Source organism: Arvicanthis niloticus, unplaced genomic scaffold (assembly GCF_011762505.2).
Source record: "Arvicanthis niloticus isolate mArvNil1 unplaced genomic scaffold, mArvNil1.pat.X pat_scaffold_828_arrow_ctg1, whole genome shotgun sequence".
Classification (NCBI taxonomy): domain Eukaryota; kingdom Metazoa; phylum Chordata; class Mammalia; order Rodentia; family Muridae; genus Arvicanthis; species Arvicanthis niloticus.
This window is the reverse complement of record NW_023046419.1, coordinates 1-55,454: the sequence shown is the minus strand read 5'-3', so window position 1 is coordinate 55,454 and position 55,454 is coordinate 1. Positions and strand designations below refer to the sequence as shown.

General features: G+C 34.4%; 1 protein-coding gene across 1 annotated transcript; it reads left to right on the top strand.

Moving 5' to 3' along the window:
* Window positions 1–14,886: 14,886 nt before the first annotated feature.
* On the top strand, window positions 14,887–47,130 carry LOC143441108 (glutamate receptor ionotropic, kainate 2-like; the record flags this gene model as incomplete). Its single annotated transcript, XM_076928200.1, has 2 exons — window positions 14,887–15,000; window positions 46,924–47,130. Coding segments are annotated over 2 exons (321 nt in total), but the record flags the coding sequence as incomplete, so codon positions are not given.
* Between the last annotated feature and the right edge of the window lie 8,324 nt (window positions 47,131–55,454).

Here is a 55,454-nt window from a genome sequence, read left to right as displayed (position 1 = left end):
AGTATTTGTGATGTATAATTTAGGTATATTTTTATTGATTATTGAAGTGCCTAGGTAATCAGATGTTGTGATAAGGACTTTAAAAAGTTCTATTATACTGAAATACTGTTTCCTTAAAGAAAGTAAAACAGATTTCATCCAGTAATTGCATGTGGAGTTTAGTTAGGAGCATGGTTTTTTCAGATTAAGATACAAGCATATATGAATGATCAAACTACCCAGGAGAGAAGAAAAGTGCACATTTTTTATAGTGTCATGAAAACAAATATGCATATATCATGACCAATAGATTACTTGGGTGAAAAACAATTATTTCCCTCTACTGAGGTTTTCAGAATGTACCATTTGATAACACAATATAAAGTGAGGAAAGCATTTTAAAGAACTGGAATACAAATAGCCATGACACAATGACTTCTAAATTATATTGTTTCTAAGATGAGAAAACATCTCTCTCTCTCTCTCTCTCTCTCTCTCTCTCTCTCTATATATATATATATATATATATATATATATATATATAATAGGAATTATGTATATATGATAATTCTTCAATGTAAGTAAAGTAGAACTGTGGGTTAATGATATTGCCATTAAATCTCTTAACTGGCTTGTACTTACTCCTGAATGCTGAGTATTTACTTTATAAATTAATATGTACAATAATTCTCCTTAGAGCTATTTTATTCAAGCCCCCACCAATAGATGAATATTTGTGACAAAACTGAAGAATCATCATATATGATGCACTTAGAATTACCCTTTGAATATTGGGAAAATACTGAGTAGTAGAAATTGACTTATTTTATAATTGCTGAGTATGGACAAAGATATTCCACAGAATTTAAGTCAACCATTTTATGTGCATTTATAAAAACACTTATAATAGTACATGTATCTGTAAAAGAGTAAGAATTGAAGTAAAAAGACAAGCTTTAACTTATATATGGGATCTGTATAAACATCCTAACTTCAAATAATTTTGGCATGAGTTTATAAATTTAAAATTATTCTAGATAGAAATAAATATATGGAATCAGTAACAAAAAATAAAACATTCACCAAACCGTTGTGATCATGTCAGAGTCTGACAACATCATTGTTATGTCTTTAAAGAAAATTGAAAGAACCAGATGCCATACAAGAAAGATGTTCATTGTAAGAATAAATTTGGGGATCAGAAGAAAAATTAGAGCAAATGAGATAATTAACTATAGAATGATATTTATTCATCATTTTTTACAATATAGAAAGGTTTTGGACATTTAGTTAATGTCTACACTTTTGATTGGCTCAAATCCATCCTCAGACATGTATATTCATAGACAATATTTTAATCTCTCTACAACAGTGTCTTCAACTCTACCTGGTGCAATTGCAGTTTCTATATATGAATACTAATTCATTTTGTTGATTTGACTTTTTTTTAAAAATATAATCAACCTATAAATGAAAAGGCTGAGTTTTTACTTTAATGCCATTCACAATTTAGAATGGCCAATAGATGATCAAGAAGGCAGTAATTCCATATCCAATTTTATGATGATCGAATTTTGAAATTCATTATTTTACCCCACGTATGTTTTGCAATTTCTCTTCTCACAAAAGTTAATATAAAAGTTTTTAGCAGAAGTAATAAAAAACATCAAAGTATATAAAATAATATGATAGAAGAATCATTACAGAGTTGATATTTGGTGATATTTAACACTCTTAATTCTGTTTGCCATGACTGAGAAGGAGAAATAAAGAAAGCATGTTAAATTATCTATTACTTCACTTGATCCTCATCACATAAGATTAAATAAAGGAATATTTAATTATTAAATAAATTAGATATTTTGAATATGGCTTAAACAGCAACGAGAGCTATTTATTTATAGCAAGAATACTGACAGATGTGATAAACATTTCCACGTGCTTCTTAGGCCTTGAGAACTGGTTTGTGAGAGGAATATGAATATTTTGGAACTTTAGACTAAAATGCTGTATATAGAGCTTAACAGAACATTGTTGGGCAATTTTGATAGGTCATAATACAAAGATAAATGTGGATAATATAGTTCTTTCTGATTTATGAGCTCTCAGAGAGAAACATGGACTCTATTGGGAACTGAGATGGGATATCTGGCTGCTTTCTGTTTATGTGCTGAGTACAATGAGCCTTTAAAATATTCCAATTCAATTGGCAGAAGAAATATCTAGACAGTATAATCTACTCACATAGATCTTAGTCAGATTCTGAGAGAGAGAGAGAGAGAGAGAGAGAGAGAGAGAGAGAGAGAGAGAGAGAGAGAGAGAGAGAAATGTAGTGATACAGACAGCACAGCAGTGAGAGGTGGGTTTTCTTAGTCCTTGGGAACTGTCATAATTTATCATGATTCCCAGATGCTGGATGTGGACTTGCAGAATTAGATGTTTTCTCCCACTAGGTTTCTGTCTTGCTTTGGTCCTATTTTTCCATACAATGTCTTCATTTATCATTTTTGGAATGAAAATTTCCCTTTATATGATTATATATTGGAACTATGCAGGTTGATTGTTATTTTATAGATGACTATAGTTTAAAGACTGCCTTGAATTCATGAACTGTATTGGAAATGTTTGAGATAATGCAGAATTTAGAGATGAATTGTTTTCATTTGTTTTCTTTTGAGACAGATCTCATGTATGAAAGACTGGCCTCTATTCCCACTATGTAACAGAGAAAGACACTGAACTTTTGATCTTGCTGCTTTCTTCTGAGTTCTTAAAAGCATGTATTATCATGCTAAACGTATGTGATTCTGTATACCAAACCTGAAGCTTTATGCATGTTAGTCAATCATTTCCAAAATGAGGCCTATCGCTAATGCTAAACATATTTTTTTGCTATTAGATTTTTAGTGTAAACTTCTGGTGTTTGAGGTTGTCAGTTTAACAGGGCCTAAAATTATCTTTAGGGAGGAAAATTCTAAGAATGATGTTTAGGGTATTTTATGTAAGGTTTTGATAAGAAGACTCACAATAAAAGTGGGCATCATTATACACTGAGCTTCATTCCCAGCCTAAATAAAAGAGGAGAAAGAGAGCTGAAATATGACCATTCTCTTTGAGTCCTGACTGGATTCAGTGTGACTAGATATCTCAATTTTCTATTGCCTTGTTTTTTCCACTATGATTGACTATACCTCAAACTAGAAGCCAACATTAATCATTGATACCTTAAGCCACTAATTGTTCAGTAGCATGAGCAAAGTAACTAATACATTTTAATAACTTCTGAAACATGAGTCTCATTATAATATTTGGTAGAAAAAATAAGACAGCACTGCTTAGTTTTATAATTATATTTAAGATAACCCAGAAATAACAAATAAGTTCTTGCTAAAGAGAAAGAGAAATGTGATGTCTTCAGGGCACTGACCATTAATAACTATGATGAAAATAAATTCTTCCCATTTTCCCATCTATTTTACAGAGGTATTGATTAGAACCCTGTGTGATTGACAGTAAACCAAGAAAGATAACCAAAAGCACCTTTCTTTATATATCTGTAGATGGTGCCTTCTTTCAAGCAGGGTGGAGGAGAATTGGTACCATTCCAGATATATTCTATGCTAAGAAATAAGACAGATAATTTTTTTGTGGAAGAAGCTTCTGTTCACTGTTCAAAATTGTGAAATGAAAACTGGTACTTTTGACACTTAAATTATTCTGATGTGAAAAGGGCATATTGTCTATTGAGCATTCAAAATGCTCTTAGAATATTCCAGGGTACTTTTCTACAAATATAACTATGATGCAGTCCTCAAAAGCATCTTTATTTTTATATTTAGATTCCATTCATCAGACCACAGCAGCCAGAGAGGTTATTCACAAAACATGTTGATCATACTGTTGTTTAAACCAGTGTTTCTCAACCTGTTGGTCCTGACTCCATTGTGGTCACATATCAGATATCCTGCATATTATATACTTAGATTATTATTCATAACAATAGCAAAATTACAATTATGAAGTAGATTCAAAATAATTTAATGCTTGGGGTCACCTCAGCTCAAGGAAAGAAATTAAAGGGTCATGCCATTAGAAAAGTTGAGAGCCAGTGGTTTAAACACTTGTGGCTTCCCTTACTCAAAGTATTTACTCCAATGTCTGAGAAAGAGTTATCTTTTGCAATTGCATTGGGAACAAAGAATGGCGATAGTAATATTTCAGATGCCTGGGAACCATAGGTCAGCATTTTTAAGGGATTGGAGTATTTTATAGTGCAGGTGAGATGATCTTGTTAGAGGATTACATATTACACAAGTATAAGATGTGACTCCTAATGATAACATTTTAAATATTTGAGTCTTTAATGTTCATTGAAGATATAGACATTATTGTCCTTTTTAGATTTTTCCCTTTGTGGTAATAAACATAATTCCAATAATTTTTTTGTTATTTTTAGTGATCTATAGAGAAATCCAGCTACTGTTTTTATAGAGAACTCTGAGGCAGAGAGAGTTAGAATGTTTTATTTTGGGAAGAAGGAATGTTTAAGTGTACTTTGATTAGAGGTTGCTACCATAAGAAACCAGGAATATATTTAGCCAGAAATGAGCATCTTGGAAGTTGTTTACAAGGCATGTTAGACTTTTTTTTTACTCACTCGAAGCTGCAAGACTGTCAGTACATAAAGAGGCTGTCATTTATAGAATTTTTATGGAATGGATGATGAACATTCTCTGAAGACCATTCCATATGTTATATGACTTCTACAACACTTGCTTCAGAAGTACTGGGTCCAAATATCACATATATTCTGGCATTGTTTATTTGCATGTTCAATATGGAAACAGAATTCCTGAAGTCATTTGAAGGGAGAAAAAAATGTTAAAAATTGCTAAGGGACAAAAACTTTGATTGATGAAGTAATAGTGAAATGTCTTCAGCTTAATAAAATAATGTCCAATGTTGGAGAAAAAGAAATTAGAATATGTACAACTAAAAGTAGTTTAGTGCTCACTTGCATTGTTTTCCAACTGTTGCTGTGAGCTTGGAAAAGACCATTTTCAGATGAAAAAACACATGTCTAATGACATAAATAGATATATACATTTATTTAAATTCTGTTTTAAATATTATCTGAAAGAATTGCACTTACATCAAAAATGTTGAAAGGCTTTACACAAAACAAGTTTGTTAGAACTGATGATACCACAAGCAAAAGGCATCTTTCTATTGTAAACTGAACAAAATTGTTACCACTATTAGAAAAATAGATATTTTATCTAAAACAAAATCTCTTGTCAGAAGGTGCAATCAAATAATAAAGTGACTTACATCCATCATATGACTATTCTTATTTCTTAGTATTTTCTCTGTGATCACAACATCATGTGTTTTCTAATGTTGAAAACTCAGTCATTTCTTATTATACATTATTTGTTTATCAGAAAGAGAACAATTGCCCGTAATTTGGGCTACAAGGTAGATTTAATTTCTATTCTTCCCCCAAAAGCAACTTTTCTTTCTGGAGAACCTCACAATAGTATATATACATATATATCAAGGAAAAAGATCTTCATACTTCTCCAACTTTAGGATATGTATTTTTAATATATGTATATAATAATATGTGTATATATCTTATTAATATATCACATTAAAATTAAATTTGTATATTAATACTATACTGATTAAGTAAAATAAAGAGGTGCAGGATGATATTTATTTCACCAGCTATTGTATGACAGGGTATAGAAATGTTGAGCAATTTGAAAAATTACTATGTAAACCTTGGTTTAATAATAAAAATCAATTTTTAACTTGTGTGTTCTTAGGGAAGCTCTTAAAAATATAAGATAGTTAAAAGAAGATATGAGATAGAGCTTTCCCAAAGACTGAAATTAAGAATTTGTTAATAATTTAATTATGTAATTTTTTGTGAAATTGTGATAATATAAATATAATAAAATATGTAACTATCATATAGGACATTGATAAATCAATCACAATAACTCATATTTTCACTTTAAAATTTTTGTAGTGTGAAATGGAAAGGGAAAATGCTATAATTATAAATTCAAAACTTAATGTTTTAAACTTACGAATAATTTACTTTCATATTTGTTCATGTTTATGAATATGTACCTGCATGATATCAGAAGAGGCTATCAGGTAGTATGAAGCTAAAGATACAGGCAATTAGGAGCTCCCTGATATGTCAGCAAGTGCCCAAACTTGTGTGCTCAGCAAAAATGTAAGAGCTCTTCACAACTGATTCATTCTACAGGCCCTCTCGTGCTTAACTTCTATTTGAAACTTTACTTTAATATAAACATTCTTTAGTTTCACAGTAGCTACTACTTGTATCTGTCCCCACAAGAGCACTTACATTTGTAATTTATAGACCTGTGTCTGAAGCTCATGTTCTATAATACGTGGACATGGTAACAGCAGCAATGAAACCCTCCCCTCCTGATATATTTAAGGTTCACTGCAGTTCCCCAGTGTTTCATGAAGAAGTTTCATAGGTTTTACATCTCTTATGGAAAAGTGATCATCCTTTCTTTTTCTTTTTCATCTTTTTAAATTCACTTACATCTTTATCACAACCTCTCCCTCCTCTCTTCTCATTTCCACCCTTACAAATCCCTTTGTACATTATCCCTGTCCCTACTCCTCAGAGACGAGAAGCCCTCCTTGGGTACCACCCCATTCTGGACCATCTAGTCATAATAGGAAGCACATCCTGTTCCACTGAGGCCCAACCAGGAGTCCAGGTAAGAAGGGATCCAATAGCAGGGAATAGAGACCAAGGCAGACCCACTCGACTTGTTTAGGGACCCATATGATGACCAAGCTGCATATTTGCTACAAATATGTAGGGAGTCTAGAGCCAGCTTCTGCATGTTCCCTGGTTAGTGATGCAGATACTGTGAGCCCTTCTTGTTCTAGTTTAGACTCTGTGGGTCTTCTTGAGATATTCTTGACTCCTCTGACTTGCTCACCTCTATCCCACCTCTTTTGCAAGACTCTCTGGAGTCCACCTAGTATTTGGTAGTGGGTCTTTTTCCATTTATCGGTATTGAACAATTTTATTCATTTCATTCACCTGTTTGATTGTAGTTTTCTGCATTTCTTTAAGGGGTTCACTCATTTCCTCTTTAAGGGCCTTATCATCTTCATAATATTGGATTTAAGGACATTTTATTTTGCTTCATCTGTGTTAGGATATACAGAGCTTGCTGTGGTAGGATAGTTTGCCTCTGGTGTTGCCATATTGCCCTGGCTATTGTTGATTGTGTTTAAATGCTGACCTTTAATTATCCAAAACTCCAGAAGCATAACAAACCACAAAAAAAACCCATGGGAGACATCCTACTAGACCCTAAGACTAGCTAGTCATCAAATGTTCTCTCGGACCATTATACAGAGAGAAAACAGAAACCAAAGGGAAAAATATCCAACAAAGATCAACTCAGAAATCAACATCTAATCCTACAAAATCTGCAAAACCAATATTTTGGATGCCAAGCTTGCCTCAGGAGTCACTAGTACCAGTACCCATAACTGGGGTCCCTGATTCATCATGCTGACCTCCAGGAAAGCAGGGTGGGTGCTAGGCTGGAACTAAAACCCCATTGAGTTCAGGTGGTTTGGTGCAGTTTAAAGCTTATGGGTGTGTTTTAGGGGAATATGACAGGCAAGAGGTTGTGTCTTACCTGTTTGTCTCTGGGGTTCTGGCAGGACTTCAAGAATGCAGGCAGAGTTTTAGAACAGTAAATAGAGTTCAGGGTATGGGGTACAATTTACTGCTGTTAAGTTTGGTTTCGGGTCAGTCTTGAGCATTGGGTGTAAAGGTGGGGCTTGCCTGGTGTCTCTGGAGCCAGCAGGTCTCCAGGAAAATAGAGTTCTGTTGAGGTGCTTACAGAAAAGTTGACCACGAGACTATTTTCCCATTCTATTCTTATGTCCTCAGTGCTTGAGATACTTTCTTTCATGTATTGTATTCTGATGTTGAGGCTGTTTTCTGAGGTTCCCCTTTGAGTTCCTAAAGTTTTCATTTCCAGATTTCCCTCAGTTTGTGTTCTTTATTAATTCTATTTCATTTCAAGGTCTTGAAATGCGTTAGTTGTTTTCTTTTGTGTGTGCTTGTGTGAGTGTGTGTGCGTGTGCGCGCGCGCGAGCGTGTGTGTGTGTGTGTGTGTGTGTGTGTGTGTGTGTGTGTGTGTGTGTGTTTTGGTAAATCTGGCTCTCTGTGTCCTGTGTAGACACAGAGGATATGAGGAAGTAAACACAGAAAGGCTTTCGCAAGCAAAGATGCCCAATCAGTTTCCTGTGCCTGTCCAAGTCCAGCTCCAGGCTGGGATGCTGCCCCTGACAGAAGCTTTCTGCCTGGGCTTGGGGAAGTTCCCTGAAGGCCCCTCAGACCCAGTCAGCTTTCCATCCACACATTGCTCCAGCCTAGATTGCTGCCTTGGCCTTGTATTGGGGATAAGGGTAGGGGCAGTGATCTTTTATCTCATGTTAGTTGAGTTGTAATGGATATGTTGGTGCACAATTTTGTTGTAGTAAATCTCCAACCATAATAAGCGTATTCAAGGAAAAATGCTATTTTGTTGCCATGAATCTCCAACCCCAATAAGCCCAAGCAAGGTAAATGCAACTCAGTTGTATATTTATAAACCACTTGCCTGTATTGGGCAGATTCGCCTCTATACCACTTGCTTCCCAGCTATGAAATCCATGAAACTTGCAGTTTCTCCAGGCCATACACTTCTGTTCTATTTTCCATCCAACAACTCTCCCTCTGTCATCCTGCATTTGCAGTCTCCTGCAACTTCTCCTCTTTCCCTCCTCTTCCTGTCTTGCTGGAAAACCCACCTTTTCATTTTCTCACAGCGGTTGATTATTTGTTGTCTTTCTTATCCAGTCAGATAATTAAGGGAAATTCCTCTGCACGCGCGTGCGTGCGTGCATGCGTGCGTGTGTGTGTGTGTGTGTGTGTGTGTGTGAGTGTGTGTGTGTATTTATATTGAATGTACATCAGTATATATTTAATGAAAGATCTGGTCTATGATCACTTATTCTGGCTCCTTTTTTCTTGAAATAATTTTACACATATTTTAATAAACCAGAATTATATCAGTTTTCTCCTCCTCTTTTGTCTTTCCAACTTTTCAGAATTCCTCCCACTCTCTAACTGGTAGTCTCTTATCTTTGATTATTATTTTTAGTTACATATGTGTGTGTGTGTGTGTGTGTGTAGTTTTTTTATGTTTTAGTCCCTTTTGTAAGAGGAAATTTTGATGAGGAGTGTTATCTACACTTATCTTTTGGTAAGAATTAAATTGCAGTAAGAATTTGTGCTGGTGTAGCATAATTTGAAGTTGGCTAAGTTTCTAGTACTAGGCATGATTTTATCAATGTTGAATGGATCTCAAGTCCAATTAGACAGCTGGTAGTTACCACCTGTATGTGAATGTCACTTCCTACAACTTTAGGAATATCTGGCTGTGTTCTTCATAGCGGGTGCAGCTACATAGGACTAATAATTGTTTCCCTTCCTTGACAGCTTGCACAGTACTTTCAGGTACCATAGAAACTAGACAGCAAGAAGGAAGCTTTCAGATTAGACCTACTTGATTCATCATAGTCCTGTTTTCTTAGCATGCAATATCTTTAGCAATATGAAAGGAGGCAGAATGAATTTATATATGAAGCTTCTAATGTAGTAAAGCAGTAGTTTTCCATTCATAGAAAGGGTCTTATCTCTTCCTATATGCTCTCCTCTACCCTACAGTCTGTTCTCCTCTTCTAGTTGAACACTTTATGTTGCATTATTCTTCTTTAACTTTAATATTAGTGCATTCTGTCTTTTCCCATTATATATCCCTCTTTATGGTCCCCTGTTAATTTTTGTGTTATCTCTGTGGGTAACCTAAATGCATCACAAACATCTAATGATTCAAAGATAACATCTGCAGATGAGAAAAAACAAAGGACATTTATATTTCTGTGTCTGTTTCTAACTTCAACTACTTACCTGTAAATTTCATAAAATCTTTTTTGATTAATTGCTGTATAATATTCCATTGTGTAAATATACTGCATTTTTATTATTCATTCATCAGTCAATGGACATCACAGCTGCTTCCTATTCCTTGCTATTGTGAGTAAAACAATAATGAACCTAGATGAGTAGGTGTCTCTAGAGAGGGGTAAGAAGTAATTAGGTATGTACCCAAATTTAGTACAGCTTGATCATATGGAATGCATGTTTTATGATTTTTGTGGAACCTCTGCACTGCTTCTATAATGCTTCCACAATGTAGCATTCACAATAGCTATAACTAAGTTTCCTTTTCTCTACATCCATGACAATATTTGTAATAACTTGTTTTTGATATTACTCATTTTTATGAGAAATCATTACAGTGATTTTCATAGTGACAGTCCAAGTTTGCACTCCCAGCTGAATGAATGAATGAATGAATGTTTCTCCTTCAAATCCATATCAGTTATCTGTAGTGCTATTGATCCTAGCCATTCTGATAGATGTAAGACTAAATATAAAAGCAGTTTTCATGTGCATTTCTCTGATGGAAAAGAAGGATGAATATGTTTTAAAGGTGATTTCAGTTGTTTACATTTTAATTCTTAAAAATTCTTTATTTAGTTTCATGCTCCATATGTAGTTCTGGGTGGATGAAACTTCACTTTGTAGACAAAAATGGTCTCCATCACAGTGAGCTCCATATACCACTCCCTTCCCAGGGCTAGAAGTAAATGAATGTGCAACCATCCCCAGTTATGAGTTTTATTTATTTATTGGGAATTTTTACATCTATCAGAGAAATGTGTCTATAATTCTCTTTTTTTTAATGTATGTTATCTGGTCTGCTACCCAGCTACTGCTGACCTCACCAAGTGAATCTCTTGTCTTTTATTCTGATAAAATTTATTTTTAAAAATTTTGTATATGAATGAATAAAGGTGTATGAATAGGACAAGAAACCATGCATGTATAGGCCAGAAGAGGGCATGATGTTCCATGGAGCTGCTGTTTCAGGTAGTTTTGAGTTGGCTGAAAATTAAACTGACGTCCTGTACAGCAGTAGTGGGTAGTCCTGACTATTCAGCTATCTCTCCAGCAAGAAACATTTTTATATTGTAGTGTGGCATTAAGTTAATTAGGCTATGCCTTTCATAAATAATTTTATTTGGCTACTCTTGATGGTTTTGTGAGTGGATCAAATCATAGTTGTTAATACTTTAGTTAATAGATTAACAGCATTTAATATCTGACTATTTAGTCAACGTTGGAAAGGAAAATAAATAAAAGCTAAGGGAAAAATAAGTTCTAAGAATTGATTACAAACCACAGATACAAAGTATCAGTCACTATGAGATAACCCTTGAGACATGTCCTGTTCAACCTGCAGCACACTTTTAACGATTTTATATTTGAAACACTTCAGCTAATTTTCACTCATTCTAACTTTATACTCTTTGATCCACTGAGCCCAGATATCTAGCACAGCCTCCATTTTTATGAGTTTAAGATTGACATGATATATAACTGCCAGCAAGTAATTTATTTTGAGAATAAAAAAGAGAAAAATTTGCATGTTATTACTATTGCTGAATTATTTATTTTTTAATGACACAAATATTTTAATGGGAATATATAGCTATTTGTATAGCAAAATTTGATTAACATGAGACAATTGAAAGTATCATTAAAATATCTCTAAAATGATATAAATATGAATCCCTTATATGTTAGCTACAGTGTTCAAACACTATAGTAAAGTATATATTTATATGAAGCTATCAGAATGCTATATATAAATACATGAAATATTTTAATTAACAGAAAATTGATATGCTTCTCAACATCTTCAATTTAAAAATATAGTTTTAAAAGTTTTCTGAGAAAATGATAAGAAAATTAGTGTATATAATAAAATATATATATATATAGTGTATATAATAAAATAAATAAATAAAATATGAGGAAAGTAGAATGATCACAATGAAGATGCAAGATCTTTTTAATTTTTTTTATTTTTTATTGGATATTTTATTTATTTACAGTACAGATGTCATCCCCTTTTCCCATTTCCCCTCCCTAGAATCCCCTATCCAATACCCACTCTTCCTTCATGCTTTTATACCATTTTGATTACATGCATGTATTAAGGTCAGTTCTAGGTTGAGGGTCTAGCAATACAATAGATGCAAATAGTCGAGGAACAAGCAATGCAACAAACACAAATAGTCAAATAAAAAGCAAGGCATTAAACCCAGTTACATGAACACTCCTGTGATCACTGTTTCTAAAAGCTTATCAGGATTACCAAAGTATCTGAGCCTACTTCCCTATCCTAGCCCAAGGTCATTTTCGTGTCTGAAGCCTACTTCCTTATTCTAGGCTAAAATTTAGAATCCTGTCTGAAATTACTTCTTTGTTCTGGTCTAATATTTACTTTCCTGCCTGAGATTACTTTTTTGTTGTAGCCTACGATTTAGACTCCTACCTGAAATTACTTCTTTGTTCTAGACTAATATCAGATTCCTGCTTGAAGCCTACTTCCTTGTCCTTGGCCAATGTCATATTCCTGCCAAGCAGCCCCTTTTCTTGTCCTTGGCGCATGTCAGCTTCTTGCCAAGCAGCCCCAAAGGCTCTCCACGTCTCCCCCTTTTTTATTTTGTTAACAAGACTGAGCCTGTCTTATGTCATTCTGACAAGAATGCCTTTCTTACCCATCATGGAATATGCGTTATCAAAGGCAATGCACTTCTGTCTTAGGTTTGTAAAGCTCTGTGCAGAATCTTACCCATCCTTGTATTGCCAGCCTGTTAATTTAATAACTGTCTCAAAGGTCCATTTTCAGGTTTAAGCCATGTACATTGGCTGCCAACATGCTGAGGTTGTTAAAGATAAGCTTTAACATGATAGGCAGAAATAAAATATTCCCAGGACAAGAAAAGCTAGCCTGATCAAGCTATATATGCCATTCCTGTCATTTGCAAAATGGAAATGCTGAACTCAGGCCATGGATAATTTTATCAGGATTATCTGCAGCATCAAAAGTCAATAAAGCAGCATTCTTTAAATTCATAATCTCATTATGCAAAGTTAACACACCCAGAAAGGTGTTAGGATTATGCCAAATATCCTACACATGTCATTAAACTTTTTCTAATTGTAATGACAGTCATTGTGAATTTCAAATGTTACACTACTTCAATAATATTTATCATGACACTTGGGATGGCTTCTAACTCTTGAACCCTGAACCTCCTTCAGATAATTTTAATGGGTAATAGAACATCATTCGTTGTTCCAGATATTAATATAAATCCTTATGTATACTCAATACATTTCTAACCTTTTTTTGCTAGATATTTAACAAAAATTCTTGTTTTAACTCCTTGTGTCAATGGTATTGCAGAAGCAGTGGTGCTAGCAATTAATGAAATTAAAGTTATTATACCAGAAATAATCAAGCCTGCTATTCTCTTGCTTCTGCTTAAAGGTTAACTCACTTCTTCCAGCACTTTCAAGCTTTTTAAAGAGAATCAAGGTTTTCTAATACTAAGGGTAGTGAGACAAAAGCTGGTTGGTAGACCCCCCCCGTAACAGACATGGCAGGTTTCAACACACTAACATAATTGGAAATTATACAGTCAATGCAACTTACAATAAACGCTGTAGAAAAGACAAAGCCAATTTTAGCTTGGCAATTTAAAGAGCCTTAAAACAGGCAATCATCTTCATTTGAAATCCAGATCTTTTCCCAACAATATCTCTTGGTATCCTAACATCATAGTGAGCTATAGCTAGCTTCCAAATATGTTCCTGGCAAAGTCCAGATTCAGTCTTCCAAAATTAGACTGTTATTTCCCATATTGGATTGGTTTCTAGACCAGTACATGATTGAGTTCTAAGAGCTGGGCACCTTTAAGAAGAATACAAAAGACATAGTTTCTCTTTTTGATTCTCTATCCAACAAGGTCTAAAAACTTGAGGCAAGAAAGCTTGTCCCATCTGGGATATAGTCAAGCAAAGGTGGTTCAGGTACATATATCCAATATAGCTCCCCAGTCACCCTTGTCAGGGCACTCAGCAAGCTCACAGGTCACCATCATTTTCTGTTTCAGCAACGGCATGTCTCACCAATCTTTTAAAAGTTCCATTGGCCTCTTCCACAATACCTTGTCCTTGAGGATTATACAAAATCTGCCGATGGAACAATAATTTCTTGTAGTTATCATTAAACAACAAACCTGTGCCTTCTGTAAAGTTTTGAGTTTATATATGTCTTTCACAGAGACTGACTTTGTCACTCCATCCATTGCATTAAGTCAGATAAAATGTAAGCACACAAAATATATATGGCCTCACCTATAAGAGAGGACATTTGATTACATAAAACTCTAGAGTACAAAAAAAAAAAAAAAAAAACTGGGGTGGATTATCTACATACTTATTAATTTATCCTGGACCCCTAAGGTTTTCCTTGTCCTTTTGCTTTGTCTGTGATGTATAATGCTCTCTCTATAATGAGAGGAAGAAAGATCCATTATAAAAGGATATACTCTATTCATGAGTTTCTAGAAACTACCAATGTATCATCAAAAATGTTTCTTCTTGGAGAATGAAAGTTTAAATGGAAAATAAAACTCCCACATGGATAGTGGCTCTATGGCTGAATATTTTCTTTTTATTGTTACTAGACACACTTCTCAGTTGTGTGAATCATTCTTAAAGAACACAGTCTATACTTTAATGACAACACATAATGCTGCAGAGGTGAACAGTGTTAGTAATTGTAACTTGCTTTTGCAGCACTCCCTTATAGGCGTCTGATAGACAATTTATAATGTACATTTGTTATTTTATAGATTGGAACTTGGGATCCAGCCAGTGGCCTGAATATGACAGAAAGCCAGAAAGGAAAGCCAGCGAATATCACAGACTCATTGTCTAATCGTTCTTTGATTGTTACCACCATTTTGGTAAGTATTTGTTTTTCAATTATTTTAGAAAAATGTGGATACTATGGATATAAATAAAAACACATTTTAATGAGAATATTAATGAATAAAATACAATATATCTTATACTCATTTAGCAATTACTGTAACACAAAAAGATCGGTATTAACTCAGAATTTGAGGCATTTCTTGTGATAGGACAGGTTCATGAATACTGAAAATCTTAACATTTCCATAGAATTTGTTGATATTGATGAATTGCCAATGTCAAGGTTTGAAAAACAAATAGATATGCAGATGCATATAGTTAAATGAGTGGCCAAACATAGACTTTGTTCTCTTGCTGAAAATGTATTTCAAAGTATATACCAAATATTTTCAATATTTTATGTAATAATTACACTCTAATCTTGCTTCAATTTAATTGTTTTCAGCTGGAGTAATACCTCTCATTTTACTAATTTCCTTAATGAAATATAATGGAACATGTTTTTAAAATGAGAAACCTTTTTGCTACTACCATAATTAAATTAGTGCTGATAAGGTAGCTATTATTATTATTTTTTTTACCAATATGTAATTCTATGTTTTAATTGGATTGCCAGTTATGGTCACTCATGCCATTTGCAAAAGAAGGACCTTAATGTTAGAATAAGTAGGAGCTTTTAGATCATTTTAGTCAATAGGACTTACTTATAAGATAGCTTACTAGAGAACTTTCTATATCTCACTTGGCCATAGAAGACTGAAGCTAGAGTTTCAGGAAACCCTAATAAATACTTACCAGCCATAATATCTAGATCTAAGTAGAGTGGTAAATCATGCTGGATTTTAGTAACAAATCTTGAATTTTAGTAACAAAATAGATGTCACAACTGAAGTCATGTCAAAATAGATTAGGTTGTATTAAAAGCTTCCAACAATGAAACAGTTTTGATAACAGTGACCTAATACCCTTGCAGTGGTGAAGTTTGTAATTCTCTAGCTAAAATCTCCAGATTCTTTTGCATCATTTCTAAAGCTTTGAGATTCTCTTCAAATTAATATTAAGTCTCCTGCTGTTTTTTTTTCAAATATAACTTCTATATGCATCAAACTGGAAGAATATGTTAGCCGAAAACTTCACTTTAGGCAATAACACACCTGACTTCTTGCCCACCAAACCATTTGTTCCTAATATCACAACTTTCTGTAAAAACTGTTCAGTAAACAAGCAGTTATTTATCTTGCAGGTAGCTATCCTTTTCTCCTTGGCTTCTTACAGTTTCTATGTGAAACTATTTTCTTCTGCCTTCATTTTATACAAAATTTATGAAATCCAGAATGATCAGTAAGACATCAAAAATTCTATCTTTGACATTCAAGTTGTTGGACAGTCCTATTTCTTTCTACCCTTTATCTTCATTCCTTCATTAATAAGCCTGTGATTTGATTGAACTGGGCTAACCAGGTACCCTACTGCTGTGATTGTTTAAGCCTTGCTCTCTTTGTTTGCAAACATTCTCTGTTTGTGACATTATTTCATTTTTCACTTATACAATTCAAAATTAATATTCTGCTAGTTTTTGTTACATGTGCATCATCTTCCTAAATATGATGAGAATGCCTAAGGAACATAATTTGACTATTTATTTTTTGTGTTTACAGTATCTATTTCACAATGTTCTCAGAGTAAAGATTGTGTCTAAGATATCTGTAACCTTCAATAACCTGGGCTTTTCTGTGTTCTCCCAATCAAGCTCTCAAATGTATTTTCAACTTTATGACTTTGTACCTTCACTCAGTTTTTATTTTCTCCTTCAGTTTCTTATTTCAACTCATTCCTCTAACCTCATTTTAATGTGTCTATCCCACAAAGGGCTGTAACTATTTTGTTCAGTTGGGTGTGTGCTGGGTGGTGGGAAGCTGCATGCTTTACACTCACAATATTCTATTATCTTATTTACCATGCATTAAAAATTATTTTACCATGTGGATCTTTCTCTCTTTAATGTTAAATTATACAATGCAAAGTCTCACACTTTATATGCTTTTGAATTTTTTTTACTGCCAGAGATTTATATTATACTCAATGAATATTCAAGTTATAAAATATAAAAATGATATTTAGTTAACTTAAGAAAATACTAATGTTTAAATAACTATAATTGAATATTTTGTAAATTTTGAGTTTACTACATTTGTCTAATAAAATGAAAATAATGAAATAATTAAATTTACATATTTTTGTTATTGCTTAATTACTTAGGTCTACCTTAAAACAGATATTTATATAACTTGTATACTATCTGAAAAATATTCTCTTAAATATATTCTTTCAATACTAAATAGCCTTGGTTGGCTATGAGACTTTAACTAGTATTTCAACCCCATCAGAACATTTAATGTTATTTATTCATTTGTTGTTAAGACATATCTGTTCCAAACAGCTCCCCATTTATGGATTCAAAGAAGAAAGTGAGCATCTCTGCTTCCAGGTGAGGTGGTACTTTGTGGCAAGGTGGCCACTGGGCAGAAATTGCCTATTTCCTCTACAAACCTGTACTGTTTATGAGAGGACACAAATTATAAGATAAAACAGCTTGGTTCTACTGAGACAAAATAAATTAGTTCTTAATATTTCTTGTTGCAAAGGTCTGCCAGGTGATCATGGGACAGAAGGCTAAAGACTGACACTCGAAATTCCTGACATACTGGGGTTGTATAGGTAGGCAGCTGTCTCTGCAATTTGTCTCAGTTCCTATATTTTCAGATAATATTGGTTGTACTTGGAATTCTGATTAATAATCCTACTCATTCTAACTATAAAACAATTTTATCACACTTCTATTAATACCTACTAATAAGAAGCAGACAGCTTGTCAAACCAAGATTCTAACCCAAATTCCTGTGGAACCCATGTTCAAAAAATATGAGTATCCTGCAGACTATGATAAACCATATATCTGTTATGCTCTCTTCCTGGAGCTACAAATATTTATTTTATTAATCCCTGTTCATAGTAGACAAATATCACTGCTCTGTACTTGGAGTCAGTAAGGTTTCCTATCCTAGTTCTGAATCGTGGGTGAAATTCCCCACATGATTCAGACAAAATATGTACATAAATCTATCCTAAAAGGAAATAATCCCAATTTTATAAATTCGTAGTTCAATCAATATCTGCCCCCAAGAAGTAGGCAGCTTTCATTCTCCAGCTCTCTGTGACGCAGAGCAACATGTACTCTCTACAGCAGGGGACCTCAAAGCCTGATTTGTTTCAAGGTTCCAGAGCTTGAGTCATCACATGACCCATCCCTGCTCTTATCGCCCGGAATAAATTTTTAACTCATAGGCTAAGGATCTTAAATTTCTAGTAGATTCTAGCATCACACGTTGGGTGCCACCTGTTGCTTGAAATATTAAATGAAAATCCACCTTACCACTGGCATGGCATCAATGGACAAGCTGGACTGTTCTCAGCCCAACAGACAGGCTGGCAGACTCAGTGACTCCGAAAATCTCTCCACCTGGCTCACTAAGTTCCCATGGCAGACTGTTGCCATGTATGCCCCACACGTCCAAATTCCTGTGACTGGCTGGGGTGTCCTGCCACCATACTTTCTCTGGAAACTAGCTGAGTTACAGTGTGAAGGAAAAACACCACCCAGTCTTAGTTTAGATTACATGTAACACAATAGCTGGACATAGACGCTAGCATCCTAGTTTTGTAAGCTGTTTAAGTTATAAATTCTCCAGTGGCACATCCCAGTAGATCTGCCACCTAAATTGGGGCCTATCACTAACTATATTGTGTCTACATGCTGTCTCCCATCCAAAAGGGAAAAACTCCTTAAGGCTTTAATCATTTAATTTTGGTGTTATTTGTTCTTTGTCCTTCCCGTTCTGTACTGACCATTTTTTTTTCTTCCAAGTTGAAACCCTTCTTCCCATTTTTCTGTTTCATATCACCTGTATCCTGCTATTCATAGCAACTATTTATTGAGTAATGATGATACATAAAAATTTTGTGCTGAGCTATTTATTTGTCTTACCTCTATAAGAACTCACCAATTGTATTTCCAGTTCCAAATCACTAACCCTGAAAACATACATTCAAGTAGCATTATGCATATGGAGCAGCTTATATTTAAGAAAATATATGTATATGCACATACATGTATGCATGCTATAATAAAAGTTTAAAAGAGGGCCAGGTATTTGAAACAGATTTGGGAAGAAATGAATATGAGAGGGTTTGGAGACAGGAAAGTGAAAAAGTAATATAATTATAATCTAAAATAGAAGTAACTGTCTTAGTTAGGGTTTTAATTATGATAATAAACTCCTTCACCTAAAGCAACTTATAAAGGAAACAGTCTGATTTATTGTACAATTCCAGGTAACAATTGATTCCTTGAAGGAAATTAGGGAAGAAATTCAAGCAAGGAAGCAACTTGGAGGCATGAATTTATATCACAAATGCTATCTTCTTCCTGGTCCTCCCTAACATTGTCCCTCCATCATTCCTCCTCCCCTTTTCCTCTGAGAGTATGGGGCACCCATTGGGTATCCCCTACACGAGTAAATCAAGTCTCTGCCAGATTAGGTACCTTCTCTCTCCCTGAGGGAAGACAAGACAGCCCTATTGAAGAATGGATACCACAATCAGGATACAGCTTTAGAAAGAAACCCCGCTCTAGTTGTTGGGAGACCCACATGAGCTTCACTGTTGCTGCATATGTGCCAAGGGCCTCATTGCAGCCCATGTATGATCTTTGCTCAGTGGCTCAGTCTCTGAGAGCTCTGAGGAGTCTTGGTTAGTTGACTCTGTTGGTCTTCCTGTGGAATTTCTACCCCTTTCAAGGCCTTCAAACATTCCCCCAACTCTTCTATAAGAGTCTCCAACCTCTAATCAAAGTTCTATTTCAGTCAACTGCTGGGTAGAGTGTCTTAAAGGACAGTTATGCTAGGCTTCTGTCTCCAAGCATAACAGCAACATTAGTGTCAAACGTTGGTGCTTTTCTGTAGAATGGGATTCAACTTCGTCCAGTTTTTGTTTGGACATTCCTTCTGGCTCTGCTCGATCTTTGTCCCTGCATTTCCTTAGAAAGGACACATTTTAAGTCAAAAGTATTGTGGGTAGATTGGTGTCCTTATCTTTCTTCTTGGGGTCATGCCTGGCTATAGGAACTAGCCTCTTCAGGTTTGACATGGCATCTCTTGAAATCCTCTTCCATCTAAGATCCCTGGGACTTCCTAGTGATTCCCAAAACACGCCCCAGCTCTGGCAGCTACAGATTTCTATTCATTCTCTTGGCTCTCTGAGCATCTCTCTTGTTTCTCCCCACACCTAATCTTGATCCAGTATTCTTCTCCCTCTCCCCCACACAGTTCTCCTCTGCCTCCTATGAATATTTTGTTCCCCCTTCTAAGTGTGATTCACACATCCTTGCAAGGTTTTTCCTGCTTGTTTAACTTTTTTTGGGTCTGTGGGGTATATCATGGGTATTCTGTACCTTTTGATTCATATTCACTTATCAGTGAGTGCATACCATACATACCCCATAAAGTCTGAGTTGCCTCACTCAGGATGATATTTTCTAATTCCATTCATTTGCCTAAAAACTTCATGATGTCCTTGTATTTAATAGGTAGATAGTATTCCATTGTGTAAATGAACCACACTTTCTGTATTCATTCTTTGGTTGAGGGACAACTGGGTTGTTTCCAGTTTCTGGCTATTATGGAAAAGGCTGGAGAGCAATAGTAATGAAAACCACATAGTATTGGTACAGACAAGTTAATCCATGTAATAGAGTCAAAGATACAGAAATAAACCCACACATAGATATAGACATGTGATTTTTGACAAAGAAGTTAAAACCATATGATAAAAAAGTAAGTTTTTTCAACAAATAGATCCATATCTATCACCCTGCACAAAACTAAAGTCCAGGTTAATCAAGGACCTCAATTAAAACCTGGGTACACTAAATCTAATAGACAAGAAAGTGGATATTTGCTTTGAAAAGATTAGTACAGGAGACAATTGCCTTAATAGGACACTAATGGCTTAGGCTCTTAGAAAAGCTCTGTGAGGCAAAAGACACTGTCAATAGGACAAAACAGTGGTCTACATATCAAAAAAATATCTTCACTAACCCTATATCTGACAGAGAGATAATATCCACAATATATAAGTAACTCAAAAAGTTAGATTCCAGCAAAACAAATGACCAAATTTAAAAATGGGATACAGAGCTAAACAAAGAATTCCCAACAGAAGAATCTCCAATAGTGGAGAAGCACTTAAAGAAATGTCCAACATTTTTAGTCATTAGAGAAATGGAAATTAAAATGATTCTGAAGTTACATCAGTCACAATGGTTAAGATTAAAATCTCAAGTGACAGCCCATGCTGGCAAAGATGTGGAGAAAGGAGTACACTCCTCCATTGCTGGCGTTACTTGCAAACTTGTATAATCACTCTTAAAATCAGTCAGGCAGTTTCTCAGAAAATAGGAAATATTTTTACCTGAAGACCCAGCTGTACTGCTCCTGGATATATGCCCAAAATATGTTCCACCATCCCACAAAGACAGATGCCCTACTATGTTCATAGCAACAACAGGCTCATCTTAAGGAAAGTCTTCTTAATGAAGATTTCCTCTTCCTGGATATGTCTAAGTTTGTGTCAAGTTGACAAAAGACACCCAGCACAGCAGCTAAAACCCCAAATTGGACTCAATATAAGAAGTGAGAGCCGTGTATGTAAAGTCCCTAACACAAAGAACATTTCAGATGCTTTCTAAAATTAGCATGAGAACTGGGGTTGGCACGCTCTTGTTCTCAACTACACATGATTGGAATATGTGTATGTAGTCAATTACAATCTTTAACAGCAGACATTTATGACATGCTTCTAAAGTGCTTGATATAGATCAGAGTGTTTGCCATGCATTTTTGCTTTCACAGTCTTTCTTTTTTTTTTTTTTTTTAAAAAAAAAGCACAAGTACACTACAGTAGCTCTTTTATATAAGACAGTATTTAGTTACTCTTTCTTGAGTAATTTGGGCTTCTTGTTTCTGTACTTACCTAATATAACACACTTTTCTTTTAGCCCTTTGAATAGCAATCTCTTATTTCCCTAGACAAATAAAACATATAGGTATTTATCACAGTTTCCTTTTTATAAAGCAAAATACAGAATTGAGGATGTTTATCAATATTTTTAGATTCTTCTCCCATTGATAGGAGCTATATCATGAGGAGTGAAATATGCATTCATACGGTGAAGAAAATTTATTTTAGAAATCAATTTAAGTACTTATATCTTTAACATTTTAAATAGGATGGATAATATTACAAGCTTGGAGATGTATATACTGATAATTGTCCATCTCAAACTCAATTCCTCACACTCTTCACCTTTGTAATGTGATATCCCACACTACTTTGTTCTTCAATTTCACATATAATTATTGTTTAAAGTCTTTTGTTTCAGTTTTCAGTTTTAGGCTCTTATTTCCATGAATGATACTTTATGTAAGTTAATAGGGGGAATGCCTGTTTTCCATTTGGGGTCTTTATTTCAATACTTTCCCTCCCATCTATTTCTTGAGTTTTGCTTTGTATAGGAATTGATTTTGCTCATCAAGGATTGGTTTGCCTTTAAATATCATTGTACAATTACTTTCCTTCTTCGCTAGTAGCACTTTAGTATAGAAATAACAGCGTTGGAACTCTGCAGACATCAGACATCTCAAGGAAATCATTTACTCTCTGGGAGGCTCTTCCCAGATGTTCAAGGAATTTAACAAATGTATCTGCTTCTTCAACTTAGCCTTATATCCTTGGGCACTCTAGAAGGTTTTTTACTGCAATGTTACTTGCTTAGGTTCCAAAAGCTTTTCCCTATGAAGTTTAGACACAGACTTATCTGGTAAAAAAAAAAAAAAAAAAAAAAAAAAAAAAAAAAAAAAAAAAAAAAAAAAAAAAAAAAAAAGACAATAGAAAGGTCCAGAGTATAAAAGAGAGATGTGAGCAAAACAACACCTAAATAGTTTTATAGCTTTCCCTGTAACATCAACAAATGCACGTGTGGATAGCTGTTGTCAGTGTCCTTTTACTCTTATCCTTCCCTTACTATTGCCAAGGAAGGGCAATCAAGTGTGTAATTCTTCTCAGAGAGTTGCATAGCATTCGGGCTTGGAAATCCAGGCACTGCAGCTTCACAAAGAATAGGATATTATCTTTACAACTTGTATACACTTTCTAGGTAGCTTTATACCCATATTTCAGAAACAATAAGATCAACATAATTCAAGGAAAATATGTGACATGTAAACAATTTATACATCTTAACTGTTAACATGCAGGATGACAGATACACATTCAAATCTCATTCCCTTACACTTGCTCACTCATTTATCCTACTTGTCTGCAGGCATCGAAACTTTCCACATTTTTGCTTACTTACCCTAGCATATTTAGTTCTAATAATTTTTCTCATTTTCTCACTAGGTAAAGATGAAAGCATATAGTCATTACTATAACAAAAGCTCAGGGACAATCAAGAAAGAGGTAGTGGAGAGACCACAAATTAGATTACCAGATACCACTTAATGTATCTATACATGGCCTGGAAACTGTACTCATTAAAAATCAACAGGATGGTTGCCCAAACAAATCCTGAAGAGTGTCACATATAGACATTCCAGTATGGTCAGAAGTCTTATAATTTTCCACATTTTGATGAGAGAGGAAGAATCTGTTTTCCTCAGATATAAGCTCCCCTATTAGTTGTTCAGTCACAAGTTTTGGATATAGGTTCATATGACATAGCTAAATAGATTCAGTCTCTCTCTCTCTCTCTCTCTCTCTCTCTCTCTCTCTCTCTCTCTCTCCCTTTCTCTATCCCTCTCTCTCTTTCACTCACTCATTTACTCTCTCTTTCTCTCTGCCTAATTCCTAATCTCTTAAATTGTATTTTTTTCTGTCTGTTCTCATGAGAGTTAGGCATATCCTATCTCTGATTCATTCCTTCAAATCTTTCTCTGATTTGTCATGTGTTTTGTACATCAATTAGACATCATTTTCTAACATAACTGCTTCCTTCTACTAAGTAACCTTAGCTTCATTGTTAGGTACCAAAGGTGTGTGATCACACTGTAATCCAGAGCTTGTCTGTATTCCAGCTGGCTAATATAGACCTAGAAGGTGTTTAGATATTATCCCTTGTCAGAGCAACAATACTGCTAGATTAAAATACTTCTACATACATTAATATTAGTTTTCGGTTCTTCATATATAGTTGCAATACTTCTTTTGAAGTATTAGTTTTGAAGTTGTTTCACAATTTTCTGAGTAAAATGGAATTAGTAATTATTAAATTAATTTGAATTTCATTTTTATTGATTATTTTAATTATTTAAAATTAAAATGTTATCCACCTTCCTAGTTTCTCCTCCGCAACCCCCCTATTCTATCTCCCTCCCCCATGCTTCTATGAGGGTGCACATGCACCCACCCACTCATTACCACCTAACTGCCCTAGCATTCCCCCATACTTGGGCATGTAGCCTTCACAGGACCAAGGGCCTCCCCTCCCACTGATACCAGATAAGGCCATCTTGTGCTGCATGTGCACCTGGAGCCATAGGTACTTCTATGTGCACTCTTTGGCTGGTGGTTTAGTTCTATGGGAGCTCTGGGGGTTCTGGTTGCTTGAAATTGGTTTTCTTCCCATGGATTTGCAAACCCCTTTAACTCCTTCAGTCCTTCCCCTAACTCCTCCATTGGGGTCCCCATGCTCAGTTTGATGGTTGGATGCAAGCATCTGCATCTGAATTGGTCACGCTATGGTAGAGCCTCTCAGAAGACATCTATACCAGGCTACTGTGAGCAAGCACTTATGAGCATGAGCCATAGTTTCTGGGTTTGGTGTCTGCAGAAGGTATGGATGCCTAGGTAGGACAGTCTCTAAATGGCCATTCCTTCAGTCTTTGCTCCAGTCTTTGTCACTGCATTTTCTTTATATAGGAGCGATTCTGGGATAATATTTTTGAGATGGGTGGGTGGCCCAATCCTTCAACTGGGAACCATGCCTAACTTCTGGAAATGGTCTGCACAGGTTCTCCCTCTACTTTGTTGAGTATTTCAGCTAATGTCATCTTCATTGGGTCCTAGAAGCCTTTTTTTTCCTGGCATTTGGGACTTTCTAATGGCTACCCAGAGTTCTAAATCCCCCACTGCGATGCACCTCTGTTTATTTTTCTGACTCTTTGTACATCTCCTCCATCTTCTCCCATACCTGATTCTACCTGCCCTTTTTACCTCCCTTCCTCTCTGCCTCCCAAGACTCTCCCATCCTCCACCTCCCATAATTATCTTATTCCCCCTTCTAAGTAGGACTGAAGCATCCACACATTGGTCTTCCTTCTTCATGAGCTGCATATGGTCTGTGAGTTGTATTGTTGGTATGCTGATCTTTCTTTTCTAACATCCACATATCAGTGAGGCATACCACATATGTTCTTTTGTGACTGGTTTACCACAATCAGGATGTATTCTCAAGTTCCATCCATTTGCCTGTGAATTTCATGAAGTCATTGTTATTAATAGCTGAATAGTACTTCTTGGTGTAAGTGTACCAAATTTTCTGTATCCATTCCTCTGTTGAGGGACATCTGGATTGTTTTCAGTTTCTGGTTATTATAAGGATGCTATGAACATAGTGGCGTGTGTGTCCATAATACATGTTAGAGCATCTTTTTAGAGTGATATAGCTGGGTGCTCAGGTAGTATTATGTCCAATTTTCTGAGGAACTGCCTGACAGATTTCCAGAATGGTTATACCAACTTACAATCCAATGAAGGAAGGAGTGTTCCTCTTTCTCTACATTCTCACCAGCATCTGCTCTCACTTGAGTTTTTGATTTTAGCCCTTCTAACTGGTGTGAGGTGGAATCTCAGGGTTTGTTTTTTTTTTGTTTTTTTTTTTTTTTTTGATTTGCATTTTTAGGATGACTAAGGATATTGAACATTTCTTTAGGTGCTTTTCAGCCATTTAAGATTCCTAAGTCTAAAATTCTGTTTAGCTCTGTACCCCATTTTAATAAGGTTATTTTGTTCTCTGAAGTTCTTGAGTTCTTTGTATATATTTGTATATATTTGTATATATTGGATATTAGCCCTCTATAGGTTGTAGGATTGGTAAAGTTCCTTCCCCAGTCTTTAGGTCTTTGTCCAGATGATAGTGTTCTTTGCCTTATAGAAGCATTTCAATTTTATGAGATCTCATTTGTTTATAATTGATCTTAGAACCTGGACTATTGGTATTCAATTTCTCTTCTATTAGATTCATTGTATATGATTTTATGTGGAGGTCTTTGATTACTTGGACTTGAGATTTGTACAAGGAGATAAGAATGAATCAACTTGAATTCTACATGCCAACCACCATTGAGCTAGCACCATTTGTTGAATATGCTGTCTTTTTTTCCACTAGATGGTTTTGGGTTCTTTGTCAAAAATCAGGTGATGATGGGTGTGTTTTGATTCTGGGTCTTAAATTATATTCTGTTGATCTATCTGCCTGTCTCTGTATCAATAACATGTAATTTTTACCATTAATGTTCTGTAGTACAGCTTGAAGTCAGGGATGGTGATTCCCCCTAGAAGTTCTTTTATTATTGAGAAGACTTTTCAATATCTTGGGTTTTTCTTGTTCCAAATGAATTTCAGAATTGCTCTTTCTATCTCTGTGAAAAATTGAATTGGGATTTTGATGGAAAATGTACTGAATCTGTAGATAGCTTTTGGTAAGATATCAAATTTTATTACGTTAATCCTGCCAATTCATAAACATAAGAGATCTTTCTGTCTTCTGAGGTCTTCTTCAATTTCTTTCTTCAGAGAGTTGAAATTCTTGTCATACAGATCTTTCACATGTTTGGTTAGTGTCACACCAAGGTACTTTATGTTATTTGTGACTATTGTGAAGGGTAGCGTTTCTCTGATTTCTTTTTTTAGCCCATTTTTCTTTTGAGTAGAGGAAGGCTACTGGTTTGTTTGAGTTCATTTTATATCCAGCCAGTTTGTTGAAGTTCTTCATCAGGTTTAGGAGTTCTCTAGAGGAATTTTTGGGGTCACTTAAGTATACTATCATGTCATCTGCAAATAGTGATATTTTAACTTTTTCCTTTCTACTTGTATCTAAGGTTCCTGTGCCCTCTGGGCTTATGGAGGGGTGGTCTTACTTGGACAAGCTATTAGGGCAGTAGTGGTAGTCGCATTTATGAGCTTAGATGTGTCTTGCTTCCTGCAAGACAAGCTATCTCTGAGCAGGATTGGGATGCAGAGACCTGTGGCACATGGTCAGCTCCAGGGTGCAGATGGAAACCAGAATGAAGAATTAGTAATTTTTGAGTAGACATGTCTTACTTTTCTGTATTATTATAGTTTTTATGCTGAGACTTGTACATATAGAATTAGATATTTAGTTGAGGCAGATTTTCTTCTTTTCTTCCTTACTTTGTTCCTTCATCCTTCCTTCCTTCCTTCCTTCCTTCCTTCCTTCCTTCCTTCCTTCCTTCCTTTTAAAAATCATATTGCTGTTCTTTCAATGGAGGCATTTGTTATGTTCAGTATTAGGGTTGAGGAGTCATGTTCCTTTGCACCTTGGCCTCTATGCCTTATCTTCTGAGATTCAGCTTCTGTCACTTTCTTAGTATCAACTCCCTGCCCTCAATAATAACCCATCCACTTAGTTCTATTGTGTCCTTTCTGCCTGGAGGTCCTACCTTGGCCAACTTGTCCTTGTAGTTTTTCCGGTCTGTGTGGAACTCTATCTCAAGCTTCTTACCTTGGGTCACCTCCAGCCTCCCTCTTCTCTTATAGGTCCTGCCCAATGTTGTGGATCCTATATTGTTAGGAACTTTATATTGGTTCAGCTCTGTCCTTATCTCTAGGTCTGAACTTTCTGTTCAGAGGTGTAGGAATCCCCATGCCTGTGAACACTTTTGCATGTTAGGCTCTGTTCCCTCCCTGATTCCACAGCTTCTGAGAGTATTGTGGATTTCCTTACATGTGAGTGAGCTCTAACTTCCTCCTCATTTTCCAGCTTCTGCTGTGAGTTCTGGAACTCCTGTATCTGGGCGGCACATCTGTGGGTTTCTATACCTATGTTTTTTCCCACTTCAGCTTCTTTACTTTTCTATTTAACATTTTAATAGCTTCCTGTTCAACTTTGCCAAAAGATTTTGTTGGTTTTTTTTTTTTTTTTTTTTTTTTTTTTTTTTTTTATATTAAGTGTTTCTAAAACCTATATTTACAATTCATATATTTAAACTTCACATTGTTTGTTCTAAGAATGGCTTACAAAAAATTGTGTCAATTAACCACTGTTGAATAATGGTATATTAGTGTGCTTTATTGAATAAACAGTATTAAGTGAGTCTACTTTGAAAGGTAATATATCTAAAAACATGATATGGTAACCTTTGAGAATGAGGTATAAAGTTTCTTGGGGATAGATGAGTTGAAACAAAAATCTACACATAAACAATATATAAGGACTCAGGAGTAAATGGCTGGTGGCAGAATGATGTCATTACCAAAGAGCATGATAGAGATATTAGGAAAGAGACATGGACTTCATTTGAATCATATAACAATGGAAATGCCAGCAATAAATTTTGTGCCATCAAATCTTGATAATGAATTAGGGTCAGAGATGAAAACAGTTTGGAGATTAGCTAATAGGTTCAGCCTCCTTTCCCATCAATCCTTTTACTGGAAACAGTAAAATCATACATTTGATTGATTTGAATTTTATTTTTTTCCTCTTTGCTCTTCTCTTTATTTAATGCAAAATTTAATGGTTAAAATACAAATATCAGAAAAAGACAAAAGTAAACAAAATCTTTCATTGATAGTGATAGTCAAGCTGGAGTTAATGGCCTTGCAGACTTAATGACTCATACAGTATTTATTTTATGTAAGTATGCATTGTAATCAACACAGCAATTTCTCCTTTAAATATTTGTTTTTCTGACACTGTTATCCTTACCAAAGTATGAGGGAATAGTACAATAGTAAGGCTTTTGTCCTTTCTCTAAAAGCTATTTCAAATCAGTTACACAGCCATTTTCTAGGAAAGAGTTAGTAGTTGAATGAATCCTGCTTTCTGTAATGCAGACATGCTTTTCCCTTCTAAGATTATGGTTAATTTCTGTAGTCCTAGGAGGAAAACCATAACTATTTGTAGAACAAGAGTTGTGACCAACAAAGATTTAGTATATTTATTTTGTATATTTTTAAATCTCACAAAAGTTCTTTTTTTGAAAGGAGATAAACCCAGGCTGAAACTAATAAAAATATGATTTTGACTTCATAGGTTACTAACATATTTAATGTATGATGAGAGCCTTGAATATAAAGAATACATTTAGGTGTCATGGTGACTATAACCAACCAACCACAAACTAAAGTTTGTAGATTTCCTCAGGCTACTCCTATGCAAAAAATAAAGAAAAAATATTTTCCATTAAATATTGAGGTCCCATTCTACAACCATGGTAAATAATAATGTTGAAACTTAAGACACAAATTTTGAGAGCTGTTACTTCTCAAAGAGAACTCTTGTCAAAATTTTTTTAAATATTATCTAGAGATACTATTTGCAAGGTATACAAAATGAATATCTTTAGATATGGAGGGGTTCCCCCCCACCAAGGGAAAAGATATGAGACAATGTGGAAACACTTTATCATAGTTTTGATCCTCACAATTTTATGCTCTTTTAGTCTTTAGTTCTTGTTATGTTTCCTGATGGCAGCTGAAAGGGTTTTCCACTTTCCTCCTGGCACTTGTGCTTCCCACTGTGATAACCTGCAGTGCACCCTGGGTTTCTGGTGTGAGTGCTAATTAGCTATGGCAGAATCCAGATCTTAAGAACCAGTGGGAATGAAAAGTCATTGAAAGACCAGGTTCAACTCTGGAAGTTACGAATTCTAACTTTATCCTAGCAAAAGCACATTTGTTAAGAATGAAGAAGGCTGAATAAAAGTATCTTAGTACTAACATAAGGTCAATGAAGCAGTAGTAACCAACTATATCGCTATTTATATTATCGATTGCTTATTTTTTCTACTTCTTCCTTTCTTGTGACTATGTTTTAGCAACTTACTTTACCCTTGCACCATTTGCAAGGGTACTTTTCCCACCATGCACATAAGAGGATTTTGAAACATTAAGATACACTGAAATGATTTCCAAGTTAAACTTACTGTCAAATAATTCCCTCAGATGATTTTATTTTTTTTGAGTCAAAGTTTTCTATATTTCTTTGAGAAACTTCCACAATTTTGCTTAGAAATAAATGCCTGAAGATCAATTTAGAATGGTAAAATATAATTTATACCATTGGTAGTAATTATTATGAGAACTCACTTGAAATTAGACGTACAAAATTATCTATAGTCCCTGAAAAAGAATATAAGGTAATAAAGAGAGTAATTGCTTTTTATAAATATTAGCAATATTGGATTCATTAATTTTTTTCATTTTTAAATTTGCTTACTAAGTAATGTAAATGCATACCTCAGAAGAATTATATAGATATAATGTAACCAGTTTTTTGCTGAAATACTTTTGAAAGAAGTTAAAAAAATTTACTTAACCAAGTAAGCACTTAAATATTATGTTTCCTAATATTGATAAATATAAAGTAATTTTTGAAATCATAATTCAATTATGAGATACCTTTCTAGTCATAGATAGTAATCAAATCTTGACTAAAATGAAAATCTCTTATTTCTCATCACTATGTTTCTTAATGAAATATTCATAAAGAATAATGGCAGCAATATTTTAACAACAATATTTTAAAGCTCCTTGTGATATACACTTCCTGAAAAAGCAAATGGGCATTGTTAATAGTTAGGATGTGAGATTCTCGGCTCTACATTCTGTTCAAACAAGTTTGATCATGGCTTCATGCCTGGCTGACAGATGGCTACTCTCCTATGCCAGGTGTCAAATTGTTGAGGCAGGCTGGGCAGTGACTTTAGAAAAGCTACTTAGGGTATCCCCAAGTTGGAACTGAAGGAAAAAAAGGAGCTAAAGTCATAAAACATAGTATTTTCTTTTCTGAAGAATCTGACCGTCTATTTTATATGCCGCTCCCCATGTTTCATCTGTAATTCACCTTTTCAGAGTTGATGCTCCTCTTTATGGCTAGTCTGGTGGGAATTAAAAACACAGTTATTAGAATTAGCTGAACAAAATTTCCATTCTGGTGGTTATGGTTACTGGTGACACCACTAATCTTGTAAAAATTCGTGCATCATCTTTTATTTTTCTAATTTTTACTCTTGAGTAAACAATGCAAATTAATGCTCAAAATTATACTTTTATAAGCACATTTTGTAAGAAGTCCCCATATAACAGTGTCAGGAGAATCTTTCATAATGTGAGGACACTGATTGCTCTTATTTTGTACTTTTATACTACAAGTATGGAAATTTTAATTTTGATAAATTTTTGTAGTTGTACCTATGATAAAAGTAGTAAAGTTTTAAAGATAAATTTTGTGCCAGGCATGATGATATATGACTATAATCCCAGCACTTGGTAGACAGAGGCAGGTACATCACTTATTTTGTGGCCACTCTAGTCTTCTACAGAGTTCCAGAATAATTATGATATACATAGAAACCCTGTTTCCCCCAAAATAAAAAATAAATAATATAAAAAATTGTTTAATACACACATAAATAAAATTTATTATAGTTGAATCATATTTCAATGAACTTCTCAGAGGTCATTGAGCATTATGTTGAAGGATATTCTGGTGGTGACTACGCTGTAGTCATACTATTGTTGGATATTAGCTATTTCTTTATTTCAGAATGTCAAGTAATGTAAAAACTGAGGAACTGTTATGTGTGGTTTTGTTGTACATGATACTAGTTAATTTTTCACAGATTAGATTTCATCAAAAATCATATTATAAAACATTTTTCCCCTGTAAAGATGATGTAAAACCTTTTTACAATTACTCTTGCGGTTACCGGCCTACTAATTTTATTTATATTACGTCATTTTGAGCCAACTTTATATTGCACATTAACATGAAGCAAAGAATTCAAGTTTAATGGTCTAGATTTCAAGTGTCAGCATATAAATTTTATAATTTACACTAATAGACTCTGTTAATCTTATATTAAATTATTTCATAAGTTATTTCTTTAAAATGTCTTTGTAATTTTAGCAAAAGATATTGTGGTGTTCATAGATATATAAATTAGGATAGTGGTCATGAAATGGTAAAGAAGGCATAAATGAGGTTAAAGACTGACCAAATACAACTTGTGCTGGAGTCCAGCTCTTGGTGCATTTCAAAGACCACAAGGATGCAGGTACAGTATCAGTGCAATGAAGGAGATGACTTGTTGTACAGGAAATGGCCCGAATATCTCAAGTCTCAGAGTATTTATTTCATTTAAAAGTCAAATGATATGTAGCTTCAGTTTTTATTTTCTCAAACATGTTCCAAGAAACTAGATTATAACTCTGAACTTTTCTTATTTATAAGTTTCTTCATTTTCCCCAGGCAGATATTTAACCTTCTGGACTCATAATTAAGCACGTCTCTGTAATCATTGTGGTTAAGCACATGGTGTCTTAAACACCTACTTCAAGTTTATATCTGATACTGCATTGACAATATCTTCATATCTGTCCTACACAGTCGTTTTGACTCTTTACAAACCTTCTCTATTTTCAAACTACTTGAGATTTGGCATCTATATAGATGAGTATTTTTTACTGAACTAATAATGTCTTTATGTTTATGAGTATTCAATAACTTTCCTAATCCATCCTCACAAGGGCTACTTTCTAAGTCAGTGTGCATTATATACATTTTAAAGAATAATTATGTACCCCAGGAAACCGCATGATTTCTATTGTTCTTCATAGAACTTTCTCTAACTTTTAATTGTTTCAATAATCATTATTTCAATTCTATCATATATTTTAAAATAAAACCACCATTTGAAATATGAAAGAAATTTCTATTATGCCATTACCATACCCAGCATAGACAAAATGATAGATAAAGCTATGAAGAGCATACATATTTTTATACTAGAGTAAGGAGTTACCTTATAGCCAGTCCCAGTAAGACAGTCGAGCTGCAGATTTTGTCACACAGCTCTATGACAGGTGTACAGGAGCTTCTCCTCAGGTGTTTCCCTCAAGGAAAAGCATCCTCAAAACACTCGAAAGCTACTCACTGGAACAAAGCCATTGTTTCCTGCAAGCTAAGTAGAAAGAGTAACTTTTAAAGTTCTACAGCACAGGAGCATGTTTATAATTTATAACAATATAATATGTAATTTAGAAGAACTAGAAGATAATTCTGAGAAATTTTGATGATAAATTAATTGACTTTGGTTTAATAAATTCATACAGAGATGGCATTTTCTAGGACAAATATTTTGAAAAGACCCTAAATTGAAAAAGGTAGTTTAGCTTTTGGGTGGGGATTATTTTCACTATTCACACAAAGTAAGCATATATTTTTAATTAATTTTCTTCATTGATGACATTCATAAATATCTGACTAGAATGTAAAATTCTTATATGTTCAAGTTATTTGGACAATACCTTAAGTTTGCCTTGTTATGAATAAATATGTATATGGATATATTATATATAAAATCTCTGTCCAACCTGATTTATGTATGTCAGATAAAAACTTCTGATTATTTTCTTTTGTTTTTGGGTTGTACTTTTATGTAGCTATGTATTATGTATTTATTTATTTATCTATTTTAATATTTAAATTTGGTTTTTCTATAACATATATATTTTCTATTTTATATGTATATATGTCAATATATTTTATTTATACTTGTCTCCTTTACTGCTTTTCCACCACTCCTATTCTCCCTTCTAGTTTATGCCCTTTCTCACTTTAATAAATAATCCTTCAAATTTTGTTACGTGTGTGTATGTTGTATGTGTGTAAATTTTCTTTATCCTTCCCTCTGTTGATAGAAATCTAGGTTGGTTACATAACTTGAATATTGTGCATACTATAGCAGTAAATTTAGATGTTCATGGATCTCTGTTCTGCAGTGGCCTAGAGGCATTTGAATATATACCCTTTTGTAGTTTAGCTAGGTTGTATATAGTTCTATTTTTAGTATTTTGAGAATCCCTAAAAACTGATATACACAGAAGTCAACCATTACACCACCAGCAGCAGTAAGCCGGATTCTCTCTTCCCTATTTCGCCACTTTAGAATGTTGGACATGCCTGCAGTAAAACAGAATGTCACAGCAGTATTAATTTGTATTCCTTTGATAACTAAGAACATATTTTAGCATATTTATTAACTATTAGTATTGTTCCTTTTGAGAACTGTCCATTCTGTTCATTATCTCTTTGTTTTAAATGCAGATGCCAAGATCCCAACCACCTTTGTATTCTGATTTGAATGATAAAGTATTTTACTTTTTTGAAGTCATCTTCACTAATTATTCTCTGTTTGTTTTTGAAACAGTATTTCCCCTAATGATTATTTAGACTGACCTTATATTCATGATCCTGCTTCGTTCTTGCAAGTGCTGGAGTCATACCAAGAACAGTCCCTTCATAGATGAGTCTAGTGGTGTCACATTTCAAATCTTTTGTGGTTTATTTTATAATTTAAAATTTCTCTTCAATTATATTTCTCAGTCCACTAATTTCTGTTGTTTTCCATTAAATATTCTTTATTCTATTAGTTTCTTTCTGTTGTTATAATAAAACACTATGACCAAGGGAATTGTTAGATTCCAGAATGAGAGCTACAACACACAAAATGAGGATAAAGCTGAGAGCTTTCACTTTGAAATTCAGAATAAATAAAGCACAAAGACTACACTGTAATTATGAGAGGCCTTTTTTAAATGTCCTACTCATTGACATACTGCCTCCAATGAGACTACACTATGCAAACCTCCTAAACACCACCTATCAAGGACCAGGTATTCAAATGCTCAAGACTATGGGCAATGTCTCTTATCTAATTACTACAATTATTATGTGACCATTCTTCATTCTTGAGAATTTCAGTGATATATTTAGTGAAATTAGATTATATACACCGCTCACTTATTTTTGTTCCACATTGTGCATTTTCCACATTATGCATGTGTATTATGCCTTCCATTGAGCATAGGGAATCTGTGTCCATAGGCTTCAGAAATTGATGATTATTCTTCATCAGCATCTACCAACTGTCAGTATCTCCTAAGCAAATAGTGAAACCTGGAGAATTTCTTCCCCAGCTATGATAGAATTCTGGCTGGCTTAATCTTTTGCAGGTTTTATGCAGATTAAAAAGCTGCTATTAATTCATGATTATAGTGACCATCTCATATCTGGAGGACAGAATTTCATAGTAGTCCTAAATATCCTCTGGCTGTTACAGTTTTTCAGCCTCATGTTGGGAGCTATTCTATGAGACTTGAGTTGTGGGAAATTTGATAATGATATCCAATTTACATCTGTAAATTCATTCTCATGTTTCTCACTCTAGCCAATTATCCATTTCTCTGCTGGCTATCTCTTCATTCAAATAGAATTTAATCTGAACAAAGTTGAGATTAGCTCAGTTCTGTGAATAAAAATGTAAATGTTTAGAAGTAATTGACTTCTACCTAAGTAATTTGACAACATGACTATTAAGAAAAATAGCAATAGAATAGTCTACTCTAGAACCTGTGACCAACACTACTATGGGGGTTTAATTTATTTATTTATTTATTTAATTTATTGTTAAAATATTTTCATACATTGTGTTTGATCACCTTTTCCCTTTGCTATTCCCTAACCCACTAACTACCACCCAAAATCATTTTTTTTTCCTTTGTTTATTTCGGAACTGAATCCTCAAGCTCAGAAACAAAAATCAAACAAAAAAACTCAATGTGTCAAATTACTAAATTAAACTAAATAAAGCAAAAAGCCTACCTCCCTCACACTCACAAATCCATGCAATTTGTTTTGTGTTAAGTAACTACTTCAGGGCATGAGGCCTTTTATAGGATGGTTTATTATAATGAGTGACACATTCATAGGATAAAATTGATTTTCATTTTTATCATAGCTATTCATGGCAAGTGGTTTCATGGTTAGTGTGTAAATTTGTGTCCACTACTCTTTCAGTGCTGGGACTCTATGGTCTTGAACCTATACGGGTTTTGTAACATGCTACCAGCATCCATGGTGGATACATAGGTCAATCAGTCCTGTTGTGCCTGGAAACCTCTATTTATTTGGAGTTAGCTACTACCTATGGCTCTTCCAATCATTATGCCTCCTTTTCCACATAGCTTTCTGAGTGTCGGAGCTGATTAAAGACATCTCATTTAAGACAAAGTCTACCAGTTTCCCAGCTTCTTTCCATTGTCCAGTTGTAGGCCTCTGTGTAAATTCTTACATACTATAAGAAGCTTCTCTGATGTGGGATGAGTGACACACTCTTCTACAGGCATAGCAATAGGACTCAATACAACATCATCTCAATTATAAGAAAAATATTAAAAAGAAAACTCAGTTAAACAGGAAGAATAGTGGATTGAAAAATATGCTTATAGGCATAGATGCTTGAAGTGGGTCAGCGTTTATGAATAACTACAAGTAGTCATTACTGATGAAGCTTTGAGCATGTGTCATCTATTGCTAGATAAGGGTAATCAGTTTGACAGTATCAAACAAGGGGCCTTTATAATTCTCACAAGGGAAATCAACATTTATGATATTCATTATGATATAATTTTGAAGGATTTTAAGTATGCAGACAACATGATCAATTTGGGATTATTAAAAGTCCCTTTCAGTATCAGAGATTGAACTCTAGTTCATGAGACAGGATTTGGCTCAAGAGCTAAGAGAATATGGCAAAACAAAAGATGATGAAGTCTCAACACGGCCATATTTGAAGACACCCTAGAGGGAACTGCCTCAAAAAAAAGAAAAAAGAAAAAAAAGAATAGAAGAATATTGCCAATTTGCAAATTGAAAGTTAAGTATTTTCCTCTTAAACATAGTTTAAAAATAGAAATTAAGTGGCAAGAGCAAAATTGAAGAAATACAAGATTAATTTAATTTTAATTAAAAATTATATTCTTTTTCTTGTGGAATTTTGATCATGTGAAGTTCTTCTTGAGGTCAGAAGAATGGTCCCACTAGAAATAAGGATAAAATACAGTAGAGGTTGGCATTGTTCATCTTAGTGTTCTTGCTCATGCCAACAGTTGTGTATGTTTTCTAGGTGATTTTTCCTCAACCAATATGTTCTGTTAGGTTTGATATACAAATAGTAATATGGTACTGACAAATGAAATTAAAATATTTAAGACAGAAAATAGTAATCAGGCTGTTCTTGTTTTTTCGATAATGTGATATCTTCATGTGTCCATAGTTAGGGTGGGTCATGAGGTGGCAGAAAATTGTGGTTGCTGATGTTACACATTTTATTAACGATTACCATCCTGTACACTGCTCTAATGCAAAGAAAAACAAAGAACGTAAATAAATTTGAAAGACAATGTTGTTGAATGAGCCTTGCTTTTAAACCATTGCAGCCTGCAGATGGTAAATTAAACCTCCTTAAGTCAGGGACTGACTAGCAGTGCCTTGTAAAGCAGGTTCAGAGATATCACAGCACTTTTTATAAGATACAGGACATCCTTTGGGGTTTGTTTTGCAGTTTCAGAGCTTTAGTACACAAACATCAAGGTAGGGAGAATCGCTATACGTTAGGTATGTACTAGAGAAATAGCTGACAATTACATCCTGATCCTGTGATCCATAAAGATGGAGGGAGGGAAGGAGGCAGGGAAAAACAGAGAGAGAGGGGGTAGTGGAGGGAGATAGGATGAGAGAGAGAGAGAGAGAGAGAGAGGAGAGAGAGAGAGAGAGAGAGAGGAGAGAAGGAGAAGGAGAAGGAGAAGGAGAAGGAGAAGGAGAAGGAGAAGGAGAAGGAGAAGGAGAAGGAGAAGGAGAAGGAGAAGGAGAAGGAGAAGGAGAAGGAGAAGGAGAAGGGAGAGAAGGAGAAGGAGAAGGAGAAGGAGAAGGAGAAGGAGTAAGGAGAAGGAGAAGGAGACAGGAGAAGGAGAAGGAGAAGGAGAAGGAGAAGGAGAAGGAGAAGGAGAAGGAGAAGGAGAAGGAGAAGGGAATTTCATACCTCTTGCCTCAATCCGAGATGCCCACAGCCAACAGCAAACCAGCATGTGAGACTAAGACCCTAATTATAATAAGCCTGCAGGTCCCTCTGGGCAAACCCAGCAACTACTATTTCTGCCCTGCCCCCTCTGCACTCCATTTCCAGGTCCACAGCTTTACCTGCAGCCCTGGAGGCATGCCCCCAGCCAGGACAATCAGCAGTCTGAATCAATTAGGATCTAATAGCTCTGATTGGATCCCAGGAATGCTGCTGTCACCAGGGTCAACCAGCTCTATGTGAAATCCCAGAGGCCTACTGACATAAGTAATTACTATTTTACTATCAGCCCCAGAGGCCTGCTCCCATCAAAGACTACTAAGCCTGTCAATACCAAGGACAACCAGCATAAGAACACAATCAACAAAAGCTGGGCAATATGGCCAGTGTTAACCTAGTTATCCTACTACATCATCCCTAAATATTCTAAAACGTCTGAATCACAAGAAAATGACCTTAAATCTAATTTATAAAGATGATAGAGGCCTTTAAAGAGGAAATTAATAAATCCCCTAAAGAAATACGTGAAAATACAATCAAACAGAGACATTAAAAGAGAGATAAGAGTCTGAACAGATGTCTTAAACTGTTTAAAATATCACAGATGCCAACCCAGACTCTTATAACCAGCAAAAATTTCAGTCACCATTAATGGAGAATACAAAGTATTCCATGAAAAAAAAAAAAAAAAAAAACCAAACTTAAACAATATCTTTCCACTAATCCAAACTTGTAAAGGATATTAGAAGGGCAACTCCATCACAAGGATGGTAACTATACCCAAGAAAACACAAGAAATAAATAATTAAAAATAACCAAAACCAAAAGAAGAGAAACACACACACATTCACACATACACACACACACACACACACACACACACACACACACACACACACCACATACACACACAGAGTACTACAACCAACACCAAATTAAACAGGAACTCTCATTGGTCATTAATATCTCTCGGCATCAAAGTTCTCAATTCCCAAATAAAAAGGCACAGGCTAACAAAGTAGATGCTTGAACAGGATCCGACAGTTTTTTCCATACATAAAACAATCTCAACAACAATGATACAAATTACCTCAGAGTAAAAGGGCTGGAAAAAAATGTCTTTCAAGGAAATGGACCCAAGAAAAAGCTGGAGTAGCCATTCAAATATCTAATAAAATAGACTTTCAACCAAAAGTAATCAAAAGAGATGGAGAATACTTTATACTCATGGAAGGAAAAAGAATCCACCATCTATGCCCCAAATGCAAAAGGCACTGACAATCATAAAAGAAAGATTACTAAAAATTAAAACACATTATAGTGGAAGACTTAAACACCCTACTCTCAACAATTGACAGGTCTTTAGGACAGAAACTAAACAGTGAAATAATGAAATTAATAGAGGTTATGAATCAAATGGACCTAACAGATGCCCCAAAACAAAAGAATATATCTTCTTCTCAGTACCTCATGGAACTTTTTCCAAAATTGACCAAATACTATTAGGTCAAATAGCAAGCCTAAAGAGGTACAAGAATAATGATTGCATCATATTCACAGCCCTAGATTAAAGCAGGACTTCAACAACAGAAACAATAGAAAGCCTAGAGACTCATGGATACTGAACAACTCTATACTCAATGATCACTGGGTCAAGGAAGAAATAAAGAAAGAGACTTTCAAGTTGAAAGGACAGTGGGAAATGAGAAAGTTTAGATGTGAACTATTGTGAAATGAACTAGTAGTTCATTTCCTTTGATTAAGTAGCTGCAACTCAAACATGAGAGTTAAAATGATATGTTAACTAAAATTTCTTTGTACCACAGAAAAAAATTTGTAAAACGTAGGACTGTGAAAGGCAGCCTGGTCCTGGTTGAGCTAAGGCTTGAAACCCTGGTGACCCTAAAGGGAGGCAGGCGTTTCACCCGGTTCTTGGACGATAGGCTCCTAGCACAAGGCCATACCCCTCTATAGATTTGTGTCCACCATCAATCATGTAGGGGCAACACTCCAAGCCCCTCCACAGGAAGAGGACATGACCTGTGATCATGTAGACTCAAGACAGATCTTCATTTTAATGAGGTACCTAAGCACCGTCAAAACTCCTACAGTAAAATATAGCATTAGCTCTTTATAAAAAATATCAATAAATAGTAATTTAGTAGACACAAAGTAAAGTGGCTCTTGGGCCTGAAGGGATTTGATGCCCTAGTGTAGGGGAATGTCAGGGTTGGAAGGCAGGATTGGGTGGGTGAGTGGGGAAGAACCCTCATAGAAGCAGGAAAGGGGGGGATGGGATAGGAGGTTTCCAGAGGGGAGGCCTGGAAAAAAGGATAACATTTGAAATGTAAATAAAGAAAATATACTATAAAAAGAAAAAAAAAAAACAAAGTAAAGTAAAAATTGAGTGCAACATGCAATGCTATCATTTACTGTTTTCTCCACAGGCCCTCTGTTATGTAAATTAACATGTTTTCACCTGTGAAACATTTGTCATCTTCAGCACATGCTAATGCAGTTTCCTCTGTATCCTTTCTCAGGGATCCATGTGGAACCCTTTCTCCATTTACCTCTGTGGGGAATCATTGCACAACTTTCTTTTCTAATGCTATTTTCTGAGTGATTTTTTTTTTATTATTTAATTAGGTTTTTCTTCGAAAATCAGAACCAGATATAAAGCAGGTAGAGAGGAGCAGCTGTATCACAAAGCAGACTACGTTTTTTGCAGTTTATATGTAAAATTTAATTAAATCCTGAGTGGATAGCCCTACACACATATACATATAGGCAACAATATATGCACTCAACTGGTTACATTTATAAATGAATATGTTTATATGTATATATGTATTTGTAACAATAATAATTATAGGAGAATATGTAATGAAGTTTGAGAGTAATAGAAAATGTGGAAGGAAGACTGAGAATGAAAATGATATAAATACAGTACTCAAATATGAATTCTAAAATAATAATGTAAAATAATAATGTAAATGGGAAAATACTTTGAATGATCACCAATGGCAGTGGCTGAAAGTTGCTTCCTGGCTCATATGAACAAAGGGCCCAGTTTTCCTATTTATGATCCCTTTCTTTGTGGTTGAAAGGGTTTCGTTTTCTTTAGTGGGGCTAGCTTCATACTATTTTTGTTTGGCTTGGTGCTATCTGCTAAGAGCATCTGACCCAGAGGTCATACTTGCTAATCAATTACTCTAGCACTAAGTTCAGTCCCTATCCTTCTTTATGATCATTTGTTAGATTCCACAGTTATTGAAACTTTGCTTCTGTCCTTTGTTGCTAGCTTACTCATTACTTCCTGATAAATTGAGTAGGAATAACTCTATAAATAGCAAATTTCTAAATATTCAGTGTTTAGTCATTTTAATAGTAAAGGTTATTCAGTGGAACAGATAAAAATGGATCTTTACAAATATAGGGAGGGTATGTATTATGATGTTTCACAGGCTGTTTCACAGTTCAATAATAGCTGTTTCTAATGGAAGACCCAAGAATATAGTAGTTATTCAGTCCACAATGCTTTATATCTTAGCAGGTCTGCAATATATGCCAGAATCCCAAAGAAATAGTTGTTAATGTCATTAAAGGAACTGACTTGCTAGCCAAAGCAAGAACAAGCAGCAAATAGAGCAAGGTTACAATAGTTTATATTTACTTTTCGGCATAGGGCTTTCAAATTCATGTATCCATATGTGTCTTGTCAAAAATTTAAAACTTTATGCTTTTGTAATTTATTAATCATCCTTGGCAACATTTTACAAGTCAATATTTTTATAAGCCAGGTAATTGTGGCCTATATGTCACAAATATGTCAAATGAAAAAAAATTATTATTGGGAATTTTCATAGTTTTCTTTTTTCTCACATTATATGAAGAGTTCTAAAAGAACTTCAGATTTTTCATATTACTTCAATGGAAGAAACTGTGATCACCTGTTGTTTTTTTATCATTTATATCTTATAACTTCTGAGGTTTTTACACTTTTAAAATTTTAGTTTTCTCTCATATTATCAATTAGGGTATTTTCTGTGTGAGAAAATTGATAAAGAGTAAATATGTTATATATAAAGCTCACAAATGTTAAGGATATAAGCAATTTTGAAGAAAATATAAACCATTAATCTATATTTTAACATGTTATCATTTGGGTTTTTTTTCATTTGCTCCATGAAGATGCAATATTTTTAGATGTTTTCTCATCAGCCTTACAGAAAAAGGTATGCACCATATCTGAGTCATCCAGAATGCTTTGATACTCGTATAGAGTGGGTTCAGTTTATTGCCTCTAACCAAAGTTAAAAGTCTTTTGGTTATAAGATAAATTGAGAACCATACTAGGCTAATGAATATTACTTTTTAATTTCCCAAGTACATGATCTGTAGGACAGAACATTTCCTATTCTGGGGTTTATGAGAATCTCCAAAACATGTCTCACAAGAAATATAGTTGTTGAAAACACTCCATTTGTGATGGTTAATAAAGTAGTACAGGCATGTAAATAATACTGATATTATAAATAGTAATTTCAAATCATTGATTTGAATCAGTGAGTGTAGTTTTTCTTTTTTTACAGAGATTTGTATTTTTATAAGATCCTATTTTCTGTGTTGTTTCCCTCCCCCAGAATATAGGGAAATACTTAAAATGTTTAGAAAGGCAATGCATCTTGAACTAAATAAGTTAACTAGTTTTGTCTTACAAATTATTATACATGTATCACATTAAAATTAATTTTGATTTTATTTTCCCTTGTTTTTGAATATTATGGGATGACACGTATTTTGGTGAGCCAACATTTGGAAAAGAACTGAACCCAATATAAGGGCTGAAGAATATATAATTTATAGATTTTTAAAAAGTTATTAGATGTTTTATTTTATTTAAGTAAAACATTTTGCTCCCTTCATCCTTAAAAATATATCACTTCTTCAGGAAGTGATTTTAGTTTCATTTTGTGCCAACTCCCAGTTTAATGCAGATAAAAATACATGAGGTATTGCTGTGTCCCTTAAAATTGGACTTGACTGTGGAAACGCTGAAAGAATCCTTATTACTCATGCCAAAGGAATGAGGTGCTTTTACTTCCAGCAAATGCTGATGTACAGATATGAGACCATATGAGAAATTGCTAAAGTTGCCCAAAAGAGTTTTATCATATTATTCATTGAACTTGGTGTGTGACTCAGTAATTGCTTCTGGTACCATTTTTATTTCTTGTGCACAAGGTTGTTATTTATCCATATGCCAAGTGAAACAGAGAAAGAGACTTTAAAGGAAAGTCATAACTTGATGTCAAACTATTTTTTGACACAATATAGCTGGAGATAGAAATCCCAGGTGAAAAACTATGATTTACTTATCAGAATTAAATATGAGAACAGTAACACTTGACATTGTAGAGAACCATAAATACTAACAAGGTATATGTGGCATACATTTTTTTCTCTAGTGATGTGCAAGGTGTTTTTAATCAGCTAGGGAACAATAAATTTAATTCCCTATGACATGAGCTTTTTTATTTGCTTATAGATACATAAAATTAAATTAATTGGTAGAATGGCCAATTGGACAATCAGATGAATGAGATTAAATGGCATAAAACTTCTGATGTTATTTTACCATTTTACATCCTTACACATATCCTTTATAAACCTCACATAGATGAAATTCATCACTGTTAAAATTTTCTAGTATATCTAAAATATTCATTTTCATTGAAAACATTAGTACTTTGGAAAAAACATACAGAATAGTATCAATTATGACTTTAATGACAAAAATATTCATGTGTTGCTCCTTCAACATGATGAATAATGTGCTATTGTCACAAATTCTTTAAATATATTCATTTTTAAAAGATGTTCTTTGTTCAGAAAAGGGTGTTAATTTGTCACCTAGAAAATTAATTTTCTGTATTATGTGTTTATTCCTTACTCTTTTCTGTAATGATGTCCTTGGTCTCTTCTGTAATGATGTCTTGATTATACTGTTCAATAAATAATACCATTTTGCATGTAGTAGAGCCCAATGTCTAATCCCAGTTGATTAAAAATCATAAAGCAATACAACATGTATTCAGTTACATAATGAGTTATACATAATTATGCATTCATATGAAGTGTGAAACTGATTGCTAAAGATAAATTAATAGGGAGGCTTGTTCTTAAGTGTTCCAGGAGTATGAATAACTGTTGGCTGCTGGTCTTTGGCAAAAATTAAAAAAAAAAAATCTTAACATTGTCTCTTTCAGTTTGTCTTCTGTAAAATGAAAATTATATTGCCACTGATATCATGTAGTCATTATGAGAAATATATAATTAAAGGACTTAGAGGAAGTCCAAGCATCAAAATAAGTGCTTAGGAAAATGTCAACTACCATATTGCTTAATGCATGGAATTTAAGTTATTTAATCTGTGCCATTGGAATAAAGACAACCAAACATTATCAATTTACTTACGAATAGTAGTAGGTTTAAAATCAGAGTATGAATTCTGTAGAATCAATTGACTGTACTTACATGATTCATTTGACTATCATTCTAACTACCTAGAATTTTCAGTCTAACCTCTCATCTACAGGGCATTATAATTTTTCCCCTCTAAATATTCAGCTCTCTTTAAATCGCTTCTGGAACTATGGCTTTGTTGCTACCACACTGTAACAGAATAGAATCAGTTATATATTTCAGAAGTTTCTAATATTTGTTTTCCTCTAGTTCAGGAACCATGGCTTTGCTTGTTGACTAGGGCTTTGATTGCCTCAGTCACTGCAGTAGTCATTTTACTATAAACCTCTTATCTGTCATGCAGTGTGTACTTTTGATGCAAAGTTTACTATTCTGCTATAATGAATTTTCAATATGGAGTATGCATTATTATTTGTTTGTATAAACTAAATATATATGCACCACTACCCAATATCACATATGTTTAAAACTATTTAAAGTTAGTAGAAGGATTAACAGAAGATATAATTAGATATGTCTATAACAGAAATACAAAATAGAAAAGATAGTGTTAGCCTATGGCTGGCTTCCATTCTTAAGCATGGAGAAAAAATACATAAAATGGTTTTTTCAGAACAATGTTCTCTAATGTGTTGAATTGGAAAGCCAGGGAGAAAGGGGAAGTGTTTTTGATGGAAGGGTAAATGCCATACTTGCAGTAATCTATTTACCTGTAAGGAATATATTTTAAATATTATATATATACATATATATATGTATATATATATATACATATATACATATGTATATATCAGCTTTACAGAGCTTTATCAGAACTTTATTTAAATAGACAAATAACTGAGGTACATATGAACAATCTAATATTCAGTCCTAAAGGGAAATGAGCTATCAGCATAAAAGGGACATGGGAAAATCCTAAATCCACACTACAAATGATGGAAAACCAATTTGAGAAGATTATATACTGTATTTTTACATTTACATTTGCCTTTTGATAAAGGCAAAACTTGGACATGTTAAAATCATTAATGGTTGATATGAGTTAGACAAGAAGAGGTAGCCACAGCAATAGCCTGGCATATGTTAACACTCTCTGCTTCTCAAAATATGCTAGAGCCAGATTTCTATTTGCACTTAGCAAGATTGGACACATTCAGTGTGGATTGACTGTAGACTCTCTTTGTACCTAAGCATATATATGTTTATACTGACGGCTGCATTAGAGACTCACAGGGCTAGACTCCTCATGTTTTTCATTCTCAGCCTGTGCATCACTTCTCCCTTTCTGCACTGAATGTCATGTTAAACACATGATAGTCATCGTTCTTTTCATGAACTCTTCTATGTCTTATTGATCTCCAAGTGTAGTATTTCTTAAGTTCTAAAACTTACTTTAAATGTTTTGAATATCTTGTTTCCTTTTCTAAATTTGGGATGTACCTCCTTAATAAAGTCTTCAAGAGATAAAAGTCAATTTTCCTTTGTGTTCTCTTGCCTTGCACAGTAATTCTCTGTGCTATTGACCTATCTTATGGCTCTTTATCACTAATCTTCATCTGAAATTATGTGTCCTATGTATTTAATATCTGCTACGGCATAAATGCATTGGCTGAATGATTTTTTTTCATGTAGAAATGGGTATTACTTATAGTAGGAATAGACTGAATATGTGTAGAACTATTGATCATCAGACTGTCTCTCTATGTTTTAAGAAAGCAGCTACATTTTCCTCCATAGTTTATTGTACCACTTGCAAATTCATGGTTTTATTACAAAGGTTAATATGAGTTATAATTGTGCATAGGAAGCAAGAACTCATCATTCTTTCTCATTCATAGATCTGATTGAAACAGTACATCAGCTATTGAATAAGTAGTATAATTCAAATTTGGTTATTTTAATGATGGTAAAATTATATATTAATATTTTAAATTACAAATTGTAGTATTAGGTACTGTATTTACACAGTGGGAATTTATAGTTAAATATTCTTTTGTAGGGAACAATATTCTTTAAAAAATATCAATGTCTCCATTCTTAAGATTTAAACTGTGTTAAAAAAACAATCAGAAGAAAATTAAATTGATTGTTGTCCTAAATTCATGATATACTTTCTGTCTTCCAAATCCAATTGTTCTCATACTGTGTCCTGGTTGACTGTGTATCACTGTTTTGTGTTTAATGTTTCAGGAAGAACCATATGTCTTGTTTAAGAAGTCTGACAAACCTCTCTATGGGAATGATCGATTTGAAGGCTACTGTATTGATCTTCTACGAGAGTTATCTACAATCCTTGGCTTTACATATGAAATTAGGCTTGTGGAGGATGGGAAATATGGAGCCCAGGATGATGTAAACGGACAATGGAATGGAATGGTTCGTGAACTAATCGATCATGTGAGTATCTTTTCAATATTCCTATCATTTTTTAATTGATTGTTATATATTTCCAGTCATTGTAACAAAAGTATATTTCCCTCTTTTTTTCAATTGTTGTACCCCTTCCTGGTCTTTCCTCCACAAGGCCTCTTCCTTTCCCTCCCCTTTGCCTCTAAGATTTTGCCCCACCAGCCACCTACCCACTCCCACCTCAACCCTCTAGCATCCTCCATCTCTGGGGCATCAAGTCTCTCCAAGACCAAGCGCCTCCCCTCCCACTGATGCCAGCTACATATGAACCTGGAGCTATGGATCCCTCCATGTATACTCTTTGGTTGGTGGTTTAGTCTCTCGAAGCTCTAGGTGGTCCGGTTAATTGATATTGTTCTTACTATGGGGGTTGCAATCCCCTTTAACTTCTTCATTCCTTCACCTAACTCTTCCATTGAGGTCCCTAGGCTCAGTCCAATGATTGTCTGTGAGTACCTGCAACTGTTTTAGTCAAGTAGTGGTAGAACCTCTGACTAACAAGCTCCTGACTATAAGCATATCTTAGCATCAGCAATAGTGCTGGGGTTTGGTTTCTGTAGATGAAATAAATCCCAAGGTGGGTCAGTCTCTGGAGGACCTTTCCTCTCTGCTTGTATTTTTGTCCCTTTATTTCCTTTAGACAGGAACAGTTCTGGGTTAAACATTTGAGATGGGTGGGTGGTTACATCATTCAAATCTGAGCCATGTCAAACTACTCAAGGTGACTCTTCAGGTTCTATTTTCCCACTGTTGGGCATTTCAGCTAATGTTATCCCCATTGGTTCCTGGGATCCTCTCTCATCCATGGCATCTGTGACTTTCTAGTGGTTCCTGCCCTCCGCAACCCATCTCTCACTGCTACATATTTCCATTCATTCTTCTGGCCCCCTGGAATTCCCTCCTGTCTCTTCCTATACATGATCCTTCCCCCTTTTGTCTCTCTCTCTCTCCCTTTGCTTCCCATGATTACTTTGTTTCTCCTTCTAAGAGAGATTGAAGCATTCACACTTTGGCTTTTCCTCTTGTTAAGCTTCATTTGGTCTGTGAGTTGTATCATGGGTATTCTCAGCTTTAGGGCTAATATCCAGTTATCAGTGAGTATATATTATTTATATACATTTGTGTCTGAGATACCTCTCCCAAGATGATAGTTTCTATTCCCATCCATTTGCCTGCAAAATTCGTGAAGCTGAGTAGTATTCCATTGTGTAAATGAACCACATTTTCTGTATCTGTTCTTCTGTTGAGGGACATCTGGGTTGTTTCTACATTCTGGCTATTATAAATAAGGCTGCTGTGAACATAGAGCAGGTGTTCATGTGATATGGTGGAGCATCTTTTGAAATATACCATTGAGCAGTATAGCTGGGTCCTCAGGTAGAATGGTTTTTAATTTTCTGAGGAACCTCCAGATTGATTTCCAAAGTGGTTGTAACAGATTGAAATCCCACCAGCAACAGAGGAGTATTTCTCTTTCTCCACATCCTCACCAGCATTTGGTGTCACTTGAGTTTTTTATCTTAGCCATTCTGATTGGTGTAAGGTGAAATCCTAGGCTTGTTTTGATTTGCATTTCCCTGATGATTAAGGATTTTGGACATTTCTTTAGGTGCGTCACAGCCATTCCGTATGTCAATTGAGAGTTTTTTCTTTAGCTTTATACCCCATTTTTAAAATTTGGTTATTTGGGTTTCTGGGGTCTACTTTCTTGAGTTCTTTTTATATTTTAGATATTAGCCTTCTATCAGATACAGGGTTGGTAGAGATTTTTTTCTTTGTGTTAAGTGGTTTGATATTATCAGGTGGCTTGTCTTAATTTTTCCATTGTGATGTGATTTCCCAACGGTGAATTATTCATTTCCTCAGTGCTTACTTCTTTATCAACAAAGAAAAAACAATGCAAATTCTAAATTTTTTTATGTTCAGAGAAGATGCTTTGAGATGAGACCATTGTATCTATGAAAAAAGAAATAATGTATTAAAAACATAAGCACATTCAATCATAAGAATAAACTTTTTATTATCTGGCTTAAGTCTTTAATATTCACTTTTAACTTGATTTCATTGACAAAATAGGCATTCTTTATGATCAAGAAAAGAATTTTTAGTTGACAGTTTTCCTTAAATTAATTTTTATAATAAAATTTATATATATATTAGAATATAGAACTGCATTTCATTTCATGTATTTGGGACATGCGTTTTGTTTGAGAATTTCCTTGGTAATACACATAATACAGCTAATAATACATAATAGGTTTATTATTATTAAAGTAAGAATTATAGAAAATAATGAAAATAGTTCTCTTTTACTATTTATTTTCTTGCTAAGCCTGGTAGTTCATGTAGCTAGGGTCAATAACCCCAGCCACTTTGAAGGATGGGACAATAGAATCACAAGTTTAAGATAAACTTAGGTAGCTTAGTGAGAACCTGTTTCAAAATAAAAGGAAAAGTAAGTTTGGCAAGAAGTAAAGTGGAAAATTCCTTGCCTAGCTTTTGAAACATGTTATGCTTAATTACAAATATTGAAACAATAAAAACATGAAAAATATCTTTATGACTGTTATCTCAACAAAAGCTCTGACCAATGCCAGTAATATCTGTAGATATTTACTCATTATTTTTATTATATTTTACATTTTTATTTAAAATTTGCATTTGTGTATGTAATGAACTTAGCCACATTCACTCCCTAGTCTCTCATTCTTTCCATTTTCTGCTAAAATTCTTTCAAAATCAGTGTCTGCTCTTTTCATATTTTCATTCTTTCTATTTTTTAATGTTTGATCCACTGAGTCTAATTAGAATTTTTTACTTAAGCATGTATAGGAGGGTATTTATTGAAAATGAGATAGTTATCTGTGGTTGCATCATTGAAGAAGATGAAATGTCTTTCTCTGGTATTCAATATCTGCTCATATATATTCCAGGAGAAGTGGAACTTCATGTTCTAGTCACTGTCACTTACTTTCAATATTTGACTAGTTATCACTTTGCTGACATTAAATTATTGTCAACAAAGAGTTTTCTCCCGGAAAGCAGATAGAAAGAATATGTATGACATTGAATAGAAAATAAAGAAAAGTAAAATAAATTGTCAATTTATTTTCAAATCTTTTTATATTTCCTTTATTTGTTTGGAATTTACTAAGATCTCAAACTGTGCAGTTTATCAGCTATTTAACAGAAGTTCTGCTTAAATAGAACATTTATATTTTAATTTTGCATACTCTTTTAGAACCTAATAAAATATGTTTGCTTATTTGCCTTGAAGCCAAATGTAGAATATTGAAGGTCCTCCACTTGGATTCCCAAAAGGTTTCTCCTCTGCTCTTACTATTCATTTAATATTTATTATTATTATTATCAGTTCCTAATGGTAACTAGGGTAGATAATTAGTGACTTACCTGAGACTGTTTAACCAAAAATGAATATTTACTGGTTTTTATTTTGTAAAGTCGGGGATAACATATGTGCCTGGTGTCCTTCTGTCCATGGTATTATGATGTGCTGTCTGATGTGTGACTTCTTGTTTGTTTCCCTGAATATTCCACCAGCAGGTCTATATTATCCAAGAAGAAATGTATTAACTTTACCATGAAAAATTTATAAAAGACTTAAATTGAGTTTATGGTTCTGGCCGAGTTTATAAACTAAATTTTGCAACTATTCAGTGCAGCAAAAAGTGTAGCTGAGGTATGTATCAAATATTTAACTGAAGCCAGAGCCTATAATGTAGGGTCAGTTACAGTAAAGCCATATAAATTTTACAGGTAGAAAGTTGGTTTTCAAATAGAAATCAATGTGCTTGATAATATGTGCAGCAATTGCCCTAGTCATTTCAGTAAGTTCTCACTAGAAATTTGTGATCATTCATTTGATTAGAACATGGCAATTTTAGCTCACAAGACTCTTTAATATATAAGTTGTCTCCATATATATTATCATTGCTTGTATTTGAGCTTTGTGGGATTAAATTATTAGTTTTCTATAATGTCTTTCTTTATAGATTATTTATATATATTTTTCTTCACGGAAATTAAAAAACCAAAAATGGTGACATGGAAATAATATGTTAGAACCATTGAAAATGGCCTACCAGATAATGGACTAGAGACCACAGCCATGGATCACTGAATTGATTAGTCACTATGATTCACAAGGGCCTTAGATGCACACAGGTAGACACAACACACGCATGCGCTCGCGCGCGCGCGCACACACACACTCACACACACACAAGAATAAGTGGGCATTATTATTTATATATTTCTCAAAAAGCATTTTTGCATTGAGGCCACTGGTATATTTATTCAAGGTTTTCATTTATTGTACTCTTGCTGTCATGACCTAATTTGTCATCTTTTTTTTTCTGTCGTTAGACAACAGTCTACACTTATATAGTTTCAGCAGTGAGTTCCTCATGTTTCTGTGTCCTCTTTTAGCCCTGCTTCTCAACATTTAATGCTTGTACTAAACTAAGGTGATCTTAGTCAACATAAATCAAAATATGCACCTTTCTCCCTAATTTAGTAATTCATGCTGGTAAACCACCAGCACCACAAACCTCATATAACTTGTTTTTCTTGCCTCACTGTGAGCTTGATTAGCATTTTCATACTGAACTTTTACCAGTATGTATCTTCAACACTGAGTTTTACAGTTATCTTACTCATTTAGTAGGTATTTATCATGATTATCTCACAAATACTTCAGAAGCAGAAAGTCCCAAACATAATGCATCATTTATCTTCCCTGAACCTATTCTTTCTGAAGACTTCTGCCTGTGCATGTTATAACAATTTAATACATTTTTCAACCAAAAATTTAGTAGTCATTTTTAAATTATACCTCAATCCTTCATATCTTATTCAACACACTTCTTAAATAACTCAGAAAGCTGCTCAATCCTGTCAATGTTAATATTTCAGCATAATGCTATTTCCAGTCTAATCTATCATCTGCATTATGTTCTGTGAAGTCTTGTTACAGAAAGAGAAATTTTATTACCATTGCTTAAAGTTTTTCAGGAATTTACAATGCTCTGAAGATATATGACCACAATAATATATTTGCAAGCCTGAAAAAGGCAAATTACAATTTATTTCTTAATAAAAATCAAAACAAAACAACAACAACAAAAAACAAAAACAAAAAAAAGCCACTGTTTTTTAGTTATTCTCAATCTACTCTCAAACTTTCTCATTGCCTTCTGTTTTAGCAGGCTCTTTTACAGGGACTGAGACAATAAGGCTTCTCAACTATAGGTGTATAATGGGAGGAACATGAGGACATAGTTGATGAACTGAATGCCATAGTTCCTAATATTGATGCCTGTTACAAACAGGGCTCTCTCGGGTTCTGTTATCTGGCCTGTTCCTAACACTTCTGCTTTGGACTCCTACACCTACTAGCTTCAACCATGACTTCATTTTTTTTTTTTTAATTTTCTCAATGGTTCTCTATCTGTGAATGACATTCTTTCGGATAGGGCACCACTTATACTCTTAATAGAAATGTATTTCAGTCTCTGCCCTGGAAGTTTCTGGATTTGGAATTTTGGAGCAGAGCCAGAGTGTTCTGGCAGCTGGTTCAGTGAGTGACAGAGGTTCCCTGATGCACTGAAATCACTGTTTCTCCCCATGCTCTCATTATTCACTGTGTTTCTAGTCCCAGAGAAAATGAATCCTTCTCAGCTACTTTTACTTGAGTGTATTCTCTATGCTTCTTGAGATATAAGTTGACCTGCTTTTATATTTCCATCTCTTCTGATTTTTCCAGCTGTACCTGTGTAAATTGACGTTCCTTTTATGTCTTAATGTAAGCTAGTTCTCCCTGGACACCGCTGTCTCCATCCCTATTCAATTCATGTCCCCTGAATTACGTTCCTTAGCTTTGGAAAACCTCTACAGCAACACTGTCACTCTCCAAAAGGCATCTATGTAGCATTTCCACATTTCTTTTTTATATAAAACACCAAGGACACACTGTTTTATTTATGGGTTTAATATATGTTTTACTTAAAATTATTTTATTTGAAAATATACTTTACTTGAAAAAATATATATAATATGCACATAACTAATATTAAATCCTTAAGTATATAAAGTAACTTTAATTGTGTTTCTCAGTTAAAGCATCCCTAGAAATAAGGTTTTTTTAATGTACCAGGAAGCTGAGTGTGGAGGCAAACACTTATAATCCTAGATAATTAAAGGTCAGAGACAATAGAGTTTCAAGCTTGAGGCCAGCCTAAACAACACAGTGAGACCAGGTCTGTCTCAAAAGAAACAAGAAGAATAAAAGTGTGACCTTAATTGCAAGTCTCTTTTTGGCTTTAGTTAATTATCTACAGATATGATTCTTAAGCACTATCTATGTACATGAAGGTAAAATTAATTATGGTTGTGCTAGGCTATTGCTTACCAATTGCAAATCTACTCATGTCTTTCTCTTGGGTCATTTGGCAAAGTTCAGAGAGTGTGTCTGTTCCTTAGTTCAACATGCATTTAAACCGCTAACTAGATGTCTTTTACAGTATAAAAATATCTGCAGGCAATGTTATTTCTGAAGAAAAAACAGTGCTCTAGGCTAACCTGTTTTGTTGTGGTTGTCGTTGTTTTTGCCTCATTTAGAAAGATAGAAATCCTGTTTGCCACATTTCAGCAAAATCAAAGCATGCATGTTGGTGGTATGGATACCTGGATTCATCTTCAAATATTTGCCCATTTTAGAACTACCCCACAGGCTGAATTTGGAGAAAACAGTTTACATAACCATCCTAAGTTTGCATCTGTGGGATCCAGTCAGATCATTTACATCAGACTTAAGAGTAATTTATGTGAGCCTGAGTGTACAAGCAGTCAATACTTCACACAAGGTTGTTTTCCAGACTCCTAAAGTATATTGCTAAATCTGGCAGGGAATGTTTAATTAAAATGGATATTACAGAAAGGCCAAAGGAAAATGAAAGGTTTAACAATTCTCAAAAGTATTACGTAGGGAAAACTGTAATTAAAAAAAAAGAAAACCACCCAAAATTCCACTTATTTACCCTGCAGTTTAGAAATAAAATTAAATATAAAACCTTCCAATTTAGAAAACCTCTCCAAAAAGTTAAATGATAAAAATGTTATTACTGTAACAGCATTAAAGTAAATGTGATAATTACCATTAGCAATCTGCTAAGAGATTTCAACAACAGAGGGTTTCCAGTCTTTTATAGATCAAAACAGTGTGCTGTTGATTTGAATAAGGTATGTCCCACAGAGGAACACATATTTAAATACGGAGTCTCCTTGTTAGGGTTGCTCTTGTGGAAGTTTGTGACCTGGAGCCTTGCTGGTGAAAATACACTTTGAGAGTGCAGAATTTCACAGCGTTTTCAGTTTGTGCTCTGCTTTGTACTTGGTGAAGATGTGATCTCTAGGGTTCCTCATTTAGCTTCTCTCTGCTATACTTCCATACTATGCTGGGTTCTCCCTCTGGAACCTTAAGCCAAAATAGATTCTTTCATAAGTTACTTTTGGTCAATGTGTTTTATCATAGCAACAGAAAAGTCACTAACACCATGTGTTGCAGACATGGTCTCAAAATAAACTTTCTTGTTTATTATTGTTTAAGTGAGTGGTTTGGGCTAATAAGGATTTGTTCTAAATTCACTTGTTTACCATCTGTGTTAGGTATCTGATTTTATCCAAAGAAAACATAACTTAAAACCTTCATGGAAGAAGGAGTTTGCAACTTGTAGTCAGGTTATTTGGAAGTTAAGTTCTTAGCTTCAAAAAAACTTGAACTTTAAGGGTTAATTTTTATTGAAGATAATACTACAGGACATATTTCCATGTCTTTGGAAAAGATGGTTCAATTGCCCCACCTCCCCATCCCTGTCAACAGTCCCTTACTCCATTCCCCCTCCACCTTGCCTCAGAGTGTATGCCCCCCAACTCCATATAATCCCCTTCTCTGGGGCCTCATCTCTCTAAACTTATGTGCGTCTTCTCCCAGTGAGGCCAGACCAGGAAGTCCACTGCTGTATATGTGTAGGGGCCTTGGACCAGCCCTCATATGCTACTGGGTTGGAGGCTCAGTCTATGGGATCTCCCAGGGGTCTAGGTTAGTTGAGACTGCTGGTCTCACTATAGGGTCATTTCTTCCCTTCTGCTCCTTCAGTCTCCCCTAATGGCTCCATAGGGGTCCCTGACTTCAGTCCAACAGTTGGGTGAAAGTATTTGCATCTGTCTCAGTCAACTGCTGATAGGGCCTTTCAGAGGAAAGCCAAGCTAGGCTCCTGTCTGGAAATAAATCA